This window comes from Gigantopelta aegis, unplaced genomic scaffold, assembly GCF_016097555.1.
Source record: "Gigantopelta aegis isolate Gae_Host unplaced genomic scaffold, Gae_host_genome ctg3200_pilon_pilon:::debris, whole genome shotgun sequence".
Taxonomy (NCBI): Eukaryota; Metazoa; Mollusca; class Gastropoda; order Neomphalida; family Peltospiridae; genus Gigantopelta; species Gigantopelta aegis.
In genome coordinates, this window is record NW_024533226.1 from 1 (window position 1) to 72,089 (window position 72,089).

The 72,089-nt window shown below is 35.6% G+C and overlaps 1 long non-coding RNA gene across 1 annotated transcript; it reads right to left on the reverse strand.

Moving 5' to 3' along the window:
* Positions 1–11,273: 11,273 nt before the first annotated feature.
* LOC121391977 lies at positions 11,274–25,577 on the reverse strand. The gene is made up of 2 exons (XR_005960398.1): positions 25,545–25,577; positions 11,274–11,391 (listed from the first exon to the last, which is right to left on the reverse strand). It is a non-coding gene; the product is annotated as an uncharacterized LOC121391977 (long non-coding RNA).
* Between the last annotated feature and the right edge of the window lie 46,512 nt (positions 25,578–72,089).

The following is a 72,089-nucleotide window of genomic DNA, read 5'->3' on the forward strand; positions in this document are numbered from 1 at the left end:
GATTATTTTGCTTATACATGAACACAGCACCTGTAAATAGCAATTTTCATCAAAAAAGATTGTTTTACTCAGTCAGGATAAAAATAAAATCTTGAAATTCACTTTTTGAGTAGTTTGTTGCGATTTTGTTTTCAAATCCTGGGTTGGGGTAGGGTAGGGTCAAAGTGCAGCCAGATTAGTTTGTCCCTGTTTACCTATTTCTGATGCCTGCTTAATTAAAATGGCTGAGAAAAACACCCCCTTCCCGCTATTTTTTGGTGCGAGGTATACATTATCATAGGGTAGGGAGTGCGCTCCCCCCCCGCCCGCCAGTGTCTGAGGCCTTGCAGTTAAAAATGCTTAGCCATGCTAGCCCAGATAGGGTTAGACTAGGCCTATAGTACGGTACATATCTGGACTGTGCTCTGCATCATTCATAATGGGTATTTTTTTTACTTTCATTTAAGTTTGGCTTTGCCTTGCCTTGGCTTTATTATTGGATAGGTCTGTAGTTTATAACCTATGCTCATTTCATACGGTCAGGATAGCACAAACCATGGCCTTTGTTGAACCAGTTATGGATCACTGGTCGGTGCAAGTGGTTTACACCTACCCATTGACCCTTGCAGAGCACTCACTCAGGGTTTGGAGTCGGTATCTGGATTAAAAATCCCATGCCTCGACTGGGGTCCAATACCAGTACCTACCAGCCTGTCGACCGATGGCCTAACCACGACGCCACTGAGGCCGGTATTATACTATTAAGTCATTTATGTTGTTTTACAAGTCAGGTTGATGAAAGCGAAGTGCCTTGTCGTAAAATAGAGCATTTGTTTACACTGCATAGAGGCGTTGGATGGAGCTGACATCACTTTGCCCCAAGCTATACCACCGGACATCACAAAAACAAAACAAAATGGCTGCCCCCAGTTAGCAGGAATAATCACATTTTTTTATTAACTCTAAAATTACGCGTTTTTTTCATTTCTTAAAGTGTCAATATGTGTTGGTTTTCTGGGTATGCATCTTTCCAACACATCACATATTTGAGTTGATCCTCCCTTTAAGGTCCACACAGATATTGAGAGAGAAACCTGCTGTCGCCACTTCATAGGCTACTCTTTTCGATTAACAGCAAGGGATCTTTTATATATATATATATATATATGCACCACCCCACAGACAGGGTAGTACATACCACAGGCTTTGATATAACAGTCGTGGTGCACTTGCTGGAACGAGAAATAGCCTAATTACTGGGCCCAGATTGACCGTGCATCGAGTGAGCACTTTACCACTGGGCTTCTTCGTGCCCCCTTGTAAGAAAGGTGAAACTACTACATATTCAGTATCATACACTCTTTAAAAGGAACAAAGTGAATGAAACTACTACATATTCAGTATCATACACTCAGTTTAAAAGGATTAATGGAACATAGTGAATCAATATCCATAGCCAAACCACTGGGCTACGTCCCACCCCCTTGTAAGAAAGGTGAAACTACTACATATTCAGTCTCATACACTCTTTAAAAGGAACATAGTGAATCAATATCCATAGCCAAACCACTGGGCTACGTCCTGCCCCCTTGTAAGAAAGGTGAAACTACTACATATTCAGTATCATACACTCTTTAAAAGAAAAGGAACATAGTGAATCAATATCCATAGCCAAACCACTGGGCTACGTCCCACCCCCTTGTAAGAAAGGTGAAACTACTACATATTCAGTATCATACACTATTTAAAAGGCACATAGTGAATCAATATCCATAGCCAAACCACTGGGCTACGTCCTACCCCCTTGTAAGAAAGGTGAAACTACTACATATTCAGTCTCATACACTCTTTAAAAGGAACATAGTGAATCAATATCCATAGCCAAACCACTGGGCTATGTCCCACCCCCTTGTAAGAAAGGTGAAACTACTACATATTCAGTATCATACACTATTAGTGGAACATAGTGAATCAATATCCATATCCATAGCCAAACCACTGGGCTACGTCCCACCCCCTTGTAAGAAAGGTGAAACTACTACATATTCAGTATCATACACTCTTTAAAAGGATTAGTGGAACATAGTGAATCAATATCCATAGCCAAACCACTGGGCTACGTCCCACCCCCTTGTAAGAAAGGTGAAAAACTACATATTACTATACAATCTTTCAGCTTATACATAGTGAATCATATCCATACACTGGGCTACGTCCCACCTCTTTTAAAAAGGTGAAACTACTACATATTCAGGATTAATGGAATAGCCAATAGTGCTAATTTTTGTAAGAATATCCATACATATTCAGTATCTACACTCTTTAAAAATCCACTGAGCTATGTACGTCCCACCCCCTTGTAAGAAAGGTGAAACTACTACATATTCATGTGCTTCATACCCCACCTCTTTAAAAAGGAATAATGGAACAATTAGTGGAATCAATGTCCAAAGCCGGCTAACCGAGGTGAAATATAAAAGCAATTTGTTTGGATTAAAAAGATAGTGAATCAATGGCTGACTAGGGCAATGGTACATGGATTGATATTTTATGTTCAAAAAAGTGTGTCTTATGGGTTGATGTAAAAATCTATTTTGATCTTTTTTTGACTTAAAATTTTGCAGTTACTGACTAAAATAAGATTGACTTGGTGTTTATAACATTACTAATGTAATGCCAAAAATTTACTATTTTTTTCTTCAGTTCTGTTTGTCTTCAGGCGTGTTCTGGTTCTCTCTGGTTCTTCACCTCACGCAGTGCTGGATGAATCTTTCACTTTGACCTGTACTGTGACACAAGCTGCCAACCTTGATGATAAAGTACTGTTCTTTAGAAAAACCACGACTGGTGCGTTTGCATCTCTGAAACAGACAAATACTTCATGTGCTGTGTTCCGTGGTGCACCGACAGGTTACACTGCATCCTGTGGGAGTGGAACAAACAGCAGCTCGTCCTCTACCAAGACGTACACTCTGTTGGCATAAACAGCAGATCGTCCTCTACCAAGACGTACACTCTGTTGATAAACAGAGCTTCTTCAGTCAATGATTCTACAGATTGGTGGTGTGAACTATATTATAGTTATAAACGGAGTCGGAACTTTACTCTGAAAGTTTACAGTGAGTACATTATCAAGGTATTATTTATATATCGGGTAATTAAAAAAAGTCCCACTTTTTGAAGTTGAAAATTGGGGGAAAGATATGCAATGTAGAACAGTGATATTTTGCACAGAATCATTTTATTATATTGTGGCAACATTTTCAGTTTGATACAAGGCTTACATGTACTTTTAAAATGGTGCACAATGTAACACAAAATGCTATACTAATGTGAACCTACTCAAAATATACCGTATATAGGCCTACTACCAACAACGATCGATTGTCGCACCATTTTCTTTTTAAACAGTCCATAATTTTTTCCAGATTAAAAAAACCCAAACATATTTAATTTTTTCCTTTGAGTATTATATTTAAATTGGCCCCATTAGTTTTCCGACTGCAACCCTATGGACTAATAGTTCCTGGCACAAGTCCTTTTGTAGGTAGTTTTTCTGACACAAGACTCAAGAAAATCAATCCTTGGAGAGAGCTTGCCAGAAATATTTTCCAATTCAATCGTACTTATAATTTTATTATTGTAAAATTTACTGCATTTTATTTTTGTACTGTTACGTCATGACCCTGCACATAGCTGATATATATTATGTCACTAGAAGGAATGCATGCAGTGTTACATGTTAGGTGATGTCACATATTGCCTTTGATATGGTATGACGTAATGAACAGATAGCAGACCGGCCTTGGTGGCGTCGTGGCAGGCCATCGGTCTACAGGCTGGTAGGTACTGGGTTCGGATCCCACTTCATACCAAATGTTGGGCGCATCTTTCCTGAACCATGCTGCAGTTGTTTCTGCTCGGGTTAAGACTGATTGTCGTCCGGCGTCTTTCGTACGTGTCGCCATCTGAGACCTAGAGATGATGGAGAAGTTATCGAAGCTTCTCTTTCAGGTGAACAACCATCTAGGTACCTTCCTTCTTGGGTTGGATAAGGCTGTGGAAAGTCTTCCCCCGATGGCTCGAGATTATTTGGCGGCTGCTGCGAAGGCGTCACATCACATTGCTCAGATGTCTGGGCGTTTGTGGGCAGACAATCTCTTGTTGCGATGTGATCATTACTTATCTGGGCTACGGGCTACCGGTGTTGTGAAAACTTATTTTCGCAGCCGGTCAGTGAGGGAGACCGTACTGTTTGGGTCGGACTTCGGCCTTGTCATAGATAAGGAGTCGGTTAAGTTCGTTCCCCTGCCCCAGTCTGGTAACGCTCGTAAGCACCGTTCCGGTGCTGCTGCGTTTTGCCCGCCTTCCTCCAAGAAACCAGCTTTTCTTGAGGGGGTTCAGAATCCTAAGGTTTCTGCTCCTACTTGGCAATCTGGGACGGCGCCACCCCCCGTCAAACAGAATCGTGCTCGTCTGAGGGCAGCACGTTTTCGGGCTACCGCTAAGGGCACGGCACCTAAGAGTGGTAAGCCGCTGGGGTGAGGGTGTTGCGACGACCGGCAACTGTTAACGGAGGTGCCATTAGCAGATGTTCCCGTGGGCGGCAGGTTACGTCATTTTTTTCCACAAAGGCGTCTCCTGCCAGACCTGGACCCATGGGTTCTGTCGGTCGTCAAGGAGGGATATCGGATTCCCTTTTCTTTGGCTCCCCCTCTCACTTCGGCTCCCCAGATGCCTCCGATACCGTCGTCCGACAGGTGGGTTCTGGTGGAAACAATGATTTGCCGAGTTTCTCGGCAAGGGTGTCATCCACCAAGTGGATTTGGACTCCCGGGGGTTTTACTCCCATTTGTTCTTTGCCCAAAAGAAAAATGGCGAGTGGAGACCGATTCTCAGCCTCAAGCCACTGAATGCATTCGTGGTCGTTCCTTCCATGAAAATGGAGACGGTGCAGTCGGCTGGGCTTTACTCCAGGTTGGGGAGTGGGCAGCGTCAATCGACCTAAAAGACGCCTACCTGCATTTTCTGATTCATCGTGATTTTTGGGCACATGCAACTACCTGGATGACTAGTTAATTCCAGCTTCGTTCAGCAGGCATGTCTGACAGGCATGAGTCTGGTCATCGACATGATACTTCGCTTGGGATTTATTCCCAACTGGGTGAAGTCGGAGCTGGTGCCAGCTCAGTTTTTCACGTATCTCGGAGTTGTCTTCAACCTTGTGGAGGCATCCATTCGACCGACGGATGCACGCCTCCACAATTTCACGATGCTGGCTCAGCGTCTTTCTCGGAAGCCGCGCATTTTGGTGCGCATGCTGCACGGGTTGTTGGGACATCTCGAGTCGTTGGCTGCATTGAATGTGCGGTTCAGATGATTCAAGAGACCTCTCCAGTGGCATCTCTCACGTGTGTGGGACGGCCGCTGTTGGGATACGTTGATTCCGGTGGGGCCTTGGTTCGTGCAGATGATCTGAGAGTGTCTGGTCGACAAGTGCTTGTTCCAGGTCATTCCCTTACACCCTCTTGCTCTGGAATTGGTCCTGTTCACTGATGCTTCCCTAGAGGGGTACGGTGCGCATCTTGGGGATCAACATCTGTCAGGTGTGTGGAGTGCCTTCTAAAGGAGCCTCCATATCAATCTATTGGAGATGGAAGCCATTCGCCAGGTTTGCCTCCAGTTTTGGAGTATTATTCGACATCGTCAAATTTTTTTGAGATGCGACAACACGGCAATTGTCGCATACGTCAATCATTGGGGTGGCACCAAGTCCGAGTCACTGAGTCGCAGGGCCTTGGAGATCCAGGAATTGTGTGATCAGTGGGGGATTGTGTTGATGGCAAAACACATTCCCTCTTCAGTCAACGTCTTGGCCGACGCCTTGAGTCGTCGTTCACCTGTCCAAACAGAGTGGATGTTGCACAAGGGGGTTGCAGGCAGGATTATGCTATTGTGGGGGAGTCCACAAGTGGATATGTTCGCCACCAGGCTGAACCACCAGTTACCGGTGTTTGTGTCTCCCATTCCCGATACTCTGGCTCTGGAGTACGATGCGTTGAGTATGGACTGGACGGGGTTGGATCTGTATGCCTTCCCGCCACAGTCTTACTCAGCAAGGTTCAGGCCAAGGTCAGAATGCAACCGTGTCGAGTGATGCTCGTGGCGCCGGGTTGGGCAGCCCAACCCTGGTTTCCTCAGCTTCTGTCACTGTTAGTGCAGGAGCCGGTGCGCTTGCCACCTCTTCCGGATCTGCTCAGCCAGCAGCTGCGGCAGCCAGTGTGGCATCCGAAGCCAGAGGTCTTCTGGCTTCACGCGTGGAGGTTGTCGAGTTTTCCTTGCGAGGCAGAGGCTTTTCGGAATGAATTGCTGAACTCGTCTCCTCTTCGAAGCGCCGGTCAACTGAGCGAGTTTACCAATGCCACTGGAGCACTTGGGTTCGTTGGGCAGGTGAATGGGATTTCGATCCCTTATCACCTACTGTCAATGACTTAGCTGAATACTTTCTGGCCTTGGTCCAGGAAAGGCAGCTTAAAGTTCAGACAGTCAAAAGTCATCGTTCTTCAATCTTCACTACTCTCAGGCAGTGTGGTCGGACAGACTTTTCCACAAATCTCGTATTGCATGATTTACTCAAATCTTTGCAATCCACGGTTGAGAGGCCTTCCATTTTGCCAAAATGGGACGTCTTTCTGGTTCTTCATGCGCTCAAGGGTTCGCCTTGTGAGCCATTGCGGTTTGCCACTCTTCGACTTTTGACTTGGAAGACACTTTTCCTGGTCTCTCTTGCGGTTTGTCGCCGTATTAGTGAGATTAATGCTTTCTTGCATGATTTGGTCGATTATAACCCTGATGAGTCAGTTACGTTGCGGACTGATCCCATCTTTGTGGCTAAGAACCAGCCACCAGGAGAGGAGTTTCCTCCGGCAGTCATTCAAAGTTTGTCTCGTGTGTTGCCTTCTGATAATTCTGACCGTCTCCTTTGTCCGGTCAGGGCATTAAAGTATTATCTGCATCGTACTAAACTTCTTCGTGGTGGGAAGAAGAGGCTGTTTATTTCTTACACTAAACAGCCGGGAGATATTACTAAGAATGCTTTGTCTCGATGGATTGCTGCAACCATCAAGCTGGCATATGAGATGGCAAGAGATCATGTTCTGCGGAACTTCTCAGTTCGGCCTCATGAGATTCGAGCGATCTCAGCTTCCCTGAATTTTCACGATTCCTTGGATATTATCAAGCTGATGAATGCAGGAGTGTGGAAGGGTCGACATACGTTCGACCGCTTCTGTTTTCGTGACATGGCAGTTGGTCCCGATGGTACCAGACGTATCCAGTCGGTGATTGCTGGTCAGCAAGTTGTTTCCGTACGACGAGCCATGAGACAAGGGAGACCTCTATTCCGGTAGGCAGCTCGTACAGGTCGTGTCGGGAAATAGTTGAGCCACCTTTTCGGTAAAGGGTGTGGTTACTATCTGGGGCAGTCTAGTGCTTTTCCTTTCACTTGTGAGATGGTTTTGCCTTACGCGGGGGGTGGAAGATGTTTTATTCATTCGGGTATTGATAATTAATAGTCACTTAGACTTTTATTCCTCGTATGTCTTGGTTGTCTTACACCTTGTCATTACTTGAGATGATTCACGTTGGTCGAATGGGTAAGTCCTCGTGTTTTCTTACCTCCTCCCATTAATGTTGAATTCACGTGCTCTAACGGTGTTAAATCACGTCCGTTATAGCATAGTTGTTGTGCTAGTACAGTAAGTTGAATAAGACTATTCAGAAAATTTGTTTCTAATTTTCATTATTATTCATACTTACCTAGTACTAGCACAACAACGGTTACCTCCCACCCGCCCCTAGGAGGTCTTACCTGGATTCGGTCATTACGGACTGCCCATGCGTGGATATGGATATACATCTGGCAAGGGAAGACAATTCTGCAGTGGAGGAGATGGCTCAGGTTGTATAGCATTGTTTTTGTGCCAGTATGAATAATAATGAAAATTAGAAACAAATTTTCTAATTATACTGAAAATAAAATGCACAATTCCATTGACTTCCATGAAAAAACCCGGATGCAACCAGTTCTTGAATAAAGAGTATACTCTTTTTATCATCAAATGTGTTTGGTCTTCGTTTTTCATTTAATAGAAATTTAGAGTTGCTTAGACATTCTCTATACTTGTATTTATTTGGCAGTACTTCAGCTACTACATCTTATTTATTTTAATTATTTTTAAATTTTAAAATAAAGGTACATACCGTTCAATTACACATATATATAATTATTATATTATAAGTTCTTGTTTGAATTTGAATTTTGTTTGTTGCAAATGTTGTCTATACAATGTAGCAGGCCTGCAATATGAAAATGTATCTTTTCTTCTACGCTCTCTCTCTCTCTCTCTCTCTCTCTCTCTCTCTCTCTCTCTCTCTATATATATATATATATATACATCAGGTATCTATCTATCTATATATATATATATATATATATATATACAGTGAAATCCGCTTAATTGCATAGCCCCGGTGCATGTTAAATTCATGCCAATAACCGTTATAACCGATTATCCGATAGAGCCCCACTTCCAGATTATAACCAACGGTAAACTTTACAAATGCCTTGTGGACAGTCTATCTTACTCTTAACTGCAGAAAATTGTCTGAATGCCCATACATGTATGTATTTCATTTGTTTATACATGTATTTTAAAATAATAATAAATAAAATAACAGTATAAATGTTGATCAAATTTTTTAAATTTTGCATTGGTAAATATCTGTGGTTGTGTTTATCGATGCTATGTCTAGCTACTAATATTCACGTTGCAGTTTGTTGCACATGGCTTTTCCACAGTTCACACCTAGTGTTCTGAGGGGTGTTGAGTAGTGAAACTGTGTTACTTGGCAAAGCACAATTTCCATGTGCAGGCGAAATATACATAGCTTGAATTAGCAACTATTAATTGTCAGCCGATTTCAGCTACAGTGTACTAATGTTACAGTATATTTTGTTAGAGATGCTATTGTGCATTGAACAAAATATAAGAAGCGTAGTGTTTAGTTTGCTTATTTCATTCATTAATTAGAAAATTAAAAATATTTAATAATGAATAAAATTATTAAGACGATGTAAGCCAGACCTGTGCCCGCCCCTCCTCCCCCCTGTAGGAACCGGGGGAGAGGCCTGTGCCTGCCCCCTTCCCCCCCACAAATGTTCCATATACAGATTAAAATCTGGCTTAATTATCCCCTCCCCCCTCCCCCCAACTAGACGGTGCCTTCCCCACTCCAGATGTCATACCTATAGGCCTGTAAGCATCTTATTCTAGAAACAAAGACCCAATAGGAATATTGTAAAAATTATTTACAAGTTAAACAGTTTAAAATATTTTTATCTGCATGTCTGCTGTAAGTTCACGAAGGGTCAAACCTCATGAAAGAAAAATACAAAGAATCAACTCAAATGTAATAACATGAAATCAAAGTATATCGCCAGTTTTAGTAATCGCTTTTACTTTTTCTTCTTTTAAAATTAATTTTTATTGTTTCTGGTAAAATATTAAAGGTTTGTGGAACATTTTATGATGGAATTTTCTAGAATTTTTTGGTTTTCGTATGCAATTAATCGATGTCTTTCTTTATAAAGCTATTCAAATGTGTGACATAATTTGTATTGATTTCCCTTACCGAAATGACTTATATTTTTCACTTATAAGTGAAGTACAAGTCGTTAATACTTTTCAAGTATAAGTGACTTATAAATAAACGATTAGGATTTTGTATGCAAATGAGGTATCACTTATACAAAGTATATGTGACATATAGGTGAAGTGTTAACTATATATATAAGTGAAGTGTAAGTCATTCGCTTATATTTAACAGAAGTATTAGATATATATACAAGTGACTTATAAGTGAAATATAAGTGAAGTATAAGTGATTCACTGATATTGAACAGAAACTGCTGTATAAGTAAAGTATAGGTGAAGTATAAGTGATTCACTGATATTTTACAAAAATGCTGTATAAGTGAAATATACTTCACTTATAAGTGATTCACTGATATTTACAAACATTGCTGTATAAGTGAAGTATAAGTGATTCACTGATATTTTAAAAAAAAGAAGACTATAAGTGAAATATAAGTGAAGTATAAGTGATTCACTGATATTTCACAGAAACTGCTGTATAAGTAAAGTATAGGTGAAGTATAAATGATTCACTGATATTTTACAAAAACGCTGTATAAGTGAAATATACTTCACTTATAAGTGATTCACTGATATTTTACAAAAACGCTGTATAAGTGAAGTATAAGTGATTCACTGATATTGAACAGAAACTGCTGTATAAGTAAAGTATAGGTGAAGTATAAGTGATTCACTGATATTTTACAAAAATGCTGTATAAGTGAAATATACTTCACTTATAAGTGATTCACTGATATTTACAAACATTGCTGTATAAGTGAAGTATAAGTGATTCACTGATATTTTAAAAAAAAGAAGACTATAAGTGAAATATAAGTGAAGTATAAGTGATTCACTGATATTTCACAGAAACTGCTGTATAAGTAAAGTATAGGTGAAGTATAAATGATTCACTGATATTTTACAAAAACGCTGTATAAGTGAAATATACTTCACTTATAAGTGATTCACTGATATTTACAAACATTGCTGTATAAGTGAAGTATAAGTGATTCACTGATATTTTACAAAAACGCTGTATAAGTGAAGTATAAGTGAAGTATAAGTGATTCACTGATATTTTACAAAAACGCTGTATAAGTGAAGTATAAGTGAAATATAAGTGATTCACTGATATTTCACAGAAACTGCTGTATAGGTGAAATATAAGTGATTCACTGATATTTTACAAAAACGCTGTATAAGTGAAGTATAAGTGAAATATAAGTGAATATCAAAGGCTGTGGTATGTTCTGTCCTGATCATATAAAAGATGACTTGCTGCTTTTGAAACATGTAGAGAGCTTCCTCTGAAGACGACTATGGGTCAGAATTAATTATCAATTTAATTTTGTACATCCAGCAGTTGGTGATGAACTAATCATTAAACAAATGAAAATAGGCAGCAATCTGTCCTTGGAGACCAAATTTCAATATTCTCGGGCAATTGCTGTATTAATGCCACCGCTTACACACCCTATCTGTAAACTAGCTGTCCACAAAACATAAAAATTGAAGCACAATAGTCTTAACAAACAAAGTGATGTTTCATTCTGACTCACTAATATATCTGAACAGTATATGCAAACAAATATTTTATAAATACTATATATATTTATTTCCAACTGTTAGATTGGATTATCTCACATCCATTTTCCTCAGTTATGTCCTGTTCAGTGTCATCTTGATATATGTCATCCAACATTCAGATGGGATTCTGAAAAACAAATGTAGTCTGGATAGATCTGCTATGTAATTAGCTATTGTTTATTATTAATGTAAACATTTAGTTCTTTCTGTTAGTTTTAAAAAGACTACCTTAGAGAATCATAGCGTACCAAGTTTCAGGTGTGGGGAATCAAAATTTCAAGAGAAAACAAACTAATTTTCAGTTAAATTTTCAAGTTTACTTTTTTACCTGGTATCAATCAAATCTCAAGGATAAAACAGACTTTGAAATATTCAATGTTGACCTTTAATTTTAATTATGAAGAAATCAAAAAATAAAATACATGATATATATTTGAATCTAAAGAATCTGTACCAATTTTCAGGCCTACAAAATATAAACTATTACAAAAAGATAAAGGGTGTTGGACTGGGAGGGAAATAATGGTACTAGTGTCGTAGCGTAGCACAGGCAGATGTCGGTGTTCATAGTTTCTAGTTCGAAAAATAAATTTTAATTAATCAAATGCGCTAAAGTTAAATAATGTTTTGGAAAAAAATCGGGAATTCCGTTTCAGATAGGTATTTCCGCGATTCCGTGATCGGGAAAATCAGTGCCTCTATACATGTACATCATAGAACTGCATGCAACTCCTTTCAAGCTATAGGGGTAAAGCGCTTGATTGATGCACGGTTGACCCATGATCGATCCCTGTCGATGGACCCTTAGGGCTTTTCTTGTTCCATGACTGGTATATCGAAGGCTGTGGTATGTGCTATCCTGTCTGTGGGATAGTGCATATAAAAGATCCCTTGCTACTAATGGAAAATTGTAGCAGGTTTTTTCTCGCTTAATTAATGATGAATTAATCATCGGCTATTGGATGTCAAACATTTGGTAATTCTGACTCGTAGTCAGCTACAGCTTTTCTAATGCAGCAAAGGGTCTTTTATATGCACTTTACCACAGACAGGAAAGCACATACCACAGTCTTTGTCCAGTTGTGGTGCACTGGTTAGAACGAGAAAAAGCCCTGCATGCTTGTCAGTGACCATACATGTGATGTCAGATGCTGTTCAAATGTAAACTGGAAGTTACTTTTTTTATTATTAAAATGTTTAATTCAAGATGCTCACTCAAGAATATGAGCGGACAAGGAAGAATTGAAAAAAAAAAAAAATTCTAATGTTAAGGAAAGTGTAAAAGTTATTATCCTGAAATAGATGTTTTAAAAATTACCAACCAACCGTCATGCTGAGATTGCATTTCCTACTAACCTGATAACACATGTTAAAGTTAATTTCCAAGTGATCTGGTATAATCAAACATTTTTGAATAATTATGTATAATGGCTTATGACATTGAACGACCACCTCTTACACATCAAGTCATGCATCTTAAAACAAGATTATTGTTTGTTAAATACATACCAGTCACAAATATTTCCATAATATGACGACCAGAATGTGCTGACGATTTTTCTGAAAAAACAAAAAACAAAAAAAAAAAACACACATATATATATATATATATATATATATATATATATATATATATATGTATATAACTTGTGTTTCTTGTAATCAAAATAAATGTCCATTTCATCCTCATGCAAACCAATCCATCCCCAAAGGTATGTCAATATCCTATCCAAGAATTTTCCTGTGTCAGTTTAAGAGTTTTATAGTTTTTTTTAAAAGAGAAGACAAGCGTTTTGAAAAGAAATTAACTGGCATGGGGCGAAAAAGCTTGATACCACACCCAGGTCATAGTAATATGAAACAATTTTTTATAATATAAATAGAAAATGCAACCAAAGATGTGTTGTACATATTTGGGGGCATCCATACCGACAGTTGGGGGTGAAGTGAACAGAGGAGTAAACAGGTAACACAAAATATAATGGTATAAATATTTTAATTTTATATATATTCTCAGCAAACAATAAGTATGCATCGATTGGCAATTGTTGCACGATTTCGTATGTATTTCATCTTGGTAAGTGGTATCCTGTTGTGGGATGGTGCATAGATAAAAATACATTGCTACTAATTAATTTTTAGCATGTTCCCTCTCAAAAATTATATGTCAGAATTACCTGTTTGACATCCAATAGCCAATGATTAATAAATCAATGTGCTCTAGTGGTGTCTTTAAAGAAAACAAACTTACTTTTTGTATAGACAATGAATCCATGACATTTTGCCCCCAGTTTGGCCTGTTCCCTCCATGTACCAGTTCGCCCCCAAATCCCAATTATTTGTTACTTTTAAACAATTACTGTATTTTTCTTTAGAGGCATGTTAAACTGTGTGTGTGTGTGTGTGTGTGTGTGTGTGTGTGTTTCTTTTCTTAGAGGGGAGGGATTGTCGTCTTTCCACAATTTGGTTGGATCCTGATTCAGTCCGGGCACATTTGACATAATCACCAGTTTAATTAATTAATTAATACATATAAATCTTTATGGGGGTGAACTGGTACCTTTGTGGGGGCGAACTGGTTAAGCACGCGAGGGCGAACTGACATCCAATTTGGGGGAGAAACGTCTGGTACCCTAAACAATTGAGGTTTATTGTAGCCCAAACCAAATTTTACTTTCAAATAATTAATTTTGTATGTACGAAAAAAATATGAATGCATGACATTGTGATCCCAAGCCTGATCACCAGAAAGGATTATGAAATATACCGGTACACATTATGTTGCTTAAAATTATAAAACAAAATGTTTTATAAGCTTAAAAAAAAGATCAATAACTATCTCTAACCGTACATTGATTCTAACAAATATTTTTATAATTTGTTAGGGGGAAGACTTGCTAAACAACCAATTACCTACCGTATATCACTGTGTATTAGCCGACTTTTTGATACAAAAATTATCAAGTCAAAGGCTGGGGTCGGCTTATCTAAGGAGTCAACATTTTATTGGAAATGTAAAGTTAGAATAGTGACGTCACGGCTCGACTCGATCTATTGTCATTATTGTGCTCTGCATTTCCGCTTTCATAAAGGTTTAATATTGCATTTTAACACAAGCTATTACAAATAAAAGATATTAAAATTGTATATATATGTTCAATTTAATAAATGTTGGTGTTTAAAAGTTATTTAGTAATATTTATCAGACATAAACAACAAAAAATGGTGACCGATCAAAACAATTTCGGAAAACTTCGCAGGTCACTCGTGACATTACAAACTGCTTACTAAACCGGTGAACACGTTAATTGTTCCAGCTTCATTTGTTTTGTTTGTCGGCTATGGGATTAATCGACACGGGTGTTTGGGTATGGTAGGGTATAGCCGACTAGTAATGAAAAGACCGATTAGCACAATCAACAATGCAAACAGTCACTGTGTTTTTAACATGTGGCTGCAATCAAGAATGTTTAGGTATATTTCGCTATCTTGGTACTTATATTTTACGAGAAATAAATTAACCGGACACCGTTTCTATAAATAGAAATCGGCTACTGCTTCTGGATAAGTTTGCTGTGACAAATGACGTTTGAAAGCAGATGTACTTTGTCATTTTGTAGACCACACAGACATCTGACTTGGTTAGTTTCATATAGGGGGGGTTGGCTTATATACAAGGTCTATAATTTTAAAGCCGATTTGGAGGGTGAAACTAGGGGGTCGGCTAATGCATGGAGTCGGCTAATACACAGCGATATACGGTAAGCCAAAATCATTTTTATTACCTAACATAATATTAGGGGAGGGGGCGAACCCTCATATTTTGGGGGTGAACTGACTGGGGGCGAACTGGTTTGGGGACGAAACATATGGTACCCAAAAACAATATATATTACTAAGTAAAATGAAAAATGACTGCTACTTGTGATACTTTAAATAAATTAAACAAATTAAAACTAAATTAATTTGTAAACAAAGACTGCTGACCTATCAGAGTACGTGAAACTGGTCATGTGACCTAAATCACCCCAAAAAAGCATTACTATCGTTGTAAAAATCTGTACCCATCGGTGAAATAACAACACTTTTTCTGTAATAAATGCATCAATTTGGCATCTTAAAATATTTATTTTGCATTTAAATGTATTATTTATGATGTCAATGTGATCTATGTGTATTTAAATTGCCCCCGAAAAATATGCCTTGATCGGCCATTTTGGAAATTTTCTGTGTCATGACCCAATGTTGCATCATGTAGAACATGTTGCATCATGTAGAACACGTTACATTCGTTCGATTGTCATCAAACATCACACAATATTAGAACAAATACAGTTAAAGATATCAACTTAGGCGTATATATTAAAGGTGTCTAGAATAAGTAAGAAAATAGTAAAATCATGTTTACCTTTTTTCCCTTCCAAACGTGACGAAAATAGTAGGACATCCGAAACTTGATCGAAGTTCTTCATTTTCCGCCATAGCGAAGTATTCGGTAATAAACTGTGATTGTTTCTGCTCAATCAAAATGATCTTAAATCCAATTCATAGTGCAAAATACACAATGTTTTGTCATTATTTATTATTATTGGCAAACTGCAAATGGCGCGTTTTTTCCTGTTGTTATCTCTAAGCCAATCAAATCCCAGGTATGACTGTTCAGGAACCGACCAATCATATTATCGCTTTTAACCTTCATCTTTTTAAGACGACACAGACTTATAATAATAATTATTAATATTATTATTATTATCATAATTATGTACTAATCTAGCGCCTTTGTGGCCTTCTGTCTATTAAGCATTATAAATTATTACTCTGCATATGGTGTATGACATCACCATTTTTTTTTTTTTTTTTTTTTTTTTAATACCAAAGCTCATCTTTTTTCTAGCGAATATAGATAATGTTACCTAAAGGTGTGGGTATTTTTGAAAAAAAAATTGTGATGATCCCATCACGAAGAATTCGTCCGTCTCTCCCACCCCCCCCACCGATTTTTTTTGATTTTTTTTTATTTTATTTTTATTTTTTTGTAGTTTCTATAAATGGATTTGTGAGGACCAGGGATGGGAGTGATACACCAGCTTACTTTATTTTTCTTCCTTGTGATTTAACAAAAAAACTAACATTTTTATTATTATGTGTGTGAAAATTCATATTTAAAAAATAAATTAAAAAATAAATCAATCTTAATAAATAATAGACCAAAAGTAATGATACCTGAAAGGAAGGGGGGGGGGGGGGGGGGGCACAATCTGTTCTAGTAGTATCAATTCATTTTAATTTGGTTTTTGTGCCTATTTTCACACAATCTGGTAAAAACACAAAAAAAGTGGTGGTGGGTGGGTGTGAAACGTACAGCATGAATACAGCATGGCTAGCTGGAACAACAGCACCGACAGCAACTGCCATATGTGTGTCTGTATTATTATAATAACAACAAATTAACAATAATTAAGATTTTTTTAAAAACAATTTTTATTGACTTTATTTTTTTTAAATTATTTATTTTATTATTTAATTGAAATTATAATTATATTTTTATTTAGCAGCAATATATATATATATATATATATATATATATATATATATATATATATATATATATATATATATATATATGTATGTATGAGATGTGAGTGGTAGCCTACCCTGTAATATTTAGTTTTTAGCCCCCCACCCCCTAAAATAAATCCATGCTGTGATCAATAAACATTGTGACAGGGATCACTTCTCCTCTCCCCCCCCCCCCCCATGAGCTACTTTTTACAGATCTTTATTATGACAGGTGTGTCGGGATGGGGGAGTCTATTGAAAGCAAGGAGGTAGTATGGGATAATTGCAAGATGATCCTGTCTTAATCATATATAACCATATGTATCAATTAGGAGGTAGTATGGGATATCATATATAACCATATGTATCAATTGATACATATGGTTATATATGATTAAAACAGGATCATCTTGTAATTATCCCATACTACCTCCTCGCTTTCAATAGACTCCCCCACCCCGACTTTTTTTTTTTTTTTTTTTTTAAATTATCATAAATACTATCTAAATCTGCTAAATGTATGTTTGGTTGTTTAGCCACTTTTCCCAATGAATTCGATAAATCCTGTGAGAAGTTATGAATTTTTAAAAAATAACCATGAAAATGTTTTGGACTTAGTGTTTTCCCCGTTCATTTGGAACACATCATTTCCTTTGAAAAAGGACTACCTCCAAACTAATAGTTCACTTATATTTCACTTGTAGAAACAACAACAAAAATATCTAATTCCAGTTCACTTATACCACTGATAAACCACTTATAGGTGAAATATATGTGGAGTATCAGTGAAGTATCAATTAACCATTTTTTTCACTTATACTTATACACACTGATACTTCACTTATACCAATATATAGGTAACTTATAAGTGGTGTACAAGTAAAGTATATTCCACTTATAATTTTGTATAGGTTATTTCCGTAAGGGGATTTAATGCTATTTGGTTCTGTGCAGCTATAAACTGATATGCAATAAAGTGGATTCGACTGTATATACGTATGCTAAAAGAAAACAAAGTGTACATTATGTACATATACAACATTAAAGAAATTATTTCTTTAAAATTGTGTTGTTTTTTTTTAAAATCTACTCTATTGTGGATCAATGTAATTTGGTGATTGTGGCACATTTGTAGATTTTGCTTCTGTTATCAATGTAATTTGGTGATTGTGGCACATTTGTAGATTTTGCTTCTGTTCAAGTTAAAGGACTTACCTTTTTGCATCTACATATATACATTGTAGTTTCATGATATTCTGCAGTTCTTCAGATTATAGCGTGTGTGTGTGTGTGTGTACAATCTGCTTGATTAATTACCTGCAATAAAATTAATGGTTACCTGCCACATCTGATATTTGTTTTCCTTTCTGAAAACACTGTTTCACATGAAGAATAATATAGCATATAACCATCTCATTCATACATTTTCTTTGAATATGCTACTGAAGTGCATCTATATAAGAGGTAATTTAACCCAGGTTAAAAGCAACTTTAGTTAAATATGTGTAGTCTAGCAGAAGACATATTGATACAGATCAGTTTACTAACAGTCATGATATTTGCCTCCATCTCCTTTCTCCACCTGAATATTATCAAAAATTAGTTTTGTACGTATTACTTAACTTTTAATTGCAATAACAAGTCCAATACAGCATAAGACTGAAGAAGAACATATTTGTATGTTTGTTTGATGTTTTAGTAGGTTGTAGACTGTGACATGAAAATAACTGAGAGGAATTATTAATTGCACCCTTAAAGGTGGGGACAATAATTATTAAGGCATTTGGCCTGGTATGCATATTCAGTGATATATAATGCACATTATTGTTTAATATCAACAAGTATAATCGTATAGTTAATTAATAAAACGCTTAAATGTGACGGCTATTATATATAATGGGTGCAGCCGATTTGTACCATCCCAGTGAATACGCCCTCTGGCGAGCTGGTTGTTACGTAATACCTAACGTGTCATGTCAGGAATTAGTCTTCGAACAGAAGAAACAAAACATACCCGATTTTTACAGATGCATCGCAATGTTCTGTAATAATATCCATCCCAGTAAGCCGGCAACAAGTACATATGTTATTTTTCAATACAAAATAAGCCACCATTGTCAAAGTGTTTAAATAACTACAGTCAAATCCACTTAATTGGATGTCGGATTATTGTATATTTCGGATATTTGAATATGTTTGTCCTGCACGGAACCATTTGCCATTATGACAATACAAAATCCAACGGTTAATTGGATGTGTTTTTTAACGTGTTTTCGGATATTTGAATATAAAATTATCCTTGCCGAATGGCAAGTGCATGTAAAACATAGGAAAGTTTGTGTTATGTGCAGGTCTACTTGATGTGTTTTTGTAAAATTTATGATCGTACGTAATACCATACTATCGTACATGCAGAAATGAATACTTTTAATTTTATTTAATTTCATTGTTAAAAAAAGAAAAAGACTTACGACAAACTTGTTTTCTTGTTTCTTAAATTATTTCGGATGACTCGTTATTAATCAATACATTTCCTAATTACATCGTAATTAATCCATGAACTCTGAGATTCATCTCAAATGTGACCCAATGGCCGAGACAATGCGGGACAATCAAGGATCAAAGCCGGTTTTTTTTCACCTTGTTGGCGGCCACGTGCGTTTTCGTAAGCAGGCATCCCTTAATCTCATGTCAGCCACTTTTGAAGCAGTGTATGTTTAATCCATAAATAAACACTTGTCAGATCTTTTTCTCTATGAATTGTCGGCGACAGTAACAAACAAAAGCCGTTGGCTACTATAGTCTTATTTTTAGTGGTATATTTTGATCACGTAATTTTTCCTCTGCAGCTCACAATGTGAGGCCCCATTTGGGGTGACCGATTATGGTGATTACTGTTTAAATAGTTAAATGCCGACAAAAGGTAAGTTGTAGGAGATTTTCTTAGCAAGTTGGATTAATCATGTTTTGGCTATAAATATTGACAAGAATAATATTTTTTCACAATGTCAACATGGCAAATAAACGGAAACGAAACGATTTATCTTTGGCTCAGAAATACGACACGGTGCAATTGCTAATTAAAAAAACTCTACAGGCAGAGGTTGCAAAGAAACTTCGATGTTCACAACCACAAGTTTCACGAATATCCAACATGCGTGACGAGATATGTGCCCAGTATCTCGCCAATGCTAACCCAGAATGAAAAAGACAGAGAACGGGGAAAAGCAGCCAATGTGGAGAAGGCCTTATTAGAATGGTTTTCCGTTGCCAGACAAAAAGACATTCCAATATTGGGCCCAATATTAGCTGCAAAAGTGAAAGATCTGGCAGAGAAGATGAATATAGACGATTTCAATCCAACAAGCGGATGGCTCTCCCGGTGGAAAGAAAGGAACACAATTGTCTACAAGAAACTTCACGGCGAGAAAAAGGATGCGGATTTCGCAGCTGCTGACAATTGGTTGAAGACGGTCCTTCCCGAAATTCTGCAGAAGTACAAGGCGGAGGATATCTACAACGCTGACGAGACGGGACTGTATTACAGAGCGCTACCCAGTGGAACGCTGGCAGCCAAGAAAGACCAGGTTAATGGTAGCAAAAAAGCGATGGATAGAGTAACTGTCCTTGTAGCGTGCAACACGACAGGGACGGACAAATGAAAACTTCTTGTAATCGGTAAAAGTAAAGATCCCAGGTGTTTCCGAGGTAAAAAGGGCCTTCCAGTGACATATAGAAAGAGCAAAAATGCGTGGATGACGGGTAAATTATTTACGGAATGGCTGCAAGATTTCAACAAGGACATGAAATTGCAAGGGAGAAAAGTGGTCTTGTTAGTGGACAACTACACTGCGCATCCTCCAACTGATAAGTTGGAAAACGTGAACATGATGTTTCTGCCTGCCAAAACGTCGTCACTCATTCAACCTTGCGACCAGGGAATTATCCGGAATTTGAAGGGTCATTATCGATCTCAAGTGGTGAATAAAATAATTGAAGACATCAATGGAACAGCAGACATTACAGCAAACGAGCTTGCAAAGAAACTCAACTTGTTGGACGCTATCCATATGTTAACAAAAGCTTGTAGAAATGTGAAACCCGGCACAGTGGTAAACTGTTTTAAGAAAGGTGGGTTTTCCATGGATGACAGAGTAGAAACGGAAGAAGCCGAACCATTACCACCCACTGGCATGACAAACGACGAGTTCAACACCTTTGTCAACCATAACGATAAGCTGGAATGCCACAGTTTACCAAACGATGAAGAGATCTGTTCGGCAATAGTACCGCCACCAACTCCAACCCCCAACGTATCTGATGACAGTGAAGATGATGACGACTATATCATCCCAGTAATGGCAAGCGAAGTAAGATCCCATTTTCAGTGAATCTGTCGGTACTTTGAAGAAAACAGCTGCGACGACTTCAGCCTTTTGTACAACTTAGAAGATCAGTTTGACAAGGTAGCAGCCACAAACCAACGGCAACGAAAGATCACTGAATTCATAAACTGGATCCCATGATTTAATTGAACTTAATGACTGATATAGTGTTGCTATTAATTTGTGTTTGGTTTTATTTAATTATTTTGAAGAATAGCTCAATGACGATTTCATATATATAAATGACTACATATTCAAGATTATATTGGGAGGAGGGGGTGGGGTCTTGTTGCATTTGATTTACAAATGTACAAAGAAGTTAATAATGGCCGTTTAATTATCAAGAAGTTAATAACGGCCGTTTAATTATCAAGAAGTTAATAACGGCCGTTTAATTATTTGACTGTGGCCAGTCTAATTGAGCTTCCGGTGGTTTTATCTGGGTCATTAGATGTTTAGTCACTTCTACTTCTAGACATACAAAAGGCATTAACTGTTGCCTCTTGTATTTATCAAGTTTATAGACAAACTTGATAATGATAACAGAGTCACAATATGGAACTTGGAATCGGTATTTTATTAACACAAAATACTTACAGGTTTCTGACGAAAATTCCACATGTCATGAGGCCCAAATTGGGAGAATCGTAATTAGGGTTTGCATAAATCAACAAGAGGTTTTAATTGGGTATATAGTATGTCGAAATTGTACCTTCGGTTTATTGAATATGCCGCTTATTTGAATATATTTTTGTTGCACGAGGCACATCCAAATAAGCGGATTTGAATGTTTTGTACATAAATTAACCCACGTACTGAAATAATAATCGGAGTGTGTTCTTGGTTAATTGGTCTTTTCTTTCTGTGGCCTGTACCTGTGGTTCCTGATTGGCAGGTGTATAAAAAGACGTGCCTCTTTTATTAAGATCACAAGGTATTGTCTGAAAGCCGCGCAGACGCCCCTCAAAATCGTAATGGACATTATCACTTTAGTACTGTAAGTAATTCTGTAAAACCCTTGATTAAGTAGACTTTCCCATCTAAAATCACAAAACTGACCAATTATGTAGTCCCAAAGAAAACAAAGTTATCACTTGGGTATCGTGAGTGGTCGTTTTTGCTCGAACGTACCCTACCAATAGGCCTAATAATAAGCATTTTTTATTTGGATTTTTTTAAAGAAAAAAATACTATAACTCCCATTTCGTTCTATTGATGTAAATTGAAATATATTTAGTTGAATAGTTTATTATAGTATCAAGTCATTTATGTTGTTTTACAAGTCAGGTTGATAAAAGCGAAGCGCCTTGTCGTAAATTAGAGCGTTTGTTTATACTGTGCTTAAGAGGAGTTCGACGGAGCTGACGTCACTTCGCCCCAAGCTATACCACCAGATGTCTCAAACACGAAACAAAATGGCTGCCCCTCAGTTAGCAGGAATAATCATGGTTTTTTTATTAACTGTAAAATTACGCGTTTTTCATTTGTTAAAGTGTCAGTATGTGTTGGTGGTCCGGGTATTCATCTTTCCAACACATAAGGCTCTTATTTGACTTTACCCTACCTTTAACTTAGATTATGGAAGGCAATTTAAAATAGTATTAATATTCACATGCCAAAGGGAGCTATATATTATTCTCCTTGAACTAATCTCAGGGGAGTGATGGGTAGCAAGAGAGAGATATAGCTTCCCTTAGATGACAAGGTCTAAGGTTGGCTATATTTTATTACTGCTATTTTCTTTTCGCCTGCATTCATCCGGTAAGGAAGAGCAACATCTGAGATAATTTCACAATCTGTAAAAGCAAAATCATTTCATTATTTCAAGAACATTTTCACTGTTGCCATTACATCTGTATAATAAGAATGTCAATAATAATACTGTAATTTAAAGTTGTAAAGTAACAACTTTGCAATTGTTTAATTATTACATTCTATTTGGAAATAAAATAATGATGTTAAATCATAAAAATAATTATCTTAAATCATGCATTCAGATTTTATTATACATACAAATGATATATTTTGTATCCCACATCATAATTATTATAACCCTTACCGAAATGACTTATATTTATCACTTATGAGTGAAGTATAGGTCGTTAATACTTTTCAAGTATAAGTGACTTATAAGTAAACGATTAGGATTTTGTATGCAAATGAGGTATCACTTATACAAAGTATATGTGACATATAGGTGAAGTGTTAACTATATATATAAGTGAAGTGTAAGTCATTCGCTTATATTTAACAGAAGTGTTAGATATATATAAGTGACTTATAAGTGAAGTATAAGTGTAACAGAAACTGCTGTATAAGTGAAATATAAGTGAAGTATAAGTGATTCACCAATATTTAACTGAAACTGTTGTGTAAGTGAAGTATAGGTGAAATATAAGTGAAGTATAAGCGATTCACTAATATTTAACAGAAACTGCTGTATAAGTGAAGTATAGGTGAAATGTAAGTGAAGTATAAACGATTCACTAATATTTAACAGAAACTGCTGTATAAGTGAAGTATAGGTGAAATGTAAGTGAAGTATACGTGATTCACTGATATTTTACATAAAACACTGAATAAATGAAGTATAAGTGAAATATAAGTGAAGTATAAGTGATTCACTGATATTTACATAACATTACTGTATAAGTGAAATATAAGTGATTCACCAATATTTTACAAAAAAAACATTGTATAAGTGAAGTATAATTAGTGACAAGTGATTCACTGATATTTGAGAGATACTGCTGTATAAGTGAATATCTATCAAAGGCAGTGGTATGTTCTGTCCTGTCCAAGGAAAGATCATATAAAAGATGACTTGCTGCTTTTGAAACATGTAGAGAGCTTCCTCTGAAGACTATCGGTCAGAATTAATTATCAATTTAATTTTTTACATCCAGTACTCGGTGATGAACCAATCATTAAACAAATGAAAATAGGCAGCAATCTGTCCTTGGAGACCAAATTTCAATATTCTCAGACAATTGCTGTATTAATGCCACTGCTTACACACCCTATCTGTAAACTAGCTGTCCACAAAACATAAAAATGTGATGTTTCATTCTGACTCACTAATATATCTGAACAGCGCATGTAGTATATGCAAACAAATATTTTATAAATAATATATATATTTATTTCCAATTGTTAGATTGGATTCTCTCACATCCATTTTCCTCAGTTATGTCCTGTTCAGTGTCATCTTGATATATGTCATCCAATATTCAGATGGGATTCTGAAAAACAAATGTAGTCTGGATAGATCTGCTATGTAATTAGCTATTGTTTATTATTAATGTAAACATTTAGTTCTTTCTGTTAGTTTTAATAAAATACATGATATATATTTGAATCTAAAGAATCTGTACCAATTTTCAGGCCTACAAAATATAAACTATTACGAAAAGATAAAGGGTGTTGGGACTGGGAGGGAAATAATGAAATTAAAAAACAAACAAACATGCATTTGTCTACATGTATTAGTTTGTACATGTATACTACATGTATATCATAGAACTGCATGCAACTCCTTTCAAGCTATAGGGGTAAAGCACTCGATTGATGCACGGTTGACCCATGATCGATCCCTGTCGATGGGCCCTTAGGGCTTTTCTTGTTCCAGCCAGTGCACCACAACTGGTACATCGAAGGTTGTGGTATGTGCTATCCTGTGTGGGATAGTGCATATAAAAGATCCCTTGCTACTAATGGAAAATTGTAGCAGGTTTCTTCTTGCTTAATTAATGATTAATTAATCATTGGCTATTGGATGTCAAACATTTGGTAATTCTGACTCGTAGTCATCAGAGGAAACCTGCTACAGCTTTTCTAAAGCAGCAAGGGGTCTTTTATATGCACTTTACCACAGACAGGAAAGCACATACCATTCTTTGTCCAGTTGTGGTGCACTGGTTAGAACGAGAAAAAGCCCTGCATGCTTGTCAGTGACCATACATGTGATGTCAGATGCTGTTCAAATGTAAACTGGAAGTTACTTTTTTTATTATTAAAATGTTTAATTCAAGATGCTCACTCAAGAATATGGGCGGACAAGGAAGAATTGAAAAAAAAAAAAAAAAAAATTCTAATGTTAAGGAAAGTGTAAAAGTTATTATCCTGAAATAGATGTTTTAAAAATTACCAACCAACTGTCATGCAGAGATTGCATTTCCTACTAACCTGATAACATGTTAAAGTTAATTTCCTAGTGATCTGGTATAATCAAACATTTTTGAATAATTATGTATAATGGCTTGTGACATTGAACGACCACCTCTTATGCATCAAGTCATGCATCTTAAAACAAAATTATTGTTTGCTAAATACATACCAGTCACAAATATTTCCATAATATGATGACCAGAATGTGCTGAAGATTTTTCTGAAAAAAAAAAAAATATATATATAGCTTGTGTTTCTTGTAATCAAGTAAATGTCCATTTCATTCTCATGCAAACCAATCCATCCCCAGAGGTATGTCAATATCCTATCCAAGAATTTTCCTGTGTCAGTTTAAGAGTTTTATAGTTTTTTTCAAAAGAGAAGACAAGCGTTTTGAAAAGAAATTAACTGACATGGGGCGAAAAGGCTTGATACCACACCCCAGTCAAAGTAATATGAAACAATTTTTATAATATAAATACAAAATGCAACCAAAGATGTGTTGTAAATATTTGGGGGCATCCATACCGACAGTTGGGGATGAAGTGAACTGAGAGTAAACAAGTAACACAAAATATAATGGTATAAATATTTTAATTTTATATGTATTCTCAGCAAACAATAAGTATGCATCGATTGGCAATTGTTGCACGATTTCGTATGGTATTTCATCTTGGTAAGTGCTATCCTGTTTGTGGGATGGTGCATAGATAAAAATACATTGCTGCTAATTAATTTTTAGCAGGTTCCCTCTCAAAAATTATATGTCAAAATTACCTGTTTGACATCCAATAGCCAATGATTAATAAATCAATGTGCTCTAGTGGTGTCTTCAAACAAAACAAACTTACTTTTTGTATAGACAATGAATCCATGACGTTTTGTCCCCAGTTTGACCTGTTCGCCCCATGTACCAGTTCGCCCCCAACTGTTTGCTTGTTCGCCCCCAACTATTTGTCAGTTCGCCCCCAAATCCCAATTATTTGTTACTTTTAAACAATTACTGTATTGTTTCTTTAGAGGCATGTTAAACCGTGTGTGTGTGTGTGTGTTTCTTTTGTTAGAGGGGAGGGATTATCGTCTTTCCATGATTTGGTTGGATCCTGAGTCAGTCCGGGCACATTTGACATAATCACCAGTTTAATTAATTAATTAATACATATAAATCTTTATGGGGGTGAACTGGTACCTTTGTGGGGGTGAACTGGTTAAGAATGCGAGGGCGAACTGACATCCGATTTGGGGGCGAAACGTCTTGTACCCTAAACAATTGAGGTTTATTGTAGCCCAAACCAAATTTTACTTTCAAATAATTAATTTTGTATGTATGAAAAAAATATGAATGCATGACGTTGTGACCCCAGGCCTGATCACCATAAAGGATTATGAAATATACACATTATGTTGCTTAAAATTATAAAACAAAATGTTTTATAAGCTTAAAAAAAGATCAATAACCATCTCTAACCTTGTATTAATTCTTACAAATATTTTTAAAATTTGTTGGGGGTGGGGGGTGGGGTGGGGATAAGGAAGACTTGTCAAACAACCAATTACCTAAGCCAAAATCATTTTTATTACCTAACATAATATTATGGGAGGGGGCGAACCCTCTAATAGTTGGGGGTGAACTGACTGGTGGCGAACTGGTTTGGGGACGAAACATATGGTACCCAAAAACAATATATATTACTAAGTAAAATGAAAAATGACTGCTACTTGTGATACTTAAATTAAACAAATTAAAACTAAATTAATTTGTAAACAAAGACTGCTGACCTATCAGAGTACGTGAAACTGGTCATGTGACCTAAATCGCCCCAAAAAAGCATTACTATCGTTGTAAAAATCTGTACCCATCGGTGAAATAACAAAAGATTTTCTGTAATAAATGCATCAATTTGGCATCTTAAAATATTTATTTTGCATTTAAATGTATTATTTATGATGTCAGCGTGATCTATGTGTATTTAAATTGCCCCTGAAAGATATGCCTTGATCGGCCATTTTGGAAATTTTCTGTGTCATGACCCAATGTTGCATCATGTAGAAAACGTTACATTCGTTCGATTGTCATCAAACATCACACAATATTAGAACAAATACAGTTAAAGATGTCAACTTATATATTAAAGGTGTCTAGAATAAGTAAGAAAATAATAAAATCATGTTTACCTTTTTTCCCTTCCAAATGTGACGAAAATAGTAGGATATCCGAAACTTGACCGAAGTTCTTCATTTTCCGCCATAGCCAAGTATTCGGTAATAAACTGTGATTGTTTCTGCTCAATCAAAATGATCTCAGATCCAATTCATAGTGCAAAATACACAATGTTTTGTCATTATTTATTATTAAATTTAATTTGGCAAACTGCAAATGGCGCGTTTTTTGCTGCTGTTATCTCTAAGCCAATCAAATCCCAGGTATGACTGTTCAGGAACCGACCAATCATATTATCGCTTTTAACCTTCGTTCGTCTTAAAATAATAATAATTCTCGGAAGCGGCGTGATGTCACACGGCCTAGTTACCGATCATCCGGGTCTTTGGGGGTGAAGCAAAGCTGATTTACATAGAATAAAGTTATCATATTAACTTTTTACATGCCTTACATATTGTCATTTATTTTCTGTAGCTAACACATAGTTGCAATACGTCTTATGTGTATTATAACAGCTTGGGTTGCCATATAAGAGAAACGAACAACGGGAATCTGAATTAGTATAATCTATATTTAGTACCGATGTGTTTCCGTGTACTTTGAATGTCGAGGGGACAGGGCAGGTTGGGCAGAATATAATTTTTGTTGATGCAATTTTCAGGTAATGTTAATTATAAATTTTAACAATTTTGAAATGATAAGATAATTATTAATATAATAATTATGATGTGGGCTACAAAATATATAATTTGTATTTATAATAAAATTTGTATGCATGATTAAGTTAATTATTTTTATGATTTAATAATTATTTTATTTCCAAATAATATGTAATAATTAAACAATGGCAAAGTTGTTACTTTACAAGTTCAAAATTACAATAGTATTATTGTCATATCTTATTATACAGATGTATTGGCAACAGTATGTTCCACTGAATACATTCTTTTATTCTTAAAACAAAATACAGTTTCTTGAAATAATGAAATGCTTTTGTTTTTACAGATTGCAAAATTACCACATGATGTTGCCCTTCCTTACCGGTTGAATGCAGGCAACAAAAAATAGCAATAATAAAATATAGCCATCCTCAGACCTAGACATCTAGGTGGAGCAATATCTCTCTCTACTTACCCATCACACCTGAGATTAGTTTCAAGGAGAATAATATATAGTTTCCTTTGGCATGTGAATTTATATACATGTAGTATCAATATGGTAATATTTTAAATTGCCCCCCATAAACTACATTAGGGAGCAAATAATCAGTTCCCTCAGTTATTTTTATGTCGAGGTCTACAACCTAATAAAACATAAGTGTTACCTCGTGGAACAAACATGCAAATGTTTTTATAATAGGGTTTAACCTGGTATATTTAGTAATAAAACACAAAAACTTACCTGAGTAAATAATGGTTAATATATGTATAATATTGGTGTTGTTTTATATCTAGTCACAATGGATATTGCAGATATTTTCTTGTTCAGTCTTGTGCTGTATTGGAATTGTTATTGCAGTTCAATTTAAGTAATATCTACAAAACTAATTTTTAATAGTATACAGCTGGAGAAAGGAGGCTGGTTGTTAATAAACTGATCTATATCGGTATGCCTTCTACTAGACTACACATATTTAACCCAAGTTGCTTTTAACCCGGGTTAAGTTACCTCATGTAGATGCACTATGTAGCATATTCAAGGAAAATATATCAATGAGATAGTTAAATGCTGTATTCTCCATGTCAAACAGTGTTTTCAAAATGGAAAACAAATATCAGATGTGGCAGATGACCATTCATTTTATTGCAGGTAATTTCTAAAGCACACACAAACACACACACTGAACTGTAGAATACCATGAAACGACATATATACTGAACAAAATAAGAAACTTCCGCTAACTTTGCTTGAACATAACTTGATGAAAACAAACCAGGGGAATAATTGTTATATATGCGTTTAAAGAGTGTTCCATGATGCATTGTTTGGTGCAAAAATCATGGCCATAGGTTAACAAAAACTGAGAGAAATTTTGACCAAGTGTGGTAGGGGTTAAAAAACAAAACACCCACTTAATAACGGGTATGACCACCTCTTGAATTGACCACTGTAGTGCATCGCAGGTGCATAGAATTGACTACAGTGTTGATTTCTGCCTGTGGAATATTGTTCCATTCCTGAATGAGCGCTTGACGAAGTTCGTTGACGTTAGCGGGTGGGTTGGGACGCCGCCTCAATCGTCTGTCCAGACTATCCCAGACATGCTCGGTGTGGTTGAGATCAGGACTTTTAGCGGGCCAGTCATCAATGAAATCAATGTTATTTGTCCTAAGAAAATTTAGTGTCTCTAGCTGTATGAGAGGTGGCATTATCATGCTGAAAAATCGAGATGTTGGCGTTGTTATGGAACAGAGGAATGACGTGATGAGCGAGAATGTCATCGCGGTAACGTTGAGCATTTAAATTGCCATCAATGATGACTAGTGGTGAACGATAACCATGGGCAATGGCTGCCCAGACCATGACAGAACCCCCACCCCCGAAACGATCTCGTTCAAGAACACAACAGTCATCATAGCGTTCATTTCTCCTACGGTAGACGCGCACCCTGCCATCACCACGTTGTACAGAAAATCTGGATTCATCCGAAAAAAGAACGGTATTCCAGCGTCGCTGTATCCAACGAGTGTGTACACGTGCCCAATTAAGACGATTTAGATGATGACGTTGCGTTAAAACGCATCCGACGTAAGGACGTCGTGCATGTAAACCGTTCTCCCGCAGATGATTACGAACAGTTTGCCCACTGATTCGGTTATTATGAAGCCCAGGTGTGTTAGCAGCAGTAGCAGTGGCAGTTTGGAATCGATTGCGTAAATGCGTGTTCATGATATAGCGGTCTTGACCACGCGTTGTAACACGCGGACGTCCACGACGTGGCAAGTTGTTGGTGCTTCCTGTCGTTCAAAATCTTACGCGAAGATTTCGTATCACTCGACTAGAACTCCCAACATGCCTTGCAACGTTTTCTGTTGACATGCCAGCATCAAGCATGCCAATCGCCCGTTCGCGTAAATTATTGGGTATTCTTGGCATACTAAAAATGCTACAATGTAAAAAACATTAATTGTTTTACAAATTTTGAAGCGTTTTCGTTCACTTGACAACAATGTCAGTAAGTCAAGTAAAACAAATTGACCGAATACTACATGGGACATGTCGAACCATGCATGCACGTGCAAATTGAATTTCACGTTGTCGACGATTAACAGTGAAAAAATAATCGATAAAATTCATGAATCCTGATAATACAGCTCAAGGCTAATACTACCTATATCATTTCATTACACAATGAATTCTTTAACACAACAAATACTATATGTACAAATTGGAAGTTTCTTTTTTTGTTCAGTATACACATGTATATGTAAAAAGGTAAGTCCTCTAACTTGAACAAGTAAAATTTACAAATGTACCACAACCACCAAATTACATTGATCCACAATAGAATAGATTTTTATGTATTTTTAGATTTATGTATATGTACAATGTATGTGTAGTGTTTTCCCTAGCTTGTTTTAGCACGGTGCAGCACCATGCCTCAATAGTCTAGCACCATCTTGCCTTAATCAGCGCCATGCTGCCCTGAGGTTAAATAAGCCTTTTTCACTAATTATAATTCTAAAATTGCCTTTATAAAACACCCAAAAAGGTATTATTAATTAATAAAATATGCCTTTTACATCTTTTGCCATTCATTTATTAAAGCAAGCACATAAATTACATTAATGTTTATTTCAATTAATTTTTGTGTATTTTTAATGAAAAAAAGTGCCCCGAAAATGGTGAAAATGCCCAAAGAGTGTTTGGTCTACCATGCCTTGACAAATTTCTAGGGAAATCACTAATGTGTGTGTGTGTGTGTGTGTGTATATATGTATGTATGTATGTATGTATGTATATATGTATATATATATATATATTTATATATATATATATATATTGTATGTATGTATATGTATATGTTATACATATACATACATATACAGATATATATATATATATATATACACACACACACACACACATCTTAGTTTACTCTTTGCAGCCAGCTGAGAGAAATAAAAACAATTTCACTGTCAATGTCAGTTTTAAGTTTCACATGCCATTTTCAAAAGACAGGAAAACAAAAAAAGTTCAAACTATTCCTTTCACCAATAAAAGTCAGTAGATGACTGCACAGAACTTCACAGCTTTGTCCAGTTTTTGTCAGAGGATGACTGCACAAATTTGTCCAAGTTGGTCAATAGATGTTTGCACAAAAAGTTCACAGATTTATCCAGTCAGTAGATGACTGCACAAAAACTTCACAGATTTGTCCAACTTGTATTGGAAATAACAAAACAATACTAATTTTGTGTGCAATTTACAAATCAATCGGCTTAGAAATGAATAACTTGTAGTAAATTTCATAGTAATAAAAAAGACATTCCTAGCTCGAGTGCTCTGACTGTAAGAGAGCTAGACGGACATTTGGACATAAATAATGAGAGCGTGTTTATGTTCAAATGTCCGTCTAGCTCTCTTACAGTCCGAGTACTCGGGCTAAGGCGTTCCCTGGGGGACGGACTTGTAGTTTTAATGTTTATTAGCCTATTGAACGGACCCATGCTAAAATCACCCAAATTAATTTATTCCCAATTAACTGAAACACTGAAATAAATGTGAACTGTTTAATGTTTGTGGTTATTCTTGAATATTCCGTTTATTTAATTATTACCCATGCTCAGCAGTTGATAGGCCTATCTACATCACTGGCATAGGAAGCGGGGAAGGGGGTACTTTGTAGCAGCATCGATGGTTTATATATTAATTTTATACGTGTGTGCCCACCCACCCCACTTTTTGGTATCTTCCTACAGGCTACACCCGTGTATATTAACAAATTCTGGGTACTAGGCCTAAGCAGTAGCCAACAACGAAAATTGTACCAAGTCTTCTTCAAATGACCTTCACCTTTGCATGCGGAAAAAAACGCGATGACTTGTAGTTTGTGCATGTGGTATCGAGAAATCCTTGTTTTGTTGAGATCGCACGTTGTTGTTTTTGGAAAATAAACCTACAATGTATGAGATGACTGGAGTTACGATAATACGATATATTTTCCTCTATAGGCCTACAGTATTTTAGCAGTTTTGTAATAAAAGCCGTTTAATCGCCACACACGTTACCGTACTGTCATGCGATCTCGTGTGTCACCAATTACCGTGGTACCTAATAAGAGCACGTGCTATTAACAGTGTTCTACACTCGGTTTTATAACTTACTCTTCTTTGGCTAGTGGACAGACAAAATTTACTAGCCAAGCTTAAAATGTTACTCGCCACAGTGCGACACTACTCATTTTGTATCATTTATGAATGTGTTGTAAGTATCTGGATTGTTTTCGCCAAATTACTAAAATCAACGATGAGTTCCGAATTGTACCGACAATTAATACGGAATTCACAGTGATCAATCGGACAACTTCGTAAATAGTGAAATGTTCCGACTGCACAATGATGTCAACAAATTTCATTTGTTTTCTCTGCTAGGACTCTGAACGCACATGGCAAATAATTTAATACTTAGACGTTTTTGGAGTCAGTCGCCAGATGGCGACGATAATAAATTCAGTCAGTCGCCACGCCAACATTTTGGTCGCAACGTAGAACACTGGTTAATGATTCCAATTTCAAACAAATTAGTTATGCTCATATCCATTCATCGTCCAGGCATGTCTAGTCTGGGTCCAGTTTCTAACAACACCAGTGATTGGGTCCAGGGCACAGTGTAAGAAGGTGCCAAAAAGTGGGGTGGGGGTGTATAAAAACCATCGCTGCTGCCCCCCACGCACACACACCCCTCAACCTCCATTTAACACACACACTGACGTGTAAGAGTTATCCTACTTGAGTACTTCTGTCGTCTGCTTTGTCGATCCGTGACCACAACTTCTCTGTGCGCTTCCCCCCACCCCACCCCACCCACCCCAGCAGAAAAGAAAAAAAGTTCAGGGTCGGTGGCAAAATTTAGGGTCGGTCGGGTGACCGGAAACAAACAATTTTTTTTTTTTTGCCTAAAGTAATCTCTGTTGGTGTCAACAAGCAGCAACATTAAAGTCAACGTAGTCACATTCTGTGAGGGAAGCCATGGAATTCCATCAGGTTTGTCGTTTTAATGACCCTACCCACAAGTGGCGCCTAGTCTCTTCTTTTGGAAATTTGTAAAACAATATTTTGTTTTACATCATGTTATGGTTTATGCAGCCAACTGCACAACATGTGTTGGGCATTGTGACCGTTAACTGTTGTAAATGATTGACCAAAGTTGCCTCATTTCACTATCAAACCATACGTAACTAAGGAGAAGCTTCACTGCGTCACGTGATAAACAATGGCGGCCAGGGGTCGAAGTACCCGTATGTTCGGTTCCGAGAATTATTATTATTATCATAATTATGTACTAATCTAGCGCCTTTGTGGCCTTCTGTCTATTAAGCATTATAAATGATTACTCTGCATATAATGAAATAAACAATGTAATAACAAAACACAACGTAATTATTATCCAGATTCCAATTAATTGAATTATAAATAAATAAAATTTAAACGTACAGATTCCTGAGTAAAGATTTTACTAAACATTTTCAAGAGCCAGTGTTATGCATAATTTTATACTGTCTTTATTATATTATAAATGAAAGTAATTACGTTTGCAAATACATTTTAAAACAGACTTACGCTGACCGATCTACTCAGATTATGTATGCGACATAACACAGGTTCGCACGCAGGGTGGTGGGGGTGGGGGGGAGGTGCGATGAGTGCGTATGGCATCACCATTTTTTTTTAATTTTTTTTTTTTTTTAATACCAATATAGATAACGTTACCTAAAGGTGGGTATTTTTTTTTTTTTTGTGATGATCCCATCACGAAGAATTCGCCCCCCCCCCCCCCCCCCCAAAAAAAAAAAAAAATATTTCCTATGGATTGTAGTTTCTATAAATGGATTTGTGAGGACCAGGGATGGGAGTGATACACCAGCTTACTTTATTTTTCTTCCTTGTGATTTAACAAAAAAACTAAAAAAAATATTATTTTGTGTGTGAAAATTCAGATTAAAAAAAAAATAAAAAAATCAATCTTAATAAATAATAGTAGACCAAAAGTAATGATACCTGAAAGGAAAGCGGGGGGGGGGGGGGGGGGGGGGGGCACACAATCTGTTATAGTAATATCAATTTATTTTAATTTGGTTTTTGTGCCTATTTTCACACAATCTGGTAAAAAAAAAAAAAAGTGGTGGTGGGTGGGTGTGAGACGTACAGCATGAATACAGCATGGCTAGCTGGAACAACAGCACCGACAGCAACTGCCATGTATACATGTGTGTCTGTATTATTATAATAACAACAAATTAACAATAATTATGATTTTTTTAAAAACAATTTTTATTGACTTTATTTTTTTTAAATTATTTATTTTATTATTTAATTGAAATTATAATTATATTATTATTTAGCAGCAATATATATATATATATATATATATATATATATATGTATGAGATGTGTGGTAGCCTACCCTGTAATATTTAGTTTTTAGCCCCCCCCCAAAAAAAAAAATCCATACTGTGATCGATAAACATTGGTGATGGGGATCACACCACCCCCCCCCCCCCCCCATCAGCTACTTTTTACAGATCTTTATTATGACAGGTGTGTCGGGATGGGGGAGTCTATTGAAAGCAAGGAGGTAGTATGGGATAATTACAAGATGATCCTGTTTTAATCATATATAACCATATGTATCGATACATATGGTTATATATGATATCCCATACTACCTCCTAATTGATACATATGGTACTCCGACTTTTTTTTTTTTTTTTTTTTTTTTAAATTATCATAAATACTATCTAAATCTGCTAAATGTATGTTTGGTTGTTTAGCCACTGTTCCCAATGAATTCGATAAATCCTGTGAGAAGTTATGAATTTTTAAAAAATAACCATGAAAATGTTTTGGACTTAGTTTTTTCCCCGTTCATTTGGAACACATCATTTCCTTTGAAAAAAGGACTATCTCCAAACTAATATTTCACTTATATTTCACTTGTAGAAACAACAACAAAAATATCTAATTCCAGTTCACTTATACCACTGATAAACCACTTATAGGTGAAATATATGTGGAGTATCAGTGAAGTATCAATTAACCATTTTTTTCACTTATACTTATACACACTGATACTTCACCTATACCAGTATATAGGTAACTTATAAGTGGCGTATAAGTAAAGTATATTCCACTTATAAGTTTGTATAGGTTATTTCCGTAAGGGAATATTAATAAAATTTCACACTTGTCAAAATTTATAATTAATATTACCTAAAAATTACATCAACAAAAATTATATTCTGCCCAACCTGCTTCCAGTCAGGTCCCCGCGACATACAAACTATACGGAAACACGTTGGTACTAAATATAGATCATACTAATTCATATTCACGTTGTTCATTTCTATTATATGACAATCCAAGCTGCTATAATACTCATAAAACATGCTGCAACTATGTGTTAGCTACAGAAAATAAATGACAATATGCAAGGCATGCAAAACGTTAATATGAAAACTTTATTCTATGTAAAACAGTAATCACTAAGGCTTTGCTTCACCCCCAAAGACTCGGATGATCGGTAACTAGGCCGTGTGACGTCACGCCGGTTCCGAGAATGGGCTTTTTTTTTTTTTTACTTGCCATTCGCAGGGCTCAAACTTATTAAGAATTTATTACCAATGGCATTTAAAAGAAAGAAAGATTGCTGTTGGTGACAGCAGTGTGCGATTTTAAGGCGAGTCTGGGAGCCAGGGACTCTCAAAAATCATGTCGGACTCTCTGGCTTGCCTAGAATACGGGCCCTCATGGCTCTTAAATATAATTTGTACAAATGAAATTGAATTTTCTAAATGACACATGGAACGTATTTTAAAACCCTGGAAAATATGACAGTCTCAAATTGCGATGTTTTCCATGATTTCGTATGTCTCTTTTCGGGGACCAGACAACTCGGCCCGGGGGACAACTTGGCCCAGACAACTCGTCTCGGACAACTCTGGGCCGAGTTATTAGACTGATAGACAGAGCATGCTGCGACACATTATATGTGTTAAGTATGAGAGTTGGCCATGTCGTAGTATTGTACTATAGTAATAGTAATGCATTATACTGATAGATACCGCTAACTATATGGTCACCATTAAGAATGACAATTGTGCATGTCGTACGCGCTTATTGTAGTGTCGGATGGGTTTCTAGAAGTATTATACTATAGAAATAACGCAAAAGACATCATTTGCCAAATTCTCACATTTATTACATTAAACACACATATGTACGTAAAAAACCAACAGAACACATATACATAAATAGTTATAATAATGAAATAAAACGCCAATCACCAAAAGAACATAGAAATAAAACGTCCAGCAAAAGATAAAAGTCTGTGCGCAAGAGGGGCGTAGAGCTTTCCACAGGCCGACAGGAATCTAGAAGTGGACACGTCACCATCTGTGTAGCGTCCCACAGTTCGAAAATTTTCCCCTGTAGATTCCTGAAGGCCTTCCTCTGTCGCCGTCGCATCTTACTCTCCGAGACAAACCGGCATGTCAGAGGGACCAGCCTGGCTTCGGTGTGGAGCATGGGAACCAACTTGTAGAAGGGAGGGGCTGTTCCAAAGGCACGCAGCGTAATGTGTGTTGTCTGGGTCGGACATCATTAGAACAAAACGCACACGGATAAGTTGGCATTTTGTTCGAAAGTTATCAGATAATTTGGACGGTTATATACATTACTTGCTGAAAATGTCATCATGCTCACCAATTGGAATTACTTCTTAATAGCAGGTAAAATAACAACACAACGTCTGCAGGGTGATATCATTTACTTGCTCTTTGTGCCGAAGTGGAATCTGAGTCACAACTAGGAAGGAGGAAAATACTTCATACTACAACAACAAGTCAGGAGGCTATATCCGCGAGTGTTGTTACTACGATAAAGTACGATAAAGAACTTTTGCATGTTTTTTCTGGGATCATCTCCAATGTATAGGTCACCGACTGTAGAACAAAAACAAATTATTCGAACAGCGGAAACTATCTTCAAAGATAAATGGATCAGCAATTTATCAATCCGACATGACACTTCGTTTCGGGACGTTTAGGTTAAGGTGGGACTAATTCAATACTAACAAAAACACATTCTTTTATTTCAGTGAGAATACTTTAATTTAAAAAACAACACTTGTTCAACAATAGACAAGATTGTCCCTGTGCCGAGTTGTCTCTGGACTCCGGGCCGAGTTGTCTCGCGGTGGGCCGGGTTGTCTCAGAACTCTGGGCCGAGTTGTCTCGACGTGGGCCGAGTTGTCCTCCGGGCCGAGTTGTCCTCCGGGCCGAGTTGTCTGGCATTCTCTATTTTCGCTTTCGATCGGTGGAAATTTAGTAGTCTCGATAACCCACTCGATGCTTTCTGGCCGTCGATCTAATTTTCTGCACATGTGCCTGCAGCACGGTTAGTACATTTCAGTTGAGGCCTTTCGTATGACACAGTTCCTTTCATTGGCGTTGTTTTATGAGTTCGAGTCTATGACTACTTAAGCAGTGACATGATGATGTCGGGGCTTGCTCATTGCGAACGTTGTACCGAACTCTGAGAGGTCTTATTCAAATTTTCCCTCGTGCCGACACAGCTGGCCATGGGAACAAAATCGGACTAATAGAAAACTTCAAACTTTTATTTCCGGGTCGTTTCGCCCTCATTCCCGTTCGCACCGAGTCATTTCGCCCCTAGAGTGAGTCGTTTCACCCTTAATGTATTGGGGTAGTAGTATGTAAAATTAGGTATATAAAAATAATTTTATCCATAATTTTGCCGTAATAGCCACCTAACAAGTAACAAGATTGCAGACTTAATGTAATCCAAAACTAGCCATGACAAGAACAGACATCGATATGTTCAGGACTATACCGCAAACAGCCATCTGTAAACAGTGTTTCTTTGTTATTTGATTATTTTTGTTTGGATCGATAACTACATGAAAGCAAATAGTGTCTAATGAATCTGCTCGTATTCAGTTATGAATAGTTCGGTTTCACAAAACTTTGGAAAGTGCCACAATGAACCATTTTCATGTACATGTATATAATGTGTAAAATATAAAACAAGAAACAAATGTGTTCGTAACAAATTTTTACTGTGCATAAAAATAGTTTTTTGTACAGTAATTAAAGTCAAAATTTATACAAACCCCCCCCCCCCCCCCCCCCTAAAAAAAAACAACATGAGAGCAAAACGACCCTGTTACGAGGCTGAAAAGACCTGATACCATACTGCACAGATATTTTTCCATTTACAGCATCATAGAAAGTTTTTATTAAATTGTCTGAAATAAATTTTGAATGTTGTGTCCAGTGTGGAATAATTGTTTTACTTTTAGTTTACCTTTAATTTAATGCACTGTGATTAATATTCTATTACATTATTTACATCTAATTGAAAAAATACAAAACTTCATTTAATATTTGATGTTGATAATTTTAATACCCATACTGACACTTATTGTTTACTGCAGTGCAGTGTACTCAGTAAAATATTTTATTTAAAATGTCAACAAATTTAATTATATAATGTAGCATGATTCATGGATAATTACTATTAACCATCCAAGCCAGTGCCCCACGACTGGTACTATGTGCTTTTCTGTCTGTGGGAAAGTGCATATAAAAGATTCCTTGCTACTAATGGAAAAATGTAGCAGGTTTCCTTGGACTACGTGTCACAATGACCAAATGTTTGATATCCAGTAGCTGATGATTAATAAATCAATGTGCTCTAGTGGTGTCATTAAACAAAAACACTGTTAAAGTATTTTATTTAAACAATGCATGTATACAAGTCTCCATTAAATTTTAATCTGACATTTAGCAATGGAAATTATCATTTAAATTAATTATAAAATTATGGCGGGGTTTTGCTCAGTGGATAGAGTGCTCGTCTGGGGTGCTTTGGTTCTAGGATTGAACCTTCTATGTGGACCCATTCTCGGAAGGTTTTTGTCATGTCCCAACCACTGCCCCACGACTGGTATATCAAAGGCCATGGTATGTATTATCCTGTGTCATTAATAACTGACTGCAAGTTTTATTAATCCTATTCCAGATAATTAAAAAATTTACTACAGCTGAGTTTCACAAATAATTATATTTAACAATCATAAATACATCACATTTCAGAACGAGATTGCTAGTATACCATTTGCAAAAAATCTAGTGTATATTATGACGCGCTGTAGGGCTTGCTGGATTGTTGGCGGGCTCTCAAGATTTGTAAACAGGGTGTCCTTATGGTACTTTAATTTTTGAAACCAAAGTCGCACGCTGTGACAGGACCCTCTGACGGCATTTTGTTTACAACTGACTTTTGCAGCAAATAAACTTGACTGAAAGTTATTTTTTATGTGCATGCATGCAGTCATATTTCTTCAGTTTGTCTAAACAAGAATTTATTATAAATGGAATCATAGACTAGTAGATTATTATTATATTATGGACAGCAAGGTGAATAAATACTATAATAATAGTATAAAATAACTATTTGGACCCATGAATTTACTCATCCTCAACCCTCGTATTTTTTAAATGTTTATCAGTGATCAATTGGCAACACCACTAATTTCTTAATAGGGGTTCAGGGGAGGACAGCATCTAGTTCAGTTGTTGGCATTTTCCAACATCTACGATATATACTACATGTAGTTCGCCTTGGATTGGTTGCATTTTTTTCTCGCTCTTTAGATCTGAAAGAAATCATATTGGCCGTCATCCGTCCCGGAACGTAATTTCAGCATTAATTGTTTTCGGTTTCTTTGACAATAAATACAAGAATAATACACATGCATGCATACAAACACACACACACACACACACACACATACAAACACACACACACACACACACACACGCACACAAACACACACTTGTGATGTAGTTTTATCACAGCTTTGATTCACATTTTTCTTTATCCATATAACCATAACAGTAAATGTTATCAAAACAAAAGATATCTAAATAGTTGTAAATACAATTTATCATTGATATAAAATAATTAAAAAACAGGACAATAATTGAAATAATAATAATAATTTATACCTGCATTAAACTAATTAAACTCTTTAATTACATGTAACTTATTAGGTCAGTCAACTGATCCTTTTTCTTGGGACATATATGCATCATCTGTTGTGCATAAGCTTTCTCAATGTAACTGTGCTGCAGTAACATCCATACAGAAGGAATTTTTTTTATTTAACGACACACTCAGCACATTTCATTTATGGTTATATGGTGTCAGACATATGGTTACGGACCACACAGAGGGGAACACGCTGTCACTACTTCATGGGCTACTCTTTTCGATAAGCAGCAAGGGATCTTTTATATGCACCATCCCACAGACAGGGTAGCACATACCACATCTATGCGATGGACGTGCATGCTGTATGCACCTGAGGTAACCAAGGCAAAGTTAAGCTTTGGATGAGCCCAGTGTGTCGGCGATCTCTCGATACTAACTTGCAGTTCAACCGACTCTTAGTCAGACGTGGCCCGAGGTTGTAATGTATGTTCATTGTATCGATACTCAATGTGTCCTGCAATTTACATTAATTCACACAACTGGATTTGCTCATTAATTTTGACTCCAGAGCTCAGTGATCCACCACCTAGTGTTTAATTTTTTGCATATTTCATTTTATTCTTTTTAGTTTTTTTTATTGTGGAACATAATGTTGACACAGATGACCGGACACTGTACACATGGAAAAATTTGTTGGACGACCCTGGACATAATGCCCCCTCTTCTTTTCCAAAATAGTGGAGGTTCATGACTGGTAGTTAGACTATCTGCTAGCCACCGTGGTATATGTAGATGGCTATATCATGGTTAGCATGGCCATCGCTATAACCTGAGGCCCTACAACAAGTCGGGTACCCTGCGAAAAAAAATTGGAGAAAAGATCAGCGCTCTCTAGACCAATGGGTAGTGACTGCATAGGACAGCCTGAGCTGACAATCAGTGTCTCGATAATGGTCCTTCCACAGGTTCACCTACAGAAACCTTGTAACGACTTTTACTTCCTTTATGCGATCAAGTTGGACCTATCAGTCGTCACTGGGGCAGTCGCCTGCCTCAAAAGAACCAGTCCGAAGATCTCTCTAAACCATTCAATTAGTAACTAGTGACACGTACGTGTTGACAAAGGGTAGGCATGTAATCAACACAAAATTCCTCATTCGTGGGAAAAATTAAAAGCCCCAATTCCCATTCATCTTGGCACATGCAGGGCAGTGTCCATGTTGATTCCTTCAATGGCTGTCTTTAAAATGGCAGCTATATTTAAATTTTAGGAGTTACTATATATTCAATAATATTTAATGTGTAAAAATATATCTGTATACCAAATAGTGTGCTATTATATCTTTTAAGGTGCGTGGCCGGCATGAAAAATATAAGTCATTTCCATATTATTTCATGTGTGCTGTTTGTTGAGTGTAATTCGACCCTTGTTTTTCACTCGTCAGATTGAAATATTATGTGCGCTGTACGAGCGCAATCACACCCGAGTGTGGCTGAGGAAAGATCATATAAAAGATGACTTGCTGCTTTTGAAACATGTAGAGAGCTTCCTCTGAAGACTATGGGTCAGAATTAATTATCAGTTTAATTTTTTACATCCAGTAGCCAGTTATGCCCTGTTCAGTGTCATCTTGATATATATCATCCAACATTCATATGGGATTCTGAAGAAATTCCTTCTTTTTTTTTATATAGTCTGGATAGATCTGCTATGTAATTAGCTACTGTAATTTTTTACATCCAGTAGCCAATCGGTGCTCTAGTGACATCATTAAACAGATGAAATTAGGCAGCAATCTGTCCCTGGAGGCCAAATTTCAATATTATCAGTTAATTGCTGTATTAATGCCACTGACCCTATCTCCACCCACGGAAATGGACACCAATTTTTGTCAATCTACCAACCTGTAACAAATGTGGACAAATATTTTGTCAAAAAAAAAAAAAAAAAGAGAGAAAAAAAGAAGAATGAAGCAACAGGTTCAAAATCCATGAATACCATTGGAATTCCCTGGACCCACTTGATTCAAATAATTGTTTTAAAGTTATTTTTGTTATGTCACCAGTACAGTATGACAGCACTTAATTCCACACCCTATCTTTAAACTGTCAGCAAAACATAAAAATTGAAGCACAATAATCTTAACAAAGTGGTGTTTTATTCTTCCTGATGTGACCCACTAATATATCTGAACAGTATATATTATGCAAACAAATATTTTATAAATAATATATATATTTATTTCCAAATGTTAGATTGGATTCTCTCACATTCATTTTCCTCAGTTAACTTAAGTGTCATCTTGATATATATCATCCAACATTCAGACGGGATTCTGAAGAAATTTCTTCTTTTTTTCTTTTTTTATATAGTCTGGATAGATCTGCTATGTAATTAGCTATTGTTTATTATTAATGTACCTGTAAACATTTAGTTCTTTCTATTAGTTTTTAAAGACTACCCTAGAGAATCATAGCCTACCAAGTTTCGGGTGTGGGGAATCAAAACTTCAAGAGAAAACAAACTATTTTCAATTTTACTTTTACTGGTATTCAGTCAAATCTCTAGGATAAACAGACTTTGAAATATTCAATGTTGACCTTTAATTTTAATTAAGAAGAAACCAAAATATAAAATACATGTATATTTGAATCTAAATAATCTGTGAACCAATTTTCAGTACTACACAATATAAACTCTTACAAAAAGATAAAGGGTGTTGGACTGGGAAGGAAATAATAATAATAAAAAATTACATGTATTACTTGTACATTTATACTACATGTACATCATAGAACTGTATGCAACTTAGGAGAGACTAAATCATAGACACTGAGAGTCGTCAACTAGTGAGCGTCTACTGAATATTCATGAGCAAACTGTTGATCGACATCAAGATTTTATGACATCGAGTAATGTCCTGGTATATATATAAAAATTATTCCAACTGTAGATATTAATGTAACAAGTATTTAATAATATACAGAGTGGTTAATAAATTGTGTGATTGAATGTTACGTAGCGTATATCAATGTCGTTTGTTGTTTTCCTACTCGATTCTGTGGAATATAATGCTGCCGATGAATCTTACACCAGTGGTTACGGTTATCTAAACGTGACAAAATTGTAATGCACGTCTGTACAACTTAATTTCATAAACAAATAAACAAACAACAACAACAAAAATCATCCAACAACTACAGAATATATAATTTAAAACAATTACTGTATAAATGAGTACAGGTCAAACCGATTAGAAAAATGTTGTCCACTACTTTTAATTATAATTATTTGTAATAACAGTTGTCCTAAATAAAAATAATCACAACAACAACACAACAGGAGATACGGTAGTTTTTTGGAAAATGATAAGATTTCAGTACGTTGGATTATAAATACATTATCTCACTACCAAGTACACATGAAGTCATCCACTGATGTAGTTAACAAATTACACACTTCTTGGCTAATGTCTATTTCCTCAAAGTAAAACATCTACATTTTAGACACAAAATTAATCAATTATCAAAGTGATCTGAGTAGATTTCTATTTCTTTATTTTATAAAGTATGATTTTCATTAAATAGATTTGAATAAAGTACCACTGAGGGTTCATTTACCTTTAATATACATATACATACATACATACATACATACATACATACATACGTGTGTGTGTGTGTAATACCTACCAACCTATAGTCCGATGGCTTAACCACTGCAAAATTGCTAGCTTAATAAATAGCTGGTAACTAGCTTGCGACAAGGTTGTACAAGCATATTTTACACGGTAGTAACTACCGCGTTTCGAGCTAGTATTTGGAACCTTTTTACAACCTTGCGAGAAGCTTCCTGCACGCTTGCAACAAGCTTTCCGCAAGCTTGCAACGAGCTACCCGCACGCTTGCGACTAGCTACCCGCACGCTTGCGACTAGCTACCTGCAAGCTTGCGACGAGCTTCCTGCACGCTTGCGACGAGCTACCCGCACGCTTGCGACGAGCTACCCGCAAGCTTGCGACGAGCTACCCGCACGCTTGCGACTAGCTACCCGTAAGCTTGCGACGAGCTTCCCGCAAGCTTGCGACGAGCTACCCGCATGCTTGCGACTAGCTACCCGCAAGCTTGCGACGAGCTACCCGCATGCTTGCTACGAGCTTCCCGCAAGCTTGCGACGAGCTTCCCGCACGCTTGCGACGAGCTTCCCGCAAGCTTGTTCAGTTTAAGCTAGTATTTGGAACCTTTTTACAACCTTGCTGCAAGCTTGCTACAAGCTTCCCGCAAGCTTGCAACGAGCTTCCCGCAAGCTTGCGACGAGCTTCTCGCACGCTTGTGACAAACTTCTCGCAAGCTTGCGACGAGCTACCTGCACGCTTGTGACGAGCTTCCTGCAACCTTGCAACAATCTTCCTGTAAGCTTGTGATGAGCTTTCTGCAAGCTTGCGACTAGCTTCCCGCACGCTTGCGACGAGCTTCCCGCACGCTTGCGACAAGCTTCCTACAAGCTTGTTCAGTTTAAGCTAGTATTTGGAACCTTTTTACAACCTTGCTGCAAGCTTGCTACGAGCTTCCCGCAAGCTTGCAACGAGCTTCCCTCAAGCTTGCGACGAGCTTCTCGCACGCTTATGACAAACTTCTCGCAAGCTTCTCGCCATCATCAGTGGCAGCCATCTTGCATCTTGTATAGTTCTTTAAAAAACCCCAAAGGTTTTAAAGTGAAAAACATGAACAGTTAAAACATGAAAATAGGTGCTACATGTTGTCAGATACTTAGGCTACAAAATTAGTTAACCTGTATGATAGACATGTTCTATGTATGTGGGATAGTCTTGACTAAACTAATATGCTAGAAAGCTCCTGGTCCTATATTCTTCTTCTTCTTGTTTTAGGTTATATTCCTCCACTATCTGGAGATCCACACTGTGGTGTAAAGTCATTTGTTTGTTTCTTCTTGTTTTCTTTTTTCTCCTGTTCCACCAAGCAGGATTCAACCAAACTTGGTCCAAATGATCCTCTTATAGACCTGACCAAGTGTTTTTATTTTTCAGGCCAATAAAAATTCCAAGATGGCTGCCCTGGCCTCTGAATAACTGAGACATTTTTTTACTTTTCCTCAAGTTCTACCATGCAAATTTCAACCATATGTATTCCAAATAATCCTCTCATGGCCTTGACCAAGTATTGTTATTTTTCAGGGCGATTCAAAATCCAATATGGCCGGCCTAGCCTCCGATTGACTGAGACATTTTTAAAACTGCTTTTCAAGGTCCACTATCCAGGTTTCAACATGGACCTGACAAAGTATTGCTATTTTTGGGACTGATTCAAAATCCAAGATGGCCACCCTGGCTTCTGACTGGCTCAGACATTTTCAACATCTTTTCAAATTCCACCAGGCTAATTTCAACCAAACAATATATGGCCCATGTCATCCTCTCATGGCCATGCATATATTATTATTTTTGGGGCTAATTGAAAATCCAATCATTACAGGGTGTATACTACCAAATCAAATCCCATAGACGACAATAGTAACATATGTGGCTAAAACTCCTACCTGCAACGTATCAACCGACATAAATGCCACGGATATAAATACTACCACCCCTTACACTTAAAATGAATCAGAAAAAAATGGGGGTCAAGCTGCTCGTTTCTGAGATAAAGGTAGCGTCTATGACTACCCTAGTTTCGCACAAAATTCGAGTACTTTTTTATACAGGTACCCCATACATGTTTCAAGCACAAGGCTACTTGACACATTGGTACTAGATGAAATAAAATTGCTTTTTTTTTTTTACCCAGATGAAACTATTATTTTTTACAACCAACACACTCACATTTATAACCAATCACAGGACTTGTGGTGTTCACTTCTCTATCAAAAGTTCGGTGCACCTCGCACTTTGACCTAGCCGGAAGTTATTTGGTTTAGTACTACCTACAAGATGATTCTGTTTTAACCATATTGCATTATCATTCGTATGTATTAATATTAATTATGTTTTAATTATTATTGTAAATACTATCTAAATCTGTTACATGTATGTTTGGTTGGTTGTTTAGCCACTGTTCCCACTGAATTTGATAAATCATATGAGAAGTTATGAATTAAAAAAAAATAACCATGAAAATGATTTGGACTTAAATTTTTCTCCACAGGTGTAGAGATGCTTTCACAGTTGAAGATATACATGCAGCAAGCTTGTAAAAATAAAAACATGCATGCGGCAAGCTTGCAGAATTACTGACTACCTTACGCGAGCTAAATGTTAGCATGCAAATAGCTTGCATTGCTTGTACTACCTTGTAACAACCTTGTAACTACCTTGCAACAACCTAGCCGCAAGCATGCATTTTTGTTTGGGAGCCTGGTACCAGCTCCAACCCAGAGCAAGTTCTTAAGGGCTCAATGGATAGGTGTAAGGCCACTACACCCTCTTCTCTCTCCCTAACCACTAACCAACTGACAACTAACCCACTGTCCTGGACAGACAGCCCAGATAGCTGAGGTGTGTGCCCATGACAGAGTGCTTGAACCTTAATTGGATATAAACACGAAAATAAGTTGAAATAAATGTGTGTGCGTGTGTGAAAATACATATGAGTAAGTAAACACTGTATTGTTGGGTTTTTTTTAATGACACCACTAGAGCACATTGATTTATTGGATGTCAAACATTTGGTAATTCTGACATATAGTCTTAGAGAGAAAACTCACTATATTTTTTTCGTTAGTAGCAGGGAATCTTTTATATGAATCATACCACGGCTTTTGATATACATGTACCAGTTGTGGTGCACTGGCTGTAATAAGAAATAGCCCAATGGTCCAATCAAAATGGATCGATCCTAGACCGACCATGCTTTACCACTGGGCTATGTCCGGCCCCTCCAATTTATGTAGACACTGACATTTCCATTAAAATTATATTATTATTTTTTAAGTAGATGTGAATAATCTTACTGTATATTTACTACCGATGTCAGTGGTAGTTTTCAGAAAAACAGACACGTAACATTTCAAAAGGGTGGATTTTATGGTACTTTACTACCGAGGGTACATGGATATCATCAACCGAGGGTACTTTTCCTTTAATATGGTATATTGCATTGCATATATGTTGGCTAGTATATATTTTAGCTAAGTAAACACCTTCTAATGTAGACATGACAATTCAATATGAACATGATGGCTTAATCCATTATCTAACTGATCAGGGTGTAAAATTTTAATTTTTTTTTTTTTTAATAAATAGATATGAATAACTTTACTGCATATTTACTATCCATGTCAGGAGTAGTTTTCAGAAAAGGAGATCATTAACAGTTCAAAAGGGTAGATTTTACAGTATGGTACCTAACTACTGAGGATACATGGATATTATCCACCGAGGGTAGTTTTCCTTGAATATGTTATATTACATTAACCATATGTTGGCTAATGTATATTTCAGCTACGTAAACACCTTCTAATGTAGACATGACAATTCAATATGAATGTGATGGCTTAATCTATTATTTAACTGATCAGGGTAGATTTTCTTTCCAAGCGTGAAAGTTTGATTTTTTTATTTATTTATTTATTTATTTTTGTAGTAACAAGATGTTAATAATCTTACTGCATATTTACTATCCATATCAGGAGTGGTTTTCAGAAAAGGAGACTCTTAAAATTTCAAAAGCATGGATTTTATCATACCTATACCGAGGGTACATGGATATTACATTACACATATGTTGGCTAATGTATATTTCAGCTACGTAAACACATTCTAATGTAGACATGACAATTCAATATGAATGTGATGGCTTAATCTATTATTTAACTGATCAGGGTAGATTTTCTTTCCGTGTGTCATGTCATGTCATAGGGCTTTACGTGCACATTCAGAGCAAGCTGTTACACAATGAAAGTAGTTCAGTTCTTTTATACCTGTTAATTTTAATTTATTCAAGATGGCCACCAATATAAGTAATGAACCGAGGAAGATGGAACTGTTAAAAGTAACAGTCACACAAAAGACTTGTTGGTGTAAAGAGGATGACCTACATGTTTATAATGAAACACTAATAAAGTGACCCTTTATTTTTTTCTCTCGGGTACTGTGTGTGTTGTTTAGTGAGCATGATGCAGTTTTGCCAGTTTGCAATGGAATTCATTTTAGCTGGTCTTTTTTTTTTTTAACCAATAATAGTATTTAACACTGGGAATAAAAAGCAAGTACTAGGCCACCTAAAATAATATTACAGTTATGGATCACTGGTTGGTGCAAGTGGTTTACACCTACCCATTGAGCCTTGCAGAGCACACACTCAGGGTTTGGAGTCAGTATCTGGATTAAAAATCCCATGCCTCGACTGGGATCCGAACCCAGTACCTACCAGCCTGTAGATCGATGGCCTAACCACGACACCACCGAGGCCAATAAATAGTCTTAGAATGACATATTTGCTAAATTGTGGGGGGGGGGGGGCGGGGCAAAAAAAAAATCCGGCAAGCATTATAGAAACTTAAAGAAATTCTCTTCTTAACCATTTAAGAAGTTTTAGACTATTAACTACTCAGTTGCCCCTCCGCCCCCAAACAAAAAATCCTAGCTACGGCCCTGGACATAGGCCTAAGCGTACAGGCTCTCATTTTTGTTGGGGTTGCAGGCAGATTTCTGCCAGAGTTGAACGAAAATCCCTTAATCTGAATAACAACAATTATTCATTTTAGCTAAATACTGCCAAACAGCAGGGCCTCAGCTAACAGGTAGAGGCAATGGTGTATGTGTTTTATTTTTTATTTAACGACACCAATAGAGCACACTGATTTTTGGATGTCAAACATTTGGTAATTTTGACATACTAGTAGTCTTAGAGAGAAAACCCCCTACATTTTTCCATTAGTAGCAAGGCATCTTTTATATACACCATCCCAAAGACAGGATAGTACATACCACAGCTTTGATATACCAGTCATGGAGCACTGGCTGGAACGAGAAATAGCCCAGTGAGCCCGCCGATGGGAATCAATCCCAAACCAACTGCGCTTTACCACTGGGCTGCATCCCGACCCTGGTGTGGGAGGAATGCATTGGGGGGGGGGGGGGGGGGGGGGGGGTGTTGTTAAAATAATAGAAAATACTGATGTTTTAACTATGTAACCTCCCAGAAATGACTGCAAAATGGTGTCTTGCACCTTCCATGCTCATTGGTTCATTGTTTAAATCCTAGTTACAGCCATGAACAGCTATATAGGGTTGCAAATGAATCACTACATATTTTTACATGGATTACAACTAATATTGTGTCGGAGTAAAATGATGGAAATACATGGTGAAAAGGTTTTAGGCCAGCTCATTTGCCCGAAATGCTATACCTGGATAGTATTCAAATAATATATAAAGGCAAATAGATGACCAGTGTATATAACTTGTGAATGTCCCCTAGGTGGGGATGGAGTTCACAATAGATATATAGAAATTGCATATCCGTGACCCATTTCCTTGTGAATTTGGTCATTCTACCCCTCTCCTAAGGGTGGGGCACAGATAGGGGAAAATTAAGCCAATTGTCGTGTCCAGGAATACCATAAAAATATAAATTTTGCGAATTTCGTTAATGTTGTGTCCCCTGTCCCCCCTCCCCTCAGGTAGGAGACAAATTCATTAAACCATCTATCATATAGACAAATGCATTTAAACTATTATGTCTTCAGAAATACCAGACCATTTCAACCAAATTTATTTGGAAAACCCAAACCCATACATTTGGTCATTTTAATCCCCCAAGGAAAATGGGTGCCCCACACTCCATGTGTTTGGTAGTTGTGGTCAGCAATTTACTCAGGTGACCATTTAGATCTATTTTGTATCATGCATAAGTGTTCAACACTTGATACACATTATGTATACGGTACATATTTAATTAGGGCTCACATGTTGATGTTTGTTTCTTTGGGTTTAAAACATTTTTTTAGGTGAATGGACATTTTACTTTTTTTTTTTTTTTACAATTGTGACAGTGTGAAGCACTATTGCAAGGATCTTGTGTCACAATAAATTACTGAAATGCATAAAATACTTGTTACTATTTCTATTATTCTAATATCAGTGTTCAGGGTTTCTGCCAGATGGTATGAAGGGTAAAATTATGTACCCTAAATAATTTTTAGAACGATTATAGTAAGATAGCTGCTTCTTAAAGTTTGTACATGAAATGCAGTGTCCAATTTCAAAAGATTCCAAACCCCATAGGCACCTAGTAGCGGCAGTTATGATCTGGAGTTTTCAAGTACCCTCAAATTATTGATTACTGGTGTCCTTTACTTTTGACCTTATGACCCAAAAAATGTATGCACACAGCAAATAGTTTCCAGTTTTATACATACCTTACCATGGTAACAATAGTTTGCATTGGTTACCATGGTAACAGTTTCGATCTGGGTACCTTGGTAACATATAGTTTTGAACTGGTTACCATGGTACCAGAATTAATAAGCTTCATATATCTTTTCTACAAGCATAGTACAATTATGTCACTATACATTGTTGTTTTTTCTCAGTCCTTGAAAATGATATTTTTTTTGAAATTTGTTTTCTGTTATGCATTGGTTACCTTGGTAACATAATTCACAATTTTCACACTTCTCTTGTAAACAGCTGGGAGCTTATTATTACATCATTATACAGTGATTTGTATTCAAATAAATTCATTTAAAACATTTCATATGGGAAACTGTTCCTCTTTTTGCATTGGTTACCATGGTAACAGAATTAATAATGTTCATTTGAAAATTGAGAGGGCATATACCTTTTTTAAAATCTTGTGTCATTTGACAAAGCTATATAAAGTAATAGAGATAGTATACATATTTTAGTGTCTATGTAATGTTGGACACAATGTCCACAAGTTACAAAAATGTGTTGATGGTAGTATGTGCATTTGACCCTATTATTCAAAAATGAAATTGGCTGTCTACTTGATTCTTTTTCTAAATCGAGTAGTATGGTTAATAGATCACACCATAGACTTAAATTAAAAGCAAAATATTAATTTTAAATTAAAGTTTTCATAATTATTAATAAAAAATGGTATATTGAAAGTTGCAGCTGTTGCCATGGTAACATAAATAAAATAACCATCTACAAAATGCTATCATTACGTAGGTGAATAATTATGGTATACATGGGTGTAATTTCATGTTAAAATGCCCATGGATTTTAATAAAATTACTAGAAATGTAGAACAGGTGAAAATTCTTTAAATTTATCAAAAAGAATGCGGCAGGATAAGGGTTAATTAATATGTTATATTACATTACACATATGTTGGCTAATGTATATTTCAGCTATGTAAACACCTTCTAATGTAGATATGACAATTCAATATGAATGTGATGACTTAATCTATTATTTAACTAATCAGGGTAGATTTTCTTTCCATGTGTGAAAGTTTGATTTAAAAAAAAAAAAAAAAAAAAAAAAAAAAAAAAAATTTGTAACAAGATGTCAATAATCTTACTGCATATTTACTATCCATGTCAGGAGTAGTTTTCAGAAATGGAGACTCTTAAAATTTCAAAAACGTGGATTTTACCCTACTTATCTACCGAGGATACATGGATATCATCCACCGAAGGTATTTTTCCTTTAATATGTTATATTACATTACACATATGTTGGCTAATATATATTTCAGCTACGTAAACACCTTCTAATGTAGACATGACAATTCAATATGAATATGATGGATTAATCCATTATCAAACTGATCAGGGTAGATTATCTTTTCATATGTAAAATTAAAAAAACCCTAATTTGTTATTTTTTAAAAATAAATAGATATGAATAACCTCACTGCATATTTACTATATATGTCAGAAGTAGTTTTCAGAAAAGGAGATCCTTAACATTTCAAAAGGGTGGATTTTACAGTATGGTACCTAACTACCGAGGGTACAAGAATATCATCCACTGAGGGTACCTTTCCTTTAACTGGTATATTACATTACATATATGTTGGCTAATGTATATTTCAGCTAAGTAAACACCTTCTAATGTAGACATGACAATTAAATATTTATATGATGGATTAATCCATTATCTAAATGATCAGAGTACATTTCCAAATTAAAAGAAATTATTATTATTATTATTATTATTTAAAAATATATGTGAATAACCTTATGGTACATGTATGTTTACTGTCGGTGCTAGAGATAGTTCTAAGAAAATGAGACACTTAAGATTTCAATAGGGTGGATTTTACAGTACCCAACTACTGAGGGTACATTATCATCCACCAAGGGTACTTTTACCAAAAGATGTTATATTAATTTAATATTTGTTAACTAATGTATATTTCAGCTAAGTAAACACTACATGTAATATGTGATAGATTAATCCATTATCTAAATGTATCTAAATATTTTGTAATCAAATATATGTGAATAACCTTATGGTATGTTTACTATCCATGCTAGTAGTGGAGCGACTTAGCTGATCAATTGTGCACTTTTCTGTGAAAGCATGAACATTGGCAAATGGTTAGAGTAACCTAATACAAGGATATTTAGTCCAGGGCCCACTGGAAATTGCACCCTGTATGGCTGCCATCTTGAAATCCAAGATGGCCACCATTGTGGACCTGTTTTGTTTAATATCTCCTTAACTAATACACATATCGAGAGAGTTGAAATGCCTATACCCACATTTTAGGGGACTAGGAATCCAGTGGTGACAGAATTGTTTGCAAATTGTGGCTGCCATCTTGAAATCAAAGATGGTCGCCGTCCACATGCTATTTTGCCAATCTGATTAAAATTAGCTCTACTGGGTCCGCCAGTAGATCTAACAGCATTGCGTGGACTCTCATGTCCAGGTGACATTTCATCTATAAATAACCAATTACATTTCGCCTTTTATAGCGTTATTCGGGAGCATACAAATTCTAAAAATATCGGGCGAGACTATTAATGCAATAGGCGACCTTGTTGGTCTATTTCAACATTGAAAAAACAGGGGGGAAAGTGCAGTAATAAACTCTGGATTGTATACTAGTATAAACTGATTTTATGGCTATACCATCATGGTTTTTTTTTCCGTCTTGAAACAAATTTTATATAAAATGTTATATTGAAATTAGTTTCCGGCATACTTCGTAATTCACCCGAATCATTTCGTATACCCTCGGCATAATCCCGAATGTTTTCAAATTCTTTTCAAATCACTGGCATGATTTTGCAAGTAAGATTTTGATTGGTCGAATGAAAGGTCAACTGGACATGAGCTCCAATGAGCTGCTGTTAGATCCACATGTAATAGTGGAGCTAATTTTAATTAGATTGCTATTTTGCTCAATATCTCATTTAGTAGTAAAGATATCAATACAGATTTAACACCTATTTCAGGGGTCTAAGAATCCAATGGTGACATCGAATATATGGCTGTCATCTTGAAATCCAGGATGGCCACCATCCACAAGCTATTTTTCTCAATATCTCATAAAATATTAAATATATCAATACAGTTTTAACACCTATAATAACATTAATCATCGGCTATTGGATTTCAAACATTTGGTAATTCTGACATATAGTCTTAGAGACAAAACCCGCTACATTTTTTCATTAGTAGCAAGGGTGCACTGGCTGGAACAAGAAATAGATCACTGGTCCCACTGACGTGGATCGATCCTAGAATCCTAGACCGACCTTGCAAGAAGCGAGCACTTTACCACTGGGCTAAGTCCCGCCCCCATCAGTTAACAGATCTACACACAATATGTGAAGGAATGAACCATCAACCATCACGAGTAGTTGACCAAAAAAACAGTCACCATCACTTAACTATTCTAGTCTCTGTTGCATTCCCCATCACAAGAACAAAGTGACGTGCATGGAAGTGCAGACTTCATACACCTATAGCAACCAGTGCATTCTTTTGTAGTGTTATCCAAATCAGTTTAAACTGACTGTCATATGTTTTCCCCCAACCCCACTCACTTGGGACATGAGAGCTCTGGCTGTACATGTAATGCCTGGCCCCAGCATAATGATCCTTGGTATACTGCATGGCTAACATGACAATGTGTAGGCGGAATTGATTCTACAGGTCTGCCTTTCTTTGCAAACAGTTTCATGCTGTGTGTTATTGTCACAACTTATGCAATCATACATCAAAATGACGAATCTTGCAATAATTAGGGTTGGGTACCGTGAAAAACAACGTACCACGGTATAACGCTGTTTTTTGTAATGTACCACGGTATACCACGATATACCACATTAGTAATGACATCATACTAATCACTGCCAATCAGTGATACAATAATTGCTCAACATACAATGTCATCTATCTACCTTTGAACTTAGGGGCCAAACAAATATGACATACTACAATGAAATGCCTACCAGTAGACATTTTGACTGATTCAGTTTACACTCTCTCTCTATATATATTTCCCCCTAAATTTGAGTAACCATTAAGCAGGACTAAACATCTCATTTAGAGAATAGCTAATACTTATAGGTAGAACATAGTTGTAGAACCGTGTTGTATTTTAAGACCGTATAATGTAGATGAAATAAACACAACAGATGAATGAATTCTGTAGTTATCATTTCAGTTGAACTGGAAAAATAATGAAAATGACAAAGTTTAAACGAATGTATTCTATTGTCACCATTTTAATTTTACCAGTAGCTATTAACTACCAGTAACTTTTATATAGTAACTTTTATTTCAGGTGATGACCCAGGCAAACAGGTCCCTTTATGTTTTCAGTTTTCTATAATGTATTATTGTTCAAGTTAGTTCAAGTTAAATCGTCTTAACATCAATTTAGTTTCAAGAATAAATAAACTCCAAAAACCGATGAATGTCTGAATAAATCATGTAGTGTGTCAATTCCAGTCATTATTATCTGGATTACTAAATTTATTTCATTTTCTTGTTTAGAAACATTAGTGCATTAGTGATTAATATGTGAAGTATTTGTTATCGTGAACTCAAATATTATCATTGTAATGGTATTTAACGTCAAACATAGGATCATTGTGGTATTAGAGCGGGAATCTTTACCTACCCGGTGGTAGGCAGAAATTCTGTGTATTTGTTATCTCTGACTGAAAGAGCAGCTGTAACTGTCCAAATGTTCATCTAGCTCTAAAACAGCAGAGTAGGCCTTCTTGGGCTAACCACTTATGATGGAATGAGTTACTTGAGAACAGGTCCAACCTACAGAGTAACAATCGGACATTTGGGACATAGGTTTTAAGCTAGATTTATAAACATTGTTTTGTATTTTCAACTAGCTATTACTACCTACATTATACGTTAAAGTTTAAACAGTGTTGCCGTGACATAGCGTTTATGACCCCAAATTTTTTTTAAAAAATAGTGTTTTACGTAACGCTGTTCAGTACACTCACCCACCACCTGTAACGCTACAAAATGTACACACCCACCCACCCCTCCAGCGTTACGTAGTATTTTGATGGCCCCTGATGTCTAGGATGGGCTGTATAGCCCAGTGGTAAAACATTGGGTCGGACGCTATTTCTCATTTGCGTATATGCACCACGACTGGAATAGCAACGGTCGTGGTTGTGCTACTAATGAGAAAATGTAGTGGGTTTCCTCTCTAAGACTATATATCAAAATTACCAAACGTTTGACATTCAGTAGCCAATGTTTTTGTTCTGCTCTATATAAAGATAAAAAATGTAACCTGTGCCACTCCACTAGAGGCTCGATCTGCATACGTCCTCAACCCTCCAAATATGGTGCCAATTCCACAGGCCCAATGGGCCATATATATAAGCTATGTGCTATGGGTCTGTATCTTTAATCTCTTTGGTAATGAATTCATGTTTATAGAAGAAAAACATTTTAGAAACAAAATAGCCACATTTGGCAGTATTTTATTTTATGAATGCAAATGAGATAGTTGGGCTTTCGTGGGTTCTTTTTAAGTACATAACTCCCCTCCTCCTAACGTATATGTATGTTTTAAACTGAATACAGTTTATAATTGTTTTCGTATCCAACTCAAGACTATAGCCAGTCACCCAAAACAAAGACAAAGAAAACGCCATTATATGTTATTGTTCTCAAAACACTGGCGTGTGACCGTCTTTCAGACTTTCACAACTGGAAAAAAACTTTTTCAGTTTCATAAATTCATTGCAACGTGATCCGAGACTTTGGTATGTTTATCTACCAGGGGCGGAGGGATGTATCATGCCTGTGCTAATATTATATAAGTCAGTCAGGTATTTATCATCAATTAATTCATTGGGGCCTTTTGAAATGTTGTTAATCACAGACATGAGTGCTTGTACAGTGTTTCTTATTAATTGCTTTATATTGTAGGGATGAGATTATGTAAATAATTATGTATTACAGTGCTACCTTACGAACTTGCAATCTTTTCTGAAAATAGTAATTATCTCTAACTAGTATTAGTCACTGTAGCATTATATATACGATAACAAATTGTTTAAGGTCGGGAAAAGGGGCCTAACCCTTGACCATGAGTTTTTACTTTACACTTTCTTATTATTTTACACTATTGTTTCTCACCTATTCTGTCCTATTTGCTCTCTCTACCTTGTTGCACCAACATTGTAAATATAAGTATTTATTTCTTACTCACCACTTTATATCTTTCTTTTTCATTTTTTTCTGGGGGAGTGTTAGAATTAAATATCGTCTTATTAACTGTATATTTCCAAATAAGCTACATTCACAGAAAAATAAAATAAAGACTAATATAAACCAGAAGAATACGAACTTGAAACAAAAACCTAGATTTATAATAAATTTCAAAAATAGAATATCATGGCTTGTTTGCAGATCCTAACACTTAACTGCCAGGGACTCGGAGATAAGGAAAAAAGAGCCGATGTTCTGAACTATTTAAAATGCAAGAAATATTTTTTATAGCATATACTGTTTACAAGACACACACTTTACGTCACAGTTAGAACCCTATATACAGACACAGTGGGGATATAAATGTCTATTTAATTCTTACACTGGAAATTCTCGAGGTGTGGCAATTATGCTCAATAATAATTTTGAATATGTTTTACATAAAGTTAAAATGGACAACTCGGGAAACTATATTGTTACAGGTAATACTAGACCAAATAACTTCCGGCTGGGTCAAAGTTCGAGGTGCACCCAACTTTTGATAGAGAAGTGAACACCACAAGTCCTGTGATTGGTTATAAATGTGAGTGTGTTGGTTGTAAAAAATAATAGTTTCATCTGGGTAAAAAAAAAAAGCAATTTTATTTCATCTAGTACCAGTGTGTTAAGTAGCCTTGTGCTTGAAACATGTATGGGGTACCTGTAAAAAAAAGTACTCGAATTTTGTGCAAAACTAGGGTAGTCATAGACGCTATCCGTTATCTCAGAAACGAGCAGCTTGACCCCCAATTTTTTCTGATTCACTTTAAGTGTGAGAGGTGGTAGTATTTATCTCTGTGGCGTTTATGTCGATTGATACGCTGCAGGTAGGAGTTTTAGCCACATATGTTACTATTGTCGTCTATGGGATTTGATTTGGTAGTATACACCCTACAGATATAACAATAGAAGGAGAAAGACTAACTTTCATTACTATATATGCCCCTAATATAGATTATCCACAATTTTATAAACATATTTTTGAATGTATTGAAGACTTCCAAAATTAAAAATATATAATTTTGGAGATTTCAATTTAGTGTTAAACCAGTATCTGGATACAAAAAATTATTTACACGTCAGCCATCCTAAATGTAAAAAAGTAATTATTGATAAAATGGAAACGTTAGATTTAATAGATCCTTTCAGAGAACTTTATCCTAATCTTAGAAGGTATACTTGGAAAAAAAAAACTCCTTTAAAACAAGCTAGACTCGATTTCTTTCTAATGTCCAATAATTTGATTTCAGTGGTAGAAAAGGTTATAGTGGAAAATAGTTATCGTTCTGTCCATTCAGCAGTAGTTTTAAATATAAAGTTAATTCAAATAAAAAAGGGTCTAGGACTTTGGAAGTTTAATAATTCATTTATTAGAGATACAGAATATTGTAAGATGGTGAAAGAAACCATATCAAAAATAATACGGCAGTATGCCGTCCCTATATATAATTATGAAATCTTAGATTCTATACCAAAAGATAAAATTCAGTTTTCCATAGATAGTCAACTTTTCTTGGAAATGTTATTGATGGAAATAAGAGGCAAAACTATATCATTTTCAGTTTTTAAGAAAACAAATCATGATGAACTGGAAACAAAATTATGTGATGAAATTAAATTATTAGAAGATGAAAAGATGATTGATTTAGAACAGATTGAATCTAAAAAGTTTGAATTACAAGAGCTAAGAAAAAAACCCCTTAAAGGACATTATATACGGTCAAGAAGAAAATGGATTGAAGAGGGTGAAAAACCAACAAAATATTTTTGTAATTTAGAATCCAGAAACTACTTTAGTAAACTAATTTCGAAAATAATACTAGAAAATGGAACAATAGTTAAAGATCAGGAAGAAATCCGAAAAGAAACTAAAGCTTTTTACCAAAACCTCTACTCAACTCCACCTGGACAAAATGATAATGATATTATGGAAACACTTGCAAATTATAATTTTAATATCCTGACAAACGAAGATGCAGAAACATTAGAGGGGGAAATAATACACTCGGAAGTATTAATGTGTCTAAAAAATATGAAAAATGATAAAGAGTCCTGGTTCGGATGGGTTTACTGCCGAATTTTTCAAATTTTTCTGGATAGATCTTGGTCATTTTATTGTTCAATCTATCAATTACAGTTATGCTAAGAACGAAATGTCTAGTGTTCAAAAATTAGGAATCATAACATGTATCCCGAAACCAAACAAACCTAAAGAATTTCTAAAAAACTGGCGACCAATAACTCTCCTAAACTGTACATATAAACTGGCTTCAGGTTGTATTGCAAATCGAATTAAAAGGGTTCTTGATAAAATAATAGACTCAGACCAAACAGACTTTATTAAAGGAAGGTACATTGGTTAAAACATTAGATTAATTTATGATATTATGCATTATACCGAAGAACAAGATATCCCTGGTTTACTATTATTCAATAAAGCCTTATAGGGTGTATACTACCAAATCAAATCCCATAGACGACAATAGTAACATATGTGGCTAAAACTCCTACCTGCAACGTATCAATCGACATAAACGCCACAGATATAAATACTACCACCCCTCACCCTTAAAGTGAATCACAAAAAAATGGGTGTCAAGCTGCTCATTTCTGAGATAACGGGTAGCGTCTATGACTACCGTATATCTTCGCCTATAAGTCGAATTTTTTTCACCCAAAAATTATTTTATAACTTGGGGGGTCGACTTATAAGAGGGTAAAAAAATTTCACCAAAAAATATTACTGTTTTGGGGATTATTTTACAAGTTTTATTGTTGAAGTATGCCATGTATTTATACTCAAATATGTTAATTTGACATTTTTTTTTTTTTGGCATTAGAACGGTTTTCGTACGATCTCACTCACATGCCAAGACAACAGTCCACTTAGTTAAATTAACAGTCATCACTAATAGTAAAAATGTAAACAATACTAACTACCTGTTGCCTGAGTTTATTTTGAAATCTGGTCACTGGCATTAATGGTTGTTCAAACAATGTTTTGGCGGTGATTAACTTCATGAATATTACTGAGATTTCCCTTAAAAATAGACTGATCTCTGCAGTTCACTATCTGGAGCAATAGGGACACACATCATTTGGTACAAAAACCAGTGTACTTTCCAGAGTTATCCTCCTTACATGTATTAATATGGCGGTAAAACGTGATACTTTCAGTTTTATCGTAGTGATCTGTGGCAGTGTTTATAAATAAAGTGTGTTGTCTGTGCACAAAACCATCTGTACAGTACCATACAGTAACAGTCAAACAGCTTTCACTCTCTACTAAGGGAATATTTCGTTTTGATGCTATGTAATAATGATAGTTTGATTGAAATAGTCTGATTATTTTGCGATGTACAAAACGTGAAAACCGAAGTTTGTAAAATAATTTTCTTTTGTTCAAATATTGTACATTATTGTTCTCATGTGCAGAAAATAAGAAATATTTCAATATTTATAAGTTGTTTTTCATGGGTCGACTTATAAACGGGTCAATAAAAAAATACGTTTTCAGGGCTTGAAATTAGGGACTCGACTTATAGCCGAGATCGACTTACAGGCGAAGATATACGGTACCCTAGTTCCGCACAAAATTTGAGTACTGTTTTTTTACAGGTACACCATACATGTTCCAAGCACAAGGCTACTTGACACAGTGGTACTAGATGAAATAAAATTGCATACATTTTTAGCCCAGATGAAACTAATTTATTTTACAACCAACACACTCACATTTATAACCAATCACAGGACTTGTGGTGTTCACTTCTCTATCAAAAGTTGGGTGCACCTCGAACTTTGACCCAGCCGGAAGTTATTTGGTTTAGTACTACCTATACTGATAATATACATTTTTCAAAAAGTGTCCAGCTATGTGTTTTTATGACAACCAGGATCTGGTGTATTCTGACATAAAGTGACAGCCTCACTGAAAAACTGTTGTTTCTACAGTGCAAACCTAATATAATGTACACCTCATAAGGCATATATATTGTATACAGTTTTGTACAAATGCAATATGTCATATTAAACAACAAAATGTTTTAAAATAAAACTCCTGAAGATATTTACTGTCAGTTTGGTGTGTGTACTCATTATATATGTAGAGACAACAAAGATAGTCAGAGTACCTCTACTCCTTTAAAGTATTCCATTAAAACACATGCACTTGACTGACCCCTAGATTAGGAGACCTGAATAGGTACATCAAAGAAATATCAGTATTAAAAAAATACACTGTCTGAGGAAGGAAACACCAACATGACTGTATCTGTATGAAGTAATAACTTAATGTTCTGGACATTAGTGTTGGGAGGAAATCCTGTATGCAGGGTGTGGCTGTCTTCAAGTTACCAGGTGTGGGAATTTCGAATCCATCGGCCATGCTGATTTTCATAATGAACCATCAAAACCATTGGGAGCCATGCACCCATATTCCTGACTATATTTTATTTGTAGCCTACTGTAGTTGGAGCTTTTAATATTTGTGATATCTGGAATTATCATCCAGCTTTCACACATTTATTTTTGATTAATTACTTTAAAAAAACTACTTTTAAATGACATAATTACCCGAACATCTATTTTATTGCATTATTTTCTAATCCAGATCAACACAATATGTATATTGGATGTATTTCTACAATCAGTAATCCAGCATTTTATTTAGCTAGTAACATTGGGTAATACAGCTTTAACAATAAAATAAATTACCAACTTACTCCAAGGCAGATAATCAAATCTGAAAAAAATTGGTTCTGAATCCAGTATAAACCTAAAATGGTCTTCATGAGAGCAAACGAAGTGATTATTAAAAAAAAAATTTGATCTGGAGATCTAAAGGTATGTTTAACAAGATTATTGTTATGTATAACTAAGAACAGAAGGCACAATAGTGACAACAAATTTAATTATGTCTTTGGTGAAGTTTTTCTTTAAATTTATTTTAAATTTTGCATAGAACTACAAACTTGTCTAAAATATAACTTAGCACCCTATAAATATGTCAAAATGACAATAAAAATCAAGTTCTTTAAAAATTTGAGTTTTCAGAATTTCATACATGAAAAATTAACTATGTTAATGGAAACTAAAGACATTAACCCACTATTGACACATGTTATTTTTTAATATAAAAAATTAATTGCTATTTAAAATCTTAATTCAGGTTGCCTATATATAACACCATATTTAAGAGCAGTTGTATATGGCAAGTCAAATACATGTAAAAAAAGAAATTATTGAAATATTTACAGTAGGAATTATAGGGCCAAAACCAACTTTTCCTCAGTGTTAACTTTGATTCAAACTCCATTCAGAGCCATGTACAGTGATTAGTGTCAAGGTCAAGGTCATTGTGAACTTGCGTGGTCCAGTGACAGCTAATTAATTAACCAGTATAGTTTAATTAAATAAAATCACAAAATCATAATGTTTTTTATTATGCACTGAATATGTGCTATAGGGTGTATACTACCAAATCAAATCCCATAGACGACAATAGTAACATATGTGGCTAAAACTCCTACCTGCAACGTATCAATCGACATAAACGCTACGAATATAAATACTACCACCCCTCACGCTTAAAGTGAATCACAAAAAAGTGGGTGTCAATTTAAGCTGCTCATTTCTGAGATAACGGGTAGCATCTATGACTACCCTAGTTCCGCACAAAATTTGAGTACTGTTTTTTTACAGGTACACCATACATGTTCCAAGCACAAGGCTACTTGACACAGTGGTACTAGATGAAATAAAATTGCATACATTTTTAGCCCAGATGAAACTAATTTATTTTACAACCAACACACTCACATTTATAACCAATCACAGGACTTGTGGTGTTCACTTCTCTATCAAAAGTTGGGTGCACCTCGAACTTTGACCCAGCCGGAAGTTATTTGGTTTAGTACTACCTATACTGATAATATACATTTTTCAAAAAGTGTCCAGCTATGTGTTTTTATGACAACCAGGATCTGGTGTATTCTGACATAAAGTGACAGCCTCACTGAAACTGTTGTTTCTACAGTGCAACCTAATATAATGTACACCTCATAAGGCATAAGGCACTTCTCTATCAAAAGTTGGGTTCCCCTCGAACTTTGACCCAGTTATTTGGTTTAGTACTACCTAGACCTTTTTAACTTCAAAACATCAATGAAAGCCTGGATTAAAACACTATATAGTAACTCGGTATCTAGAGTAATTCAGAATGGATTTCTTTCTGAGCCATTTAAACTAGAAAGGGGCTGTAGACAAGACGATCCTTTGTCTCCGTATATATTTATTTTATGTGCTGAAATCCTTGCTATCATAGTAAAAAAACTCCAATAATATAAAAGGTATCACTATAGATGGTGAAAAATATTTAATATCGCAGTATGCAGACGACACAAGTTTTATTTTAGACGGCTCTCCTGAGTCCCTGCAGGGTGTTCTATCTATCCTAGATTATTATGCACAAAATATCTGGTCTAAAAATTACTACACCAAATCAAAAAGCTATTTGGATAGGTAGCAAGAAATTTTCAAATGAAGGTTTACCATCACACTCGATGGAAACTAGAATGGGGCGGTACACAGTTTAACCTTCTCGGTATTAAACTTTTCCATTAACCTAGAAGAAATTATTGATTTAAATTATAATCACCAAGATTATCGAAATACAAAAATTAATGAAGCTATGGTCTATCAAAAAACTTACTGTTTTAGGAAGAATTACAGTCCTGAAAACGTTAATAGTTCCTAAACTAACATACCTACTGAAAACATTACCAAAACCAAGCAAATGTTTGCTAAAACATATAAATACATTATTTTTCCAATTTATTTGGAATAGCGGCCCGTGACGTGAACAACTTAAAAAGAAACTAATAATAATGCAAGACTATAAAAATGGTGGCATCAAAATGATAAATATAAATAATTTTATGACCGCTTTAAAAAGTTTGTGGATCCGACGGATATTTTTAAATAACCCAAAATAGACCATTTTGTTCGAAGCTTCTACAAATATATCAACACGTGATTTAATTATATATGGCGACCATTTTCTATACTGTAAAAAAAGTTCAATAAAAAATACATTTTGGAGAGACACATTGGTTAGTTGGTTAAGGATTACAAGAAAAACAAATTCCAGTAAACGTAGATGATATTCTCCAGATCAATATTTGGTTCAGCAGTAGTTAAAAATATGTATAGATAAAAAGCCATTTATACTAAAACGATATATCTCAAAAGGTATTATCTTTATTAACGATTTGTTGAAAGAACAAGGAGACTTTCTAACATATGAACAGTTCATAGAGAAATATGACATAATTACCAATTTTCTGGAATATGCTTCATTGGTCAGTGCTATAAAATCATTCATTTACAACCAAGATAATTTAAATGATGACGTTTTTATAGCATTACAAAATCCTGTTCTTCCATATAACTTAAAGGTTTTGTTCAAAAATCAGAAAGGTTGCAAATATATATGATTTACTGAACACTCAAACCACCATTCCAAAATCACAAATAAAATATTCTAAAGAAGGATATATCTATGATACATGTATATATGATTAGGAAAAATATTACATTCTACCCTTTAGATCTGTCAAAAGCACAACATTATCTTGGTTTCAGTATAAAATCATACACTGAATTCTTACAACTAACAAATTTCTAAATATGATTAATTATATTGATTCCAATGCCTGTAGTTTTTGCAACAAATCACCTGAAACCATACAACACCTTCTATTTGAATGTAGTACATTCTCTTTGGGAAGCAATAGAAGAATGGATGAGAAATGAAACTGGAATTAATATCACTCTAAGCAGAGACATAGTTGTGTTAGGCATGATCAACAACGAAAAAGGTGATTTTGTAAATTGGCTGACTATCAACATAAAATATTATATTTACAGTATGAAAATACAAAAAAGAAATTTACATGTCGATGCCGCGAAAAATATTCTACAAAATAATTTTGAAATAGAAAAATATATTTATTACAAAAATTGCAACTATGAAGTATTTCATAGCAATGGACACCCTAGCTATAAAACACTCTTTGAAAGAATGTTTAATTAAAAATAATGCTTTGAAAGTTCACTTGGAAATAGAGTACTAATTAAAATGTCATTCTCTAATACTCTCTCAATATCCCCACAACTTCTTTATACTTATCTACTGCTGTTGCACCCTCTCTCTCTCTCGCTCGCTCTCTCTCTCTCTCTCTCTCTCTCTCTCTCTCTCTCTCTCTCTCTCTCTCCTTTCCGTCTTATAAATACCACAGAAAGCATTAACATATTTACATAGCATATTTTGTTTACATACTATTGTTTAAATATGTACTTTGTAAGGCAGTGACCATGGCTCCCCAACCTGTTCACTGTCTATGTTCTGGGTTTTTTTTTTATATAAGTAGACATATAAGCATCAATAAATTATAATTCCCCCGCTGAATATGTTTAAAATTAAATCTGTAAACTCTGAAAATTTCAACTAATAATGATTGTGTATATATGTGAGAAACAATATGTAATCCTCATCTACACACCCACTTCAGTAAAATGAACTCAACCACGTGACCTAGATTTTACAACATTATCTGATAAGACAAAACGCTAGAAACGTGAGAAATAAAAAGCAAACCTTGTTGTAGCTAGTAATAAAACATTCAATATCAACAATGCAACATGTTTTGAACAGTATTTCTTATTATTTGATCGCATTTTGTAGCTTTACGAGAAGCAGTTCACTATTGAATAGTAGACTGTCACCCGGACATGCAAATGGCGCTTATGCAAGGCATATCTGTCGAACAACATTGGGTGAAAGCATGTTTGGTGACTAAAAATCGTCATTAAAAAACTTTCTTAATTTTGTTCGCCAAATCTAAAATTCTTTTGCCAATATTTATTATTTTTCATAATTTGCGACTTTGATGAACAACAGAGCGAGCCCTGCAAATGACCAATATTGCACAAACTCGTCATCTACCATGTTTTTGTTAGTGACAATGTTTTGAGATCCTAGATACTTTGGGAAATTCCGTTATTTTTTCAAAGATTTGTTAATGGAACACAAACAATCATTAACATTGGATGCTTTTTAAATAATTTCTCGAAATTATGTATTTTGTTTTATGACACTGATAATTTATTTCTCGGAAATTTCCGTAAAGTCATCGTCGGCGGAAAGTCCCGAAGTATACCGGTACAGTAAAAAAACGTACCGGTACGTACCATGACAGAAAAAAATACTGGTAATACTGCACACCTCTAGCAATAATAGTGGTCATCTGTTCTGTTACAGAGACAGGCTGCAGGTTCTGAAATCAAAAGTCTTAAAGGAATGCTTAAGCAAGGCTTTTGGACTGGTATGCATATTCAACGATGTATAATGCACATTATTGCTTAATATCAACAAGTATATTATTATATTTAATTAATAAAATGGTTAAATGTGATGGCTATTAGATATAACGGGAGCAGCCATTTTGTTCCATTCCAGTCAATACGCCCTCTGGCGAGCTGGTGGTTACGTAATACTTAATGCATAACGCATAACGTCAGGAATGAGTCTTATAACTAGAGAAACAAATCTACTTGTTTTTTGCGGGATGATAAAATAGTCATGCATTGCAATGTTCTGTAATAATATACATCCCAGTAAGCCAGCAATAAGTATATATTATGTTTCAATACAAAATAAACCACTATTGTCAAAGTGGCTACACAACAAGTCGAAATAAATACATCATGTTTTGTCCATGCATTAACCTACACACTGAAATGAAACATGGAGTGTTTTCTTAGTTAATTGGTCTATGCTGTTCCCTCTACCTGTGATTTCTGATTGGCAGGTATTTGAATAGTACCCAGATGAGCCAATTAATTATTCTAGACACGAAAATACCTACCGGTATTGTGTAATATTAACTGTCGCCCCTAAAATAGAAATGGCCTCGAAAAGAAAAGAAAATGGCTGCCCCCAGTTAGCAGGAATACTCATGTTTTTTTATTACTGGGTAATACTAAAATTACATGTTTTTCATTTGTTAAAGTGTCAGTATGTGTTGGTGGTCCGGGTATGCATCTGTCTGTCTGTGTGTGTGTGTGTGTTTAATTCTTCTCTATACTGTAAGCCTACAGTTTATGAGAATAAAAGTCATTATCTCGCCTTCATGTAAAATTCTTTAATCTCATTGGTTGTTTGCCGTTGGACAAATCCCTTATCCCCCTGTGGGCGGAGCCAAATTCTCTTATACCCCGTCTGTAATTTCCAAGTTTCCAGCCGCCCCAGTTAATGCTAAAGCAATAATTAGATTATAAATAACATTGATAATCAATCAAGTATACACAATTAATTTTATTTTTACTATAAAATACACTATTTCAATACTTTTAAAAGCTGCAATGTTGAACTCGGCCACCTAATTACGGTCGTGGTGTTATTGTATTAATGCGCGATTAGCAACAGTTTTTTTTTTTTTTTTTTTTTTACTACATACATTTCTGATAAAAAAAAAGTGTTTTTTTTTATTTTATTTTTTATTAATATCTGTTTCAGACAATTTCGTATTACAAACATTTGAAGTTAAAAACTCGTTTATCGATGGAACTATTTTTCGTCACTGGCAAGTGTTTTCGTTCGCGTCCGCGTGGTACGGCTCCTCCGTTAATAAATTGTTAACAATTATTGTCTGGCGTTATTTTAATTATTTGGCTATATGGTTTAACATGTCGGCAAGATAAATTCGTTGTAGAAGCATCTCTCAGGGTATATGGCTTTTTATGTACCCTCTGTGTGCTCTTTTACCCCCTCGCCTTCGGCTCGGGGTAAAAGAACACACAGAGGGTACATAAAAAGCCATATACCCCTCGTGATGCTTCTACAACTTATATTATCATTGTCTTTATGATAGTCTCAAAGAATTACCACTTGGGTGTGCAAAATTTGACACATAGTTGTTATCTATGGATTCTGATACTGTTGGGGATTCACATCGATAATCCACTGGGTGCCATCCTTGAGGAATTTGAAAAATCCAAGATGGCGGCCAAATCAGAGAGCAAAGAACAACAATTCTTATATCTACCCCATGGTTTTAGGAGCCAGGAAAGACACTGGTGCCATCATAATTCAGATTTCATAAATGGGTCACCTAAATACAAGATGGTTGCCAATATGGTGGTTCAAATGGAAATAAATTGCAATAAATTGCTTATTGTTTGATACAGAAAAGTAATTCTTGCATTTAACCCATGGTTTTAGGGATCAATGAACACAATGAAAGTAGTTCCGTTCTTCTATACCTGTCAATTTTAATTTATTCAAGTTGGCCACCAAGTAATGAACCGAGGAAGATGGAACTGTTAAAAGTAAGTCACACACAAGACTTGTTGGTTTAAAGAGGATGACCTACATGTAATAATGAAACACTATATTAAAGTGACCCTTTATTGGTTCTTTTTTTCTCTCGGGTACTGTGTATGTTGTTCAGTGAGCATGATGCATTTTTGCCAGTTTGCAATGGAATTCAGTTTTAGCTGGTCTTTTTTTTTTTTTTTTTTTTATAATAATGGCGTTTAACACTGGGAATAAAAAGCAAGTACTAGGCCACCTAAAATAATATTACATAGCAAATTAACAAAATTACATCATGCATACAACACCATGCACAACACTACCAGAGATCTTACAATTGGCCAAAAAAAGGTCACAGTAAAATAATGTTACAATGCATTTTACATCTGTCAATTCATTCAACTGATTGGGTTCTTTCTCGTTTCAACCAGTGCACCACAACTGGTCAAAGTCCATGGTATGTGCTTTCCTGTCTGTGGGAAAGTGCATATAAAAGATCCCTTGCTGCATTAAGAAAAATGTAGCGGGATTCCTCTGATGACTACGAGTCAGAATTACCAAATGTTTGACATCCAGTAGCCGATGATTAATTAATCAATGTGCTCTAGTGGTGTCGTTAAACAAAAGAAACTTCTTCTTTACATATGTCAAATTATTTTATTATTATTAATTGATTATCTTAAACCTACAAGGTTTTTTTTAATGACTGTGTTAATCATTTTACAAATATTACAAATATGCAGTGGCACTTTATTTTTAACAGTTCCATCTCCTTAGGTACATTGCTTGTATTGGTTGGCATCTTGAATTAATTAACATTAACTTGTATAGAAGAACTGAACTAAAACCATGGGATAGATGCAAAAATTGCATTTTAGTACCGAATAATAAGGAAGTTATTGTAATTTTTTCAATTTTGACCACCATATTGGTGACCATCATGTATTTATATACATCGCCCATTTATTTAAATCTGAATTTTGATAGCACCAGTGCCCTCCCTGGCTCCTAAAACCATAGGAAAGATGCAATAATTGTTGTTTATCTGTCAATTTATAAGCAAGCTATAGCCATTTCCCTGATTTGGCCATGATTTTGGCTGCCATCTTGGATTTTTCTTCAAGGGTGCCCGGGTGGCACGTACCTGGTAGATTATTGATGTGCACCAAATTGTGCACACTTCGAACCCAAATTGGCATTTGGCTACTGGTCTATATGTTCCATTAACAAGCATGATTTTCTTCTAACTATAAGCACCTTGGGTTTGCATCTTTCTAATGTCATGATACCAGCTTGTAGGTTATGTAAAGATGATATACACCCTTATGTGTATAAAAAAGAAAAGTTAGATAACGGTTGAAATGTTACATTCAATTTTTTTTTTGAAATGTCCCTAGCATCGATAGTACCGTATATCTTCGCCTGTAAGTCGATCTCGGCTATAAGTCGAGTCCCTAATTTCAAGCCCTGAAAACATATTTTTTTTATTGACCCGTTTATAAGTCGACCCATGAAAAACAACTTATAAATATTGAAATATTTCTTATTTTCAGCACATGAGAACAATAATGTACAATATTTGAACAAAAGAAAATTATTTTACAAACTTCGGTTTTCATGTTTTTGTACATCACAATATAATCAGACTATTCCAATCAAACTAGCATTATTACATAGCATCAAAACGAAATATTCCCTTAGTAGAGAGTGAAAGCTGTTTGACTGTTACTGTATAGTACTGTACAGATGGTTTTGTGCACAGACAACAACTTTATTTATAAACACTGACAACAGATCGCTATTATAAAACTCAAAGTATCACGTTTTGCCGCCATATTAATACATGTAAGGAGGATAACTCTGGAAAGTACACTGGTTTTTGTACCAAATGATGTGTGTCCTATTGCTCTAGTGAACTGCAGAGATCAGTCTATTTTAAGGGAAAGCTCAGTAATATTCATGAAGTTAATCACCGACAAAACATTGTTTGAACAACCATTAATGCCAGTAACCAGATTTCAAAATAAACTCAGGCAACAGGTAGTTACTATTGTTTACATTTTTGCTATTAGTGATGACTGTTAATTTAACTAAGTAGACTGTTGTCTTTGCATGTGAGTGAGATGCCTTTTCGCATAACCAAAATCGTTATAATGCCAAAATAAATAGGTTATGAAAAATAAATGTGTCAAATTAACATTTGAGTAAAAATACATGGCATACTTCAACAATAAAACTTGTAAAATAATCCCCAAAACAGTAATATATTTTGGTGAAATTTTTTTACCCTCTTATAAGTCGACCCCCCAAGTTATAAAATAATTTTTGGGTGAAAAAAATTCGACTTATAGGCGAAGATATACGGTACGTATCCAGTAAGTTTATTTATATCAGTTTAAAGAAAAGGGTATTTTACAAATAAGCTAGAAATTTATCCTGGTCAACCCACCATATTCATTTTTACTTTTGGTTTACAGACAGACAGTAGCCAAGAATTATGCACTATAATATACCATATTAATGGAAATGTACTTTTGGTGGATGACAACAATGCACCCACAGTAGTTAGGTACCGTAAAATCCACCCTAGTGAAACCTTAAGTGTCTCATTTTCCTAGAACTATCCCTAGCACTGATAGTAAACATACAGTAAGGTTATTTACAAATATTAAAAAATAATAATAATAATAATTTCTTATAATTTGAAAATCTACTCTTTTCAATTAGATAATGGATATACATTTCGTCGCGTGAGAGCCAAAAGGATGTAAGTGCATCAAAATTCATTTTTAAAAAGCTGAGATAATGAAGGAAAACTTTTTTTCTTGATCAGTAGTTAAGGTGTCGAATTTGTTTTAATGACGATGAAAGCTGAATATATTTAAGATTTCTTTGTATATTTGCGGTATTTATAGCATATGAGGTGTTTTAGTTATTTGCTTAAATAGTTGTAGTTACAACAAATATTCATGATTAAATTAAATGCGTCATTTACGACCAACAGTATATCAAGTAAATTTAAATATTTATTCTGAAAGAACCATCACTTCTAAAATATTTCAGTTTTGCAAATCACATATTTATTTTTAGAAAGGAGAAAGCTTGTAAATAGAAAATATTTAGAAGCAAACGTTCAAAAAGGAATACAAGTAGAAGTACGTATTAATAAAATCACCGCTTAAACAAAATATTACGTGAAAAAAGTTATTTTACTTTTGTTAATAATAATACGATAAATAAAATTAAACTACTC